The sequence below is a fragment of the Corvus kubaryi genome, unplaced genomic scaffold, assembly GCF_017639235.1.
Source record: "Corvus kubaryi isolate FWS band 111438036 unplaced genomic scaffold, C.kubaryi_AGA036_p1.0 split3-37355, whole genome shotgun sequence".
NCBI lineage: Eukaryota > Metazoa > Chordata > Aves > Passeriformes > Corvidae > Corvus > Corvus kubaryi.
The window spans coordinates 593,619-659,823 of record NW_024582089.1 but is presented as its reverse complement, the minus strand read 5'-3'; the positions used below and the strand labels follow the sequence as shown (position 1 = coordinate 659,823).

The 66,205-nt window shown below is 58.8% G+C and overlaps 5 protein-coding genes across 15 annotated transcripts in view; all 5 read left to right on the top strand.

The window, feature by feature from the left end:
* The window catches only part of CSRP1 (cysteine and glycine rich protein 1), a 14,333-nt gene extending 9,545 nt beyond the window's left edge, over window positions 1-4,788 (top strand). Inside the window, exons 3-6 of the mRNA XM_042016054.1 lie at window positions 1,590-1,758; window positions 2,124-2,250; window positions 4,002-4,095; window positions 4,383-4,788. Of these exons, the coding sequence (XP_041871988.1) occupies window positions 1,590-1,758; window positions 2,124-2,250; window positions 4,002-4,095; window positions 4,383-4,459 (467 nt within the window). The 3' untranslated portion in view covers window positions 4,460-4,788. The remainder of the gene's footprint in view (window positions 1-1,589; window positions 1,759-2,123; window positions 2,251-4,001; window positions 4,096-4,382) is intronic.
* Window positions 4,789-6,460: 1,672 nt separating this feature from the next.
* Window positions 6,461-11,605, top strand: PHLDA3 (pleckstrin homology like domain family A member 3). The gene is made up of 2 exons (XM_042016055.1): window positions 6,461-10,526; window positions 10,913-11,605. The coding sequence occupies exons 1-2, from the start codon at window positions 10,175-10,177 to the stop codon at window positions 11,032-11,034; spliced, it is 474 nt and encodes a 157-aa protein (XP_041871989.1). The 5' UTR covers window positions 6,461-10,174; the 3' UTR covers window positions 11,035-11,605.
* Window positions 11,606-20,542: 8,937 nt separating this feature from the next.
* On the top strand, window positions 20,543-27,607 carry TNNI1 (troponin I1, slow skeletal type). 4 transcript variants are annotated; one of them, XM_042016052.1, is made up of 9 exons: window positions 20,559-20,714; window positions 23,190-23,218; window positions 23,929-23,932; window positions 24,031-24,072; window positions 24,590-24,721; window positions 24,808-24,897; window positions 25,367-25,543; window positions 26,814-26,924; window positions 27,237-27,607. In XM_042016052.1, exons 1-8 carry the CDS (start codon window positions 20,574-20,576, stop codon window positions 26,919-26,921), a joined length of 723 nt encoding a protein of 240 aa, XP_041871986.1. In that variant the 5' UTR covers window positions 20,559-20,573; the 3' UTR covers window positions 26,922-26,924; window positions 27,237-27,607. The 4 variants fall into 4 exon arrangements, with proteins under 4 accessions (XP_041871985.1, XP_041871986.1, XP_041871984.1 ...); XM_042016051.1 differs by lacking the exon at window positions 23,929-23,932 and having other exon boundaries at window positions 20,543-20,714; XM_042016050.1 differs by lacking the exons at window positions 20,559-20,714; window positions 23,929-23,932 and having other exon boundaries at window positions 22,985-23,218; window positions 27,240-27,607.
* A 7,235-nt stretch (window positions 27,608-34,842) lies between these two features.
* Window positions 34,843-45,810, top strand: LAD1 (ladinin 1). 2 transcript variants are annotated; one of them, XM_042016040.1, is made up of 10 exons: window positions 34,843-35,206; window positions 38,295-38,435; window positions 39,684-40,170; window positions 40,584-40,724; window positions 41,436-41,485; window positions 42,279-42,351; window positions 42,680-42,811; window positions 43,139-43,228; window positions 44,316-44,393; window positions 44,713-45,810. In XM_042016040.1, the coding sequence occupies exons 1-10, from the start codon at window positions 35,169-35,171 to the stop codon at window positions 44,719-44,721; spliced, it is 1,239 nt and encodes a 412-aa protein (XP_041871974.1). In that variant the 5' UTR covers window positions 34,843-35,168; the 3' UTR covers window positions 44,722-45,810. The 2 variants fall into 2 exon arrangements, with proteins under 2 accessions (XP_041871974.1, XP_041871973.1); XM_042016039.1 differs by having other exon boundaries at window positions 34,845-35,206; window positions 40,581-40,724.
* A 102-nt stretch (window positions 45,811-45,912) lies between these two features.
* TNNT2 (troponin T2, cardiac type) lies at window positions 45,913-57,483 on the top strand. Of its 7 annotated transcripts, XM_042016045.1 has the most exons (18): window positions 45,913-46,374; window positions 48,612-48,659; window positions 49,568-49,578; window positions 49,695-49,712; window positions 50,287-50,316; window positions 51,051-51,107; window positions 51,624-51,656; window positions 52,135-52,170; window positions 52,434-52,455; window positions 53,362-53,422; window positions 53,527-53,643; window positions 54,255-54,332; window positions 54,435-54,545; window positions 54,921-55,030; window positions 55,543-55,633; window positions 56,026-56,066; window positions 56,705-56,710; window positions 57,271-57,483. In XM_042016045.1, the coding sequence occupies exons 2-18, from the start codon at window positions 48,622-48,624 to the stop codon at window positions 57,317-57,319; spliced, it is 909 nt and encodes a 302-aa protein (XP_041871979.1). In that variant the 5' UTR covers window positions 45,913-46,374; window positions 48,612-48,621; the 3' UTR covers window positions 57,320-57,483. The 7 variants fall into 7 exon arrangements, with proteins under 7 accessions (XP_041871979.1, XP_041871980.1, XP_041871975.1 ...); XM_042016046.1 differs by lacking the exon at window positions 50,287-50,316; XM_042016041.1 differs by lacking the exon at window positions 50,287-50,316 and having other exon boundaries at window positions 50,979-51,107.
* Window positions 57,484-66,205: the final 8,722 nt, after the last annotated feature.

Below are 66,205 nucleotides of genomic sequence, written 5' to 3'. Positions count from 1 at the left end.
GTGGGAGTGTGTAGCCAGGAGAGGACCCTGCCAGATCCTCCTTAGATGGCAGGAGATGCTTCCCTTTCCTCTCCTTGTCCCAGCAGAGGCACACAGGGTTCTCCCGGCCGTATTTAGTCATGGAAGGGCTGCCTCTGCCCCTGCTCAGTTTGTGCTGCTCCGAAGGGAGAGCTCTGCTCTGTTTGCATTCCTGTGATATTGGGAATGGCCAAGAAACTGCTCTGCTGGCCAAGAAGCTGCTGGAAGCCTCGACATTTAAGGTGTGCAAAGCAAGATGGGGGAAGCTGTGTGGCAGCTGCAGCCGGATCTGTTTGGGGCTGGCTGCCAGCGCTGCAGGCTCTGCCCTGGGACCTGGGATCCTGCACAGGGCACGTGAACACTGCAGATCACCTGGAGTTCGGGTGCTGGTGGCCTCCTGCTCCTGCTGGCTGGGCAGAGTGTCCCAGGAAGGGCTAGGAAGGGATGTGGCAGCCGTGAGCAGAGCTGGGACAGGAGCTGGTACTTCCAGGACCTTAAGGGGGTTTATAAAAGAGAAGTAGAGTGACTTTTTACACAGGCAGATAATGACAGGGCAAGGGGAGGTGGTTTTAAATGGAAAGAGGAGCAATCTAGATTAGATATAAGGGAGAAAGTTAGATTAGATACAAGGAAGTAATTATTTACTCAGAGGGTGGTGGGGCATTGCTTCCTAGAGAAGCTGTGGCTGCTCCATCCTTGGAAGTGTTCAAGACCAGGTTGGACAGGGCTTGGAGCAGCCTGGGACAGTGGAAGGTGTCCATGGCAGAGGGTTGGAATTGGATAATCTGAATTGAAGGTCCCTTCCAACCCGAACCAGTCTGTGATTCTATGGAAACCTAAAAATCAGGAGACGGCCTGAGGCCAGCACCAAGCTCAAGCTGTGGGTGGCCTCAGCAGGGCCCCTGAGCCTGGCTGCCATCTCCTCCTGTCCCATCTTACATTCCACATTGGACCCCCAGGACTCAGACACCCAGCTGAGTTAGTGTTCCTCACCTGAGACCCCCTCCTATGCACACCCCCAAACCAGGGCTAAGGTGTCACTTGAGCCTTCTGAGCTCTGGAGAGGTGACTGTGCCCCATGTGTGAAGCCCTTGCAGTGCCTCGGATGTGGTGATGGCCACAGGGCTGCTCTTGGTCCATCCAAACACCAGGAAAACCACATTTGCTTACATTTCTTTGCCCTGAGCGCTTCCTGCCGTGGATTTGCAGTGGACAAGGCATGGGGCCAGGACATCCATCCCCGGGCTTGGGAATCCTGCAGTAGGAAAAATTCAGTCCCACGGTTTAAGTGCAGCTGCAGGAGAGCAGCACCCAGAGGGTTAACAGAGCTTTCCTTCCCTTGGTATCACCCTCTTGGCTTTGGTGGTTGCTTCCTTTTAAAGCCAGACACTGCTCTTGTTGTGATCCTTATCTGCCCTGGTTTGCATGTGCTCCCCGAGGCTGGATCCTGGCAAGGGCTTCCCTGCTCCTTGAAAGCCGAGCTGAGCTGTCCCTGTGAGGGCTTGTTTTCCCCAGCTAATTAGTGAGCTCTGGCAGAGCAGGCTGATGCCACACCCTGCCCTCTGTTCTAGTGGTCTGTAAGAAGAATTTGGACAGCACTACTGTGGCCGTGCATGGCGAGGAGATCTACTGCAAGTCCTGCTACGGGAAGAAGTACGGCCCCAAGGGCTACGGCTACGGGCAGGGAGCAGGGACCCTGAGCACTGACAAGGGCGAGTCCCTGGGAATCAAATACGAAGAGTGAGTCTGGGTCTTGTTTTTGACACCGGGGCTGTGGGCACCTTCTCCCCACACCTGTCCTGTGGTGCTCAGCTGTGCAGCCTGTGCTGAGCTCCCAGCACTGTCCGTGGGCTGCCCAGCCCCTCTGTCCCTCCAGGGAACCCCACTGAACCCTGTTTGGTGGGTGGGATGGGACATGTCCCCATTGCCTCAGCACGGTGCCCACCCCCTCCCAGCACACAGCCCTCGGGCTGAACTTTCCATGGGGCTCAACACATTGTTCCTAAAGTTCCCTCCTAAACTGGGCTGGGATTTGGGATCGCATAGTTCTTTCCTGCTCCATCTTGCCTGTGCACCCCTGATCGTGAGCTCCCTCCCACCCACAGGGGCCAGCCCCACCGACCCCCCAACCCCAACGCAGCCAGGATGGCCCAGAAGGTGGGAGGAGCTGATGGGTGCCCCCGCTGTGGCCAGGCCGTGTACGCGGCCGAGAAGGTCATCGGAGCTGGGAAGGTAAGGGGGGATGGTGGGGACGGGGCACAGGGTGCTGCATGGCAGGGACACCTTCGGAGAGGGTCTGGACCCGCCCCTCAGGCTGGGCTGCCAGGGCTAGGCTTGGGTCCAATGGCCACGTTCACCTGGAAGCCTGGCACCAAAAGGAGATCTTGGCATGTCTGGAAGCCAGGTTGTTCAGGCTGCAGTGCTGTCACAGACGTGTAGAGGGGGAAGAAACACATTTTATATTAAATATTCACAGCAGAGGCCACAGTGGACATCCTGCTGTGGATGTGCTGGGAGGGTGAGCAGTGACATGTGCCATGGCCAGTGTCACTGTTAACTGAAAAGTGCATCCTTCTCCCCTCAGTGCCACGGGCCAGGATGCTGCAGCCGGGATTTGAGGCAGGCAATGAATTCCAGTGGTCAGCACTGCCCACAGGCCGGGCAGGGTGTTGGAGCTGTGGGCATGAGTTTGGTGAATGCTCCTGGGGCTGTTCTGGTGGTGGCTGGGTCAGCTCAGGGTTTGGTGTGAAGGTCACTCTAACAGCCCTGGCACATCCCTTCACCAGGATTCTTTGCACCCCGAGCTGTGACCTGCTCCCAGCCCAGCTCCTCTGCAGGGCCTGGGGACCCCTTCTGCCCTGCCAGCCCTGGGACCCTGGGTGAGGCCCCTGCTGGAGCTGCCCTCCCCGTGAGGTCAGGCACATGCAGAGCTTGTCAGGGACACCAGGCCAGGCTTCTTCGCTTTGTGCCATGGGGACACGGTGGCCATGGTGGGACAGCCTCACCTGACTGGTGATGAGGGGTCACTCCCTGACCTGGCTGGGCTCTGTCCTCCTGGGCCTTTGTGCTTGTCCTGCATCCCCAGAGCGAGGAGAGGAGTCAGAGGGGCCCCTCAGCATCATCACCCCCCAGCTGGCTTGTGATGGACACGATGAGGGTCAGCCCAGGGTCAGAAGCTGAATTTACCCTTAAAACCATGATCTGGGCTTCCTGGTTGGCTTCTGGCCCCAGTGTTTACAGGGAACCAAAGCTGGGGAAGCAATTGCATTAAAGTAGACCCAGAGAGGATTCCAGAGCGTGTATTTCATGTGCTAATGTTTGCTGGATGACTCCATCCAATACCTCCTCCTCCAGCCCCCGAATTTTGCATTTTCTTCCAAAAAAGGTTTCATGTTTTCCCAAGTGTTTATTTAAATTCCTCTGTGAGCAGCTCTGGCTACTCAAGGTCTGCCTGAAGGCTGTGAGCTCATTTATCTCCAGGGGACTGCTGGAACCGTGGGGGGTTATTTTTAAACACTGGCTGGTTTTGGCATTGTTCCTCTCTGTTTGCTGCCTTCCTTGGAGCTGTGGTTGTGTGGGGCAGTTGTCCCATCCCTGCTGCCACCCCAGCCTAACATCCAGCAGCTGTGGGGCTCAGCTGGACAATGGGGGGGATTTACCTTGCTGGTTAAGAGAGGACAGTCCCCAAAGAGGGGGGGATTGCTCCTTACAAATTATTGTAGAAATTACTGCAAAAATGACTTCTGTGAGTGCAGCAAAAGGTCTCCAAAACCAGCACAGGAGCAGTGACCACACCTGGTGTTTCCTCTCTGTATCTTCCTTGTGGGGCTGGGAGGTCAGTGCTTTCCAGGGAAAAGCTTTTACCCTGTTCAGAGCTCTTTGCCAGCCCCTTTAGATCAGAAACAGAGCAGGGAGCCTGGCTGGTACCAGAGCGTGGCTGCCCTGTCCCTGGGGTGTGACCGGGCTCTGCTCCTGTCCCGCAGTCCTGGCACAAGTCCTGCTTCCGCTGTGCCAAGTGTGGCAAAAGCCTGGAGTCCACCACCCTGGCAGACAAAGATGGAGAGATCTACTGCAAAGGTGAGCCCCACCTTCCCTGCTGGCTTGTCCTGGGCTCTGAGGGGTGGGGGTGAAGGCCCCTGTGGAGGGACCCAGGGTGGGATGGAGGCTGGGGTGGCCCAGCAGCTGCATTCGGGGACTGGCTGTGCCAGCCACAGAGCTGGGGAATTTCCTGCTGAGCCAGGGCCTCCCAGTTTGCCCAACGAATCTGGCAAACCTTGTCCTGTCCTGTCCAGGCAGGGTGTGTCCCTTGGGGAGGACCCGCTCCTGTGCCAGCCTCACCTGTGTCTCCCTTCCATCCTCTGCAGGTTGTTACGCCAAGAACTTCGGTCCCAAGGGCTTTGGCTTCGGGCAGGGCGCTGGGGCACTGATCCACTCGCAGTGAGCTCCAGGGCTGGGCCCTGCGCTCGCCCAGGGCTCGTCCTGTGCTGCCCACCCGCCCCACGCCGCAGTGAGTGCCCACTGCCACCCCCAGCCACCGCTGCTTCGCAGCACCAGCCCCTCCCGCCCTGCCCCAGTGCTCCCCGGAGCCGGGGGGGGTCCCAGCCCTGTCCCCCTGGGGTCCTGCTGGGGCAGGTGGCACGGGGGGGTCACTCCCTCGCACTGCAGCGAGGCCCCAGTGCCCAAGTCCTGCTCCGCGTTGCCCGTCCCGCTGGCCGCGTGCTCAGCCGTGACACTGAGCAAGCAATAAAACATCAGAGACATCAAAGCCCACCCAGGCCTGGCCCTGCCAGTGATTCGCTGTCTGGGGCTGAGGACAGGCCCTGGTGCCTGGAGCTGGGGAGGTGTCAGGAGGTGACAGAGGTGACGGGAGGTGTTTGCAGTCCTGTAATTACAGCACAATGCAGGAATGCGTGGTGCAGTTTGACACAGCCCAGCTGTGGCCAGCTGAGCTCTGCAGCCTGGCTGGGATGGGCTCCCCCTCTGCTCCCATCAAGAATCAGCATGGAATGGTTTGGATTGGAGGAGACCTTAAAGCTCATCTTGTTCCACCTTCCACTAGCCCAGGTTGCTCCAAGCCCTGTCCCTGAACACTTCCAGGGATGGAGATAGCTATTCCAAAAGCAGAGGTTGATGCTGGGAGGCCCAGGACAGCCCTTCTGGGGTGTGTTGGTAGCACCATACGTGTGCTCACCCTGTCAAAACCCTTATCAGTGCTTTCAGGTGGCACCTCTCCAAGCAGGCATGCCCAGCAGTGCCAAGTAATTAACAGCTTTTCACCTACTCCCTGCTTTTTTAGCAGCTTGTGGATCATTAAGCCTCCAGTTTGGCAGCTGCCCAGGTTTAATTGGTTTCCATCTAAACTCTTCACTCCCTTTCTGTGATTCTCCTGTTGGACCGGTGGGACAGACTCGGATCAGCCTCGCTGCAGCTCAGAGTTAGGGACTCCACAGGGAATTGAGTTCTGGGGTTTTTAAAGTTATAAACATTGTGGTTGAGCAAATGAGATGGGGAGTGTTCTGGGAAGCACAACAGAGGCAGAAATCCCTTTTTGGGGCAGGACTTGGGCTCCTTTATCCACTTAAGCGCTTTCTCCTGTTCATCACACCCTCGGATTTACATGGTGTTTTTGAGGCTGAGATGGGGAATAAAGACTTTACTGTCTGCAAAAACTTCCCCCCTCTAGATTCTAGCAGGTCCCACTGCTCTGGGCTGTGCGGTGGCTGTGGTGAGGGGTCTGGTGGTGTGTGGGGCAGACAGCTCAGGCTCGGGTAGGGTTGGGAGCTGCAGCACAGGGGGCTCAGGTACCGCCCTGGTGTGGAGACCCAAACCTGCCTCCCTCACTCGGCAGAGGCCCTGCTGCTCCCCCATGGAGGTGGGGGGGTGAGGGGTCTGGAAGCTCCTGCAGAGATGGGGGGTTCAGGAAACTGCTGCAGAGGGGTGAAGGGGGGCTGCTGCAGGGATGGAGGGGTCAGGAAGCTGCTGCCTTCTCTGTGAGCGTGCAGGGGATGCTGTGCTGCTGCTGACACATCTCAGCTGGATGTGCCCTTGATGGGATCGTGCCCAGGCAGTGCTGGTTGGTCAATAAAGCTACAGTGAGTCTTTATTTAGTCCCTTCCTCACACAGCTGTAGAGGTTCCGTCAGAGAGGGGGCAGGAGCGAGAGCCCCTCTGCTCTGGAGCCAGGCTGGGAGAGCCAGGGGTGTCACCTGGGGAAAGCTCCAGGGAGAGCTCAGAGCCCCTTCCAGTGCCTAAAGGGGCTCCAGGAGAGCTGCAGAGGGACTTGGGACGAGGGCCTGGAGTGACAGGACACAGGGAATGGCTTCCCACTGCCAGAGGGCAGGGTTAGATGGGATACTGGGAAGGAATTCTTCCCTCTGAGGGTGGGGAGGCCCTGGCACAGGGTGCCCAGAGAAGCTGTGGCTGCCCCTGGATCCCTGGCAGTGTCCAAGGCCAGGTTGGATGGGGCTTGGAGCAGCCTGGGACAGTGGAATGTGTCCCTGCCCATGGCAGGGAGTGGAAGGAGATAGTTTGTAATCTTTCAATCCAAACCAGTCTGTGGTTCTATGAGGTACTGACATATCACATGTGGTAGACCCCAGAGAGGCCAATTCCACTGGAGGCCTGGTCAAAGCCAGGAGAAAATGCTGGATTTGGGTTTCAGAGGGCCACAGAAAGATGTAGGTTAGAAGGGACCAGCAGAAGTCTTAACTCCAACCACCTGCTTAAGGCAGGGCTCCAAAGGTCAGGTTGATCAGAGCATTTGGTGTCCACTCAGGTATGCAAGCCCTCTGAGGGTGGAGTTCCCACCACTGTGGATGATGTCGCAGCATTGTGCCACAGAACCTTGAAAGGCTTGTTTCATCACTGAAAGGGTTCTCAGACCCTGGCACAGCTGCCCAGGGCAGTGGTGGAGTCACCATCACTGGGGGTGTTCAGCAGACCTGTGGATGTGGCACCTGGGGACATGGGTTAGCAGTGACCATGGCAGTGCTGGGGGAACGGTTGGAACTGATGATCTTGTGACCTGGGAGGGCTTTTCCAACATTAATGATTCTGTGAATCCCTGATTTTCCTGATGTGCCCCTGTGCCTGGTGTCTCGTGTCCTTTTGCCAGGCAGGGCTGTGTTTCCCTTTTCCATAACCCTTCTCTAGACAGTGGAAAACTGAAGTTCAGTCTCCCCAGGTCCGCTTTTCTCCAGCCTGGTGGGTCTCTGCTGAGCTCCCAGCCCCAAAGGGCCCAGGTAAACCATGTCCTGGAACAGGGACCGTGCCCTGAGGGTGTGCCCTGGGTGCCACACACCTGCTGACCCTGCACTGGTCACTCAGAGTGGCTTAGGGAGTGACAGAGACCACCGCAGGGACACCAGGACAGGATCTCGGGGGCTGCACATCCCGACAGGCATGCGGGGGGCTGGAGGAGGTGGTGGGCCATGGCCCAGGAGAAGCAGGGTGGGACTAGAGGTGCTTTTTGGGAATCTCCTGCCCAAGCTGCAGTGGGACAGCTCCGACCATCTGCTACCCTCTGCTGGTCAGCGAGCACGGCAGGGCCCGGCCGGGCAGCCAGACGCGTGTGCCCACCTGTGCCCAGGTGTTGTCCAGCTCCCCCCCGAGGCAGCAGAGCCGCGCTGTGCCCAGCAGCTCCCACCCCTCGGGAGCTGCAGCATGGGAAAGGGGCTGTAGCACCCGAACCTGCCCCCGAAGGGACAAACCAGAGGTTGGCCTGTGGCCAAGCACCCTGGAGCCTGGGGGTGATGGCACCACTTGAGGGGTCAGACTGGAGCCTCCGAGCCCCATGGCCAGCGGGGATGTGACAGGGGATGTCACTGTGCCACCGAGCTCTGCGGGGATGTCACCTCGGGGCAGGGCTCAGGCCGGCAGCCCCGCGACCTGCCCTGAGGGCCCTGTGTGGATGGGATGAACCCTGGGCAGCCCATGCAGCAGAGCCTTTGGCTCGCCCACAGCCTGGCACAGCGAGTCCTGCTGGGTTTGCTGCAGGGCAGGAGCTGCCATGTGCCCCCCGGGCAGCCTGGCAGGATGGGACTCCTGCCTGGTGGGTCTGGGAATGGACAGCTGGGGAGACGGGACTGGAGAAGGATGTTGTCAAAGCTCCTTCGCACACAGGGCTGCGGGAGCACCACGTTCCCTTGGTGACTGGTGCCTGGAGAAGCAGTGACTGCAGTGAGCAGAGGAGTGAGGGTCTCGGGCAGGGGTTGGCAGCCCTTGGCTCTGCCCCGGGCTGTGAGGATGGAGCCGGAGCTGGATGGTGAGCCAGAACTGCCCACGGACATCCCAGCTAACCAGAACAGCAACAGTCCCAAAGCTGCTCCCCGCGAGCTCCCAGGGCTCGGCATCCCTGGAGCTGAGCGTTCCCTGTGCGTGGGAAAACAGCCTCGGTGGGGGAACCCACACTTCTGCTCCGCTCCTTCTGAAGCGCTGGGGTGCTCAGGGTGACCTCCGAGGCCGCCTGACGTCAGGAGCCCGGGTCTCCTGGGACACCCGGGATCTCTGCCAGCGTGGCGAGGTTGGCCCCAGGGAGCACGAACCAGTTCCTGGCTCCGCCAGCCGCCCTGCCCTCTTAATGAGGGATAATGAGGTGCATCTCATCAACGCTGCAGACTTGCCCCCTGGCCATGGCGGCTGCCGGCAAAGCCCCCGGTGGGACCGGGAGTGATGGAGGGGCTGGGGCAGGAGGCATTCCAGCCGGGGGCTCTGCGGGGTTGGGGTCTGCGAGGGGTGCATGAGCAGGGTGGGCCGGAAGGTGGGCACTGGGACAGCAGCTCTGTGCCAGGGAGCCAGGGGCTGATCCAGCCCCCGTGAGCGACCCCGGCACATTCCCGGGGGGATTTCTTCCCATTGCGGACCTCACCTGGGTGAAGGACCCACACCCTCAGCATTTGCAGGGGCACATCCCGTTGCCCAGCCACCTGTGGCTGTCACCCGCCCTGGCAGCCCACGGCCAGCACAAGTCCCCAGATGTGCCCCCCGGCAGCCGGGCCCGGCCCGGGGAACCCCTGGATGCCAGGCGCTGGCACAGGAACAGACGGTGCTGCGGTGGCCGGGAACGAGACGGGCTGGAAAGGAGACGGTGTTTGGCTGCAGGGGAGGGAGGGTCAGGCAGGGCCAGGCTGCGCTGCCCCGGCCCCGCGGCGGCTCGTTCCCCCTGCACAGGTCACGCGAGGCTGGGGGATGCTGCTCCTCGCTGTGGGACTGCCTGGGGGCTTCAAGTCCCCCTTCCGAGGGGCTTTGAGGGATGGGAGGTCTGTGTGCTGAGGGGTGGCCCAGCACCCTTGGGTGAGTAGCTGGGGTGTGGGTGGCTGCCAGGGGTTGTCCCCATGGCTGCTGTCTGTTCTCTGCTTTTGTCTCCCCTCCTGGGCTGCACTCAGGGGTCCCCCACAGCCCCTGCCTGGCTGGTGCTGCACCCACAGCCCCCTGTCCCAGCTGGCACTGCAACCCCCAGCCCCCCAAGCCCGGTAGCACTGCACTCTGTACCCCCTGCCAAGCTGGCATTTTATGCAGAGCCCCCTGCCCGGTCGGCCCTGTGCCCCACAGCCCACTGTCCCCACCAGCACTGCACCCTATAGCCCTGTGCCCGTGGGGCTGCAACCCCCAAGAGCTGCTCTTGCACCTCCAACATCTGTCCCTGCACCCCGTGCAGAAGTCCCCAAGCCCTGCCCTGGCACCACTGCCACGCAGCCCCATCCCACACCCTGCCTGTTCACACGAAGACCCCGAGGCAGTGTCTGCCCTCGGGCACCCCAAAAGCTCCTCCCGGGTGAAGCGGGGCTGCGCCGGGCCTGGCCGGGCTTCGCCTGGGCGTGAAGGGAGCCTGAGCGCAGGAGGGGCCAGGCGAGGCGGCAGGAATGCGAGTGGGAGAGCGGCCGGGCAAGTAGCGACAGCTCCTGGCAGCGCGGATCCCACACGCGGCTCGGGCAGGGAGCAGAGCCCCGGCACGGGGCTGGCGGCCGGAATGGGGCACCCCATGGCTCAGCCCCTCTGAGAGCCGGAGCGGAGGGTGGCGAGTCCCCGGGGGCAGCACGGCCAGCGCGGGCTCCTGGCCGCAGGGAGCGCGGCTCCGGCTGGAATCGCCCCGGCGGGGAATGCCCGGCCGGGCCGGCACGAGGCGCTGAGTGAGGATCCCGGCGGGCCGAGGAGCCGCGATGACCCCCGAGAAGGTGCTGAGGGAGGGGGTGCTGGAGAAGCGGAGCGGGGGGCTGTTGCAGCTCTGGAAGAAGAAGCGGTGCCTGCTGACGGAGAAAGGGCTGCAGCTCTTCGAGCCCAAGGGCTCAAGGCGCAAGGAGCTGAGCTTCGCCCGCATGAAGGCCGTGGAGTGCGTGGAGTGGAAGGAGCGGCACATTTACTTCACGGTGGTGATGGACGACAGCCTCGAGATCGACTTCCGCTGCGCCCAGGAGGACCCGGGCTGGAACGCCGAGATCACCATGGGGCTCGTGCGCTTCAAGAACCAGCAGGCGATGCGGGACGTGCGCGCCCGGCACAGCTGCCGAGCAGGTACCGGAGCCCCCGCGGGCCAGGGAGCAGGACCCACCCCAGGATGAGGTCCCTGGCCGCAGGTTCCCATCCCCGAGTGGTCTGGGGAATCCCAAAGGGGGTCCCATGGACCGGGGTGGGTCTGCAGATTGATGTTCCCGTGTCCCCCTGCACTGGCTGGGACCCCCCCCCCCCCCCCCCCCCATGGGTTTCGCCTCTCTGTATCCCTGCAGAGGGACTTTCTAACATCTTCCCTCTGTCTGGGGTGGCCTGAGGGATACGGGGCCCTTTGCCATCCTGCACGTGGGGTGGGGTGGGGATGGTGGCTGGCCCCACTCCCCAGTCCCCTCAGGATGCCCCATATCCCAGCGCTGGCCGAGCGGGTGACAGGAGCCTTCTCTCCGCAGTGGTGCAGCTGGGCGCAGCTCCGGTGGGACAGCCCAGGGAATCGCAGCTTCCCAGGAGTCGGATGGAGATGGCCCTCGGCTCGGCAGGTGCTGGAGAGAACGGGATCCCTGCGGGCAAGTGAGGCCACCGCTGTGCAGCCCGGGGACGAGGACAGTGGCCCGGGGAGGCCGGTGCTGGCACTGGCTCCCCCTGTGCCGGGTGAAGGACAGAGGCACCGCAAGAGCTGGGCTGGCACAGCCACCTCCCCTTGGCACAACGGGGCAAAGGACACAGGCAGCGTCACCACCTGGGGCTTCAGACAAGGCAGGAGGGGACATCCCTGCCTGGGGCCCCACCACCCTTCATTCAGGTGGTGTGCAGGGCCTCGGTGCCCTGGTGGGGACCCCAGGCCTCTCCTGCAGGACAGGGGATGGATGAGGCTGTGCCCGAAGGATCTGTGCGACAGGGAGCTCTGCCCGTGTGACAGTGACACTGGGACAGATGGATGTGGCTGGGTCCCAATTTTAAAAAGGGGCTGGAGAGCTGCTGCTGCAGCAGGGACCCCTCAGTAGGGCACTGAACTGATGGTGTGGTGACACAGCCGTGCTGCAGGACATTGTCTCACCCTGGGATGTCCTTGGGCTGTTGGGAAATGCTGGGGACCCCAATTCCCTGTACTAAAAGTGTCCCCAAACAGGACTTTCTGCTTCTTACCCTGATGTTGCTTTGATTTGTGGAATCCCACAGGGCACGGGAGAGCACAAATCCTGCACAGAGTTTTGCCAGCATCCCCCAGTCGGGCTCCAAAGCCCGGCACTGGCACCCCGAGACTCCCTGGTCACCAATCCCGCTGCGCCCCTGTCCCCAGGGATTCCCACGGTGTGCCGGTGACGCGGGAGCAGCGCTGTGGCTTTGCAGCAGGGGAGGGATGGCCCTGCCCCGACAGGCAGCGCAGACAGCCGCGCCTGGAGCCACCAGCGCGCTCCGCAAGCCGGAGCCTGAGCCCAGCCGGGGCCGGAGGCGCTGCTGATCCTCCCGGAGATTTCCCGGCCGCGTGGGAATCACGGAGCGCGGTGTCCTGATGCCTCGGACCGCGGCAGCTGCCCCCAGCCCGCGCCCCAGCCCGCACCCCACGGTGCCCACGGGGTCCCGTCCCCGTGCCAGGGCAGCACCGGGTGGCTTTGGGGACGGTGGCATAGCCGGAGCCTGCTCACCGTGCTGGCTCTGCTGAAACAGGCACGCGGTGGGGGCCACCCAGGGAAGGCTCCTTGGGCAACCGGTCCTCAGGGCTGCATTTACTGAGACCCCCCGGCTGGGAGTGGAGAGGAGTGGGGGGGCCAGGCTGGGGGCTGCAGGTGAAGCCGGACCCAAACCCTGCACAGACGGAGCTCTCCTCCATCCCAGTGCCATGACGGGGACATGGGGGGCTCCAGGGATGGGGGAACCCTCCACAGGACATGCTTCAGGTGTGGTGCCCTGTGTGGACAAGCCCCAGACCCGGTCCCTGCACACATTTCAGGAGGCAGTGGGGTGGTCAGGAGGGTGCTGGTGCTTACACAGCATTTCCAGGGCAAGGATCACTGTGCTGGAGTCTTCCCTAAATCCCCAGCTCCCAGAGTCAGCAGATTCAGTGAGGCTCAGTCAAAGCCCTGTGAACATCCCAAGCCTGTGCCATGGTGGATGCCAGGGTGGGGAGCACCCAGTGCAAGGGGGTTCCCAAAGTCACCAGTTTTATCCAGTGTGACTCCTTTTTTTCAGTTTTTCTGCTCTCTTGCTCCCTGTAAATATTTTCTGTTTTCCAACTGCCAGCAAGGAACTGGCAAAGATGATCAAGGGATGTGTAAGCACCAGCCCTGGTCGTGGCACATCCCCAGGCACTGATGATGAGGCAGCAGGGAGGCCACGGTACCCGAAAGTTGGGGGGAAATTCAGGCAGTCAGTGGAGGGAGAGGACAATAAGAGAACACAAATCCCGTGTCAGAGTTTCAGGTCCAGGCCTGGGGAAGGTCAAGCTTTTCCATCCTCATCCCAAGCCCCGCATCCAGACCAACACACATCCAGGGTCCCTGCCTGGACCCCATATTCCCCAGGGACTTTAGAGCTCCCCAAGCCTCCAGGTTTGGGATTTCCTGAGCAGACACCCACACCTGCCTGACCCACCCTCAGTGCGTGGATTCCCAGCCTGACCCTGGAGCAGGGGCTGGGGGTCAGAGCCGAGCCAGCGGCATGGGGGTGGGAGGTGTGGTGGCTTCATCTGCCCCTGGGAGGGCTGAATGTCTTGTGCAGAGGGAAAGTCACCCCAAGACTGAAAAACAGATAAACAGCCAAGAGACCTGGCCAGGGAGTGGAGTAGAGCCAGGGCCCGAGGCTGGAGCATCCCCCAGCACCAGGGACGTGGTGCCAGCACACTCCCAGGCAGCCTGGAAAGCAGGAGAGGACCCACAGGAAGCATTCCCAATGCCCCCGGAGGTGGGCAAACTGAGGCACAACAGGGGGATGGGGGTGGGTTTGTGGGTTTGTGGGGAGGGGCTGGCCAGACCCCCCCGGGGCCCCCAGGGAGAGCCCCAGAGAGGAGAGAGGTGCCCTGAGGCACCTGGAATTCAAAGGCAGGAGCCTGAAAATCTGGCTCTGCTGCTCCCAGCCCACGGTGCCCTCAGTCCATCAGCCCTCCCCACACTTCTCTGAGGGTGCCCCGGTGCTGAGGCTGCTCTGGGGGGCTGCCCTCTGCCCCCCACCCTGGGCCGGGGCTCTGCCAGCACCCACAGGGACTGGCACCCTCCCTGCAGCACCATGAGGGTGCAGTGGGTGCAGGGGACAGGAGTTTTTTCCACCTGATGACATCCCAGATCTGGCTTTGGGATCCCTTTGGGGCTGGCTGGACACCCTGAGTGTCAGGGAGGGCAGTGGGGTCACAGTGCTGAGACAGGGAGGTGCAGCCTGATGGTGCCCATGCTTTTGTCAGGTGGGACCGTGTGTGGGGCCTCCTCCACCTCCAAGTGCCCTGCAGAGAGCCTGGCAGTGCCCCGCTTCTCCTGGGATCATCCCTGAGCTTGTGAGTGGTTCCTCTTTGGATAAAAATGAAAGGAAAAAAAAATCCCATCTGTAACAAGGAGTATTCTGCTGTTTGGCTTTAGGGCAACTGTCCAACTTCCTCCAGATGCTCCTAAAATGATTTCATTGTTGACCATCCTTAATTACAATTCCTAAATCACTGGATTTTGGTTTGGGACCCAACACCTGCCCAGAGCTCTGCTATGTCTGTGTGTCCACGCTCCAGGGGAGCAGAGGCTGGTATGTCCCCCCCACTGCTGTGGGGAGCTTGGCCATCTCCAATGAATCCTCTTGCACTGGGGTGTAGGAAGGAATAACTGTCCTTGTACCACAGATCTCGGGATGCTGAGGGCATCAGGGCAGGGGTTACACATTAATTCCCCAACCACAGGGTCCTGCTGGAGTGTCCTGGGGGGTTGAGGACTGTGGCTGAGACATTCCCCAGCAGTGGAGCTGAGGCTGTGGGAGCACACTGAAGGGCAGGGACTCACCAGGAAGAAACAAAACCAGGGCCCAGACATTGCTGGAGCTGCAGAGGGAACAACCAGCACATCCCAGCACCTGTCGGTCCCCCACCATCCCTGAGCAGGAGCCACGATGCTGCTCTGGGGGTGGGGGTGGCCCAGCCCAACCAGAAGTGGATACTGAGATGTGTCTCAGAGACAGATGGAAAAGCCTGCAAATATCCTGAAAATGTCAAAAAACTCTGACAGGGTCCCTGCCTGGGCCAGAAATTTTGGATTACTTGGAAAAGTCCTTTTTTTTGGATGATATTTTGCCTTAGGCTGGAAACCAGCCTGGACTTTGTGATACTCAAACTGACGTCGCTGCTGAGCCACGGCTGCCACTGGCACAGAACAGCCCAAATCCCCCTCCTGGTGAGAAAAGCCCACAGGATCAGCACTGGGAAGGTCTCATGTATCACTGGCAAAGCTTAAAGTCTTCAGCGAGTGGCTCAGCTCCATTTCAATTATGTCTTTCCACTGTCCCAAAGTGGGTAATTCCTCCTTATTTAACAAAGCCTTTTCCATGTGCCAGTGGCACGAGGCAGGAGCCTGTGCTGTTCCTAAAGGGTGCTGTGGCTTTTGGGGAGCCCTCCTCAGCTTTGGCACCTTCTGCAAATATTTCAAGCCTTCCCCAAGTATTCAAGCAGAGAAAATCAAACTGTCCATGATATTTCTAGAAGTGGAAGGTGTTTCTTTATTCTGGGATAATTGTCCTGCTTTGGCATCCAGCCCCAGAGCTGCCTCCACATGGATTTGCTCTCTGTAGCCAGGTGGGGAGGGTGAGTCCATGCCCATGGATGGAGGGGCTGGCGTGGGCACAGTCCTGAGCTGCACCAGGCCCATGGGGGTGTCCAGAGCTCGGGGCTCCCAGAACAGGGGGCTGTGGCTGCAGGAGCAGGGCAAGGAGCAGCAGATTCTAAAGGGATGAGAAACCTCTGCCCTAGCAGGCAGTGGGAAATGGGGATGTCCTGGTGGGGCTGATGCAATGGGGTGAAGATCAGTGGGGCAGATGAGCTGGGAGAGGTCTCTCAGCCCCATGGGGCATGTCTGGAGTCTGGCCTGGGGCTGTGCTGGTTCCCAGGCCAGGCTGTGATGATTATCCAAATTCTGGCCCCCTTTCCATCTCAGGGCATCCCTCAGCTTTGGTGGGACTTGTTCACAGATGCAGCAGGGTGAGAAAATTCCCCCCAGGGCTGCAGAAGGCCTTGGCTCTTGGAGAAGCATCCCAGGAGCTTCCACTGCACTGTCACAAATCCACAGAGGAGGTGGGACAGGTTGGAGTCCTCTGGCAGCTCAGGAGGGGTGAGAGCTGCCGGAGGGTCTGCAGGAGAAACACCCACGTGGGACCATTTCTCAGGACGAGTCCCACAGCCCTTCATGACTTCATTGCCACCTGACCCTGCAGCCTTGCCATCACCTGGCTTAGGAGGTGACCTCACTGTCCTCTGATCTCTGAGCTGTCCCACAGAAGGAAAACCTTCTCCCATCCCATGGTGAGTCTGTAGACATCATCTGTCCCAGTCCAGTGACAAACCCAGTGCAGCGCTGGGCTCTGAGCGTGGCAGTGGGGGGGGATGGATGTGAGAGTGAGTCCCAAAGGACACCAGAGGCTCAGTCCCAAAGGACACCAGAGGCTCAGCTGTCGTTTCTAAGTCTGTCCTGGATGCTCTGGGAGCTGTTGTCTTTGTGAATTCCATCGGGGTTGATGGAACGAGGATGGTGCTTGGGAGAGGATGAGGACAGGATGGGTGGGAAGGTTGAGAGCAGGGGAAGAGATCCCTCCAGCATTGCTTCAAGTCCATTTCTTCAGGGAGATTGGCTTCATGTGGGGCAGCTGAACTGCTCACAGGGGTCAGGTACCTTGCAGTTGGAGTCCCAAGCCCTTGAGGAGCCAGGGACCATTGGGCAGCTCAGGCAGCCCCTGCCATGGGTGTGGGGCTGATGCACCAACACCCTCCAGGGACATGGAAGGTCCAGAGGGGGAAAATGCCCCCTCCATCTAAACATGTGCCAGGAGGTCCACTTGTAAAAGACTGAACACAGGTGATCTGCAGATCACAGGGACATTCAGGGACAAGCAGCTGTCCCTGGGGACCTGGTCCTGGCTGGGTCTGACCTCCCCATACAGCTCTCTGGGAATTTTCTGTTGGCATCCATCCCCTTGGTGGCAGCCCATGGGGAACCCTTCCCTTCAACCAGTGACTGCCAGTAGCAGGGGGATATTTGATTTGTAGCAGCAGCAGCAACACGTGGGCAAATCACAGAACCACAGAACAGTCTGAGTTGGAAGGGACCCACAAGGATCATGGAGTCCAACCCTTAAGTGAATGGGTGCCAAACGCCAGGCACCCACAGAAGCCATTCGCTCACCCTCTCTCACTCTCAGCTGGGCAGAGGAGAGGGAAAAAAATTAGTGAAGGGCTCATGAGTTGAGATGAGGACTGGGACAAAACAGTCTAAGGGCATAACAGGTTCAAATTTAAAGGTATAAAGTAAATTAATAATTAACAGAGTCAGAGGAGGATAATGAGAAGTAAAATAAGCCTTTAAAACACCTTTTTCCCCCCAGCCCCTCCCTCCTTCCAACCGACAGTGCACGGAGACAGGGAGTGGGGGTTTGGTCAGTTGGTCAGTTTGAGATCTTCTTCTGTTCACTCAGGGAGAGGAGCCCTCCCTCTGCTGTGCCACGGGGTCCCTCCCATGGGAGACAGTTCTCTGTGAACTTCTCCAGCGTGGCTCCACTCTCACGAGCAGCAGTCCTGCCAAACCTGCTGCAATGTGAGCCCCTCCCACGGACACACAGTCCTCCCAAAACTGTTGCGCCGTGGGTCACTAGTCTGTGAGGTGCAGTCTTTTATGGACAGGCTGCTCTAGTTTGGAAGCCAGGGCCCTCTATCTCTGGAAGCAGGGCCCTCTCTCTCCATTTGGGTCTCCCACCGGATCCCAGCTTTCTCTGGCATCCACCCGCTCTGGTGTGAGCACTTCTCCCATGGGCTGCAGGTGGATCTCTGCATCCCCTGGGGATCCCCAGGGGCTGCGGGTGGATCTCTGCATCCCCCATGGATCCCATGGGGCTGCGGGTGGATCTCTGCATCCCCCGGGGATCCCCAGGGGCTGCGGGTGGATCTCTGCATCCCCCATGGATCCCCAGGGGCTGCGGGTGGATCTCTGCATCCCCCGTGGATCCCCAGGGGCTGCAGGTGGATCTCTGCATCCCCCGGGGATCCCCAGGGGCTGTGGGTGGATCTCTGCATCCCCCATGGATCCCCAGGGGCTGCAGGGGCACAGCTGCTCCACCATGGTCCTCCCCGTGGCCTGCAGAGGAATCTCAGCTCCGGAGCCTGGAGCACCTCCTGCCCCTCCTTCTCCACCACCCTTGGTGCTGCCATATTCTTCTCCCTCACGTGTTCTCACTTCTTCCTCTTCTCTGACTAGAAGAAAAACTGCTGCTCGTAGGTACTATTGCCAACAAGTTCCACCAATTCAAAGATTCCTGCAGGATCCTGCAGCACCGGGAGGTTGATCTCATCTAGGTTCTGTGCCAGGGGGTCTCTCTCCATGTTTCTGCTGCCGGCCAGGCTGCCTCGTTGCCACCGTGTGGGCAGTGCCAGCCGCCGTGGCATTGGCACCATTTAACGCCTCTCCTCATGCGGGGCGCCGAGAAGGAGAGGCCGCTGCTGCCCCTGCCCTTCTGCCCGCGGCACGGCTGGCGAGGGGTGGCCAGGCAGGCACAGCTCGCCACAGGCCACACTGAGATGGCGGCAGCGCCTCGCCACCCCTGGAAAAAACTGCCCCCACACTGTTCTGATTTTCTTCTTAAATATGTCATCCCAGAGGTGCTCCTAACCTCTCTAACTGGGCCAGCAGCATGTCCATCTTCAGAGCCATCAGAGATCGGCTCTGCCGGACATGGTGGAAGCTTCCAGCAGCTTCTCACAGAAGCCACTTCTGTGGCCTTCCCCTGCTACCAAAAAAGCAGGCTGTGCCAAACCAACAATGGGGATCAAGTCCATGACCTGGGTGTTATCAGTACCCACCTCTGACCAACTGAGCCAATCCCAGATATATTTTTATTATTTTGCTCTGAATTTGCCCCCAGCACTGCTCTTCCCTGGAGATTTCCAGGCTGATCCTTCCCACCCCCAGCAGCTCAGAGTGGTGTCCAAGGCCCAGGTGGCACCTGATAAAACAACCCCTCACCTGGAGGCAGCTCCCTGGGGTTTGTGAACCAGGGATGGGGATGGGGACTCTGTGTCAACTGGGGAGGAGGGATGGGAGACCTCGGTCCCCTGCCAGTCCCTCTGTGCAGCCCCCATGGCAGAGCCAGCGCTTTGAAACCCATGGGAAAACCCCAGATCGAGGGGTCCCATTGCCCCATCCCTCTCCTGCCCTTTCCTCCTCCTCACTCCCGGTCCCAGCAGAGGATGAAACCTGAGACTGGAGCAAATGGCATCCGAAGCAGCCCCCGCCCCATCCCCGGAGCTGCGGGAATGCGGCGCCTTTGTCACGGGCTAATTTTGGCTCCTCTGTGCTCCTAAAACAATCCCAAGGCATCCGGGAGGAAAGATGCTGGAGGCCTGGCCCCGCGGGGGCTTTTCCTTATAAAGGTCTAACGGGGTGGTTAAAGCCTCCTCCTCCTCGGGGGTGAGAGCAGATCCCCCGCGCTGGCGTTTGCAGCCAGGGAAGGGTCCTTGCAGGGGTCCCGGGGCTGGGCTGGATGCAGGGGGGCTTCTCCCCTGGCCACTGGGACTTGCTGGGTGCAATTCACACGAGGATGGCACTGCCACTGCCATTGCCACTGTCACCGATCTCCCACCAGCTTGTGGGGATCCCCAGAGCTCCCGTTGGTTTCCAGGCAGGGGGAAGGAGCCGGGAAGGCTCTGCAGGATGGGGCTGTCTGTGCTCCCCACCATGGGAGCTGCCCCACTCCTGCAGCTGCGTGTCCCTCCCGGCCATGAAAGCCCCAGGATTAACATGCCAGGCATTGTCCCTGCTGGGCCCCACGCTGGGAATTGTTTGCTCCTAAATTTGTCCCTAAAAATATCCTGGGGAACAGGTGTTGCCTGCCCTGCAGTCCTTGCCATGCAAAGGGACACCGGGCAAGGGGCTTTGTGGGAGCAGTGGGGACAAACAGCAGCTTTGTCACTGCTTTTCGGGAATTTCATGGGGAAAACCTCAGGGCCTGTGAGAGACTGGGATGTGCTTGAGCATCCCAAGCTGTGCTGCATGAGTGGGGCTGGTCCTTCTCCTTAAAGAGGGGACTGTGCCCTCCTTGGTCCCAACCCCACCTGGCATGAAGTGTGACCCCACATTTGCTGGTTTATGCCATCACCCCTCAGCACTGTGGCCTGGCTTGGTGATGTTCACGCTGGTGGCTCTGGTGGCTCCCAGGAGGCCCCTTGGCCAGCGCTGTGCTGTGTGCCCCATCGTGCAGGGGTCAGCACGGCAGGAGCTCCCAGGCTGTTCACACCCCCTCCCCTGCCTGTTCCAGCATCTCTGAAGCTCTGTCACACCGGACAGATGCAAGGCAGAGGTGCCAGGAGGATCCACCCCATCCCCACGGCATCACCAGCACTGGTCAGCCTGAGCCTGTGTGTCCCCAACACCCCACGTGTGAGCAGGTGCTGTCCGAGCTGGGGGCACTCCAGTGCTCAAAGGGGCTCCAAGAGAGCTGGAGAGGGACTATGGACAAGGGATGGAGTGCCAGGACAAGGGGAATGGCTTCCCACTGCCAGAGGGCAGGGAGAGAGGGATAGTAGGGAGAAATTCTTCCCTGTGAGGGTGGGGAGGCCCTGGCACAAGGTGCCCAGAGAAGCTGTGGCTGCCCCATCCCTGGAAGTGTCCACGGCCAGGTTGGACAGGGCTTGGAGCAGCCTGGGACAGTGGAAGGTGTCCCTGCCCAGGGCAGGGGTGGGACTGGATGGGCTTTAAGGCCCCTTCCCACCCAAACCATTCCGGGATGATTCCCGTGTAAACAGCCCTGGAATTCTCCAAACCAAAGCGGGGTTGTGGGTGCCCTGGGACAGGAGTGCAGTGACACACGGGTGACCTGTGTGTGTCCCTGTGTTCCAGGCGGTGCCCCAGGTGTGAGCAGCAGTCCCAGCACTCATGGGGCTTGCAGCAGATGCCTGCAGAGGAGGGGATTTGTGCTATTTTTACCGACCACTTGCAGGCAGGGCTGGGATTCAATATCCCCCCTCAGCCACAGCCCCAGCAGAGCGCGGCTGTCCTGAGGCCAGGCGTCACCTCCCTCCTGCACAGCCAGGTAAGACAGACACTGCCACTGCCCCGTGTCCCCCTCCGCGTGTGCTGGTGGTGACATGGGCACGAGACCCCTGGCACTCGCACGTGACAGGGAGGAACCCCCAGCACGTGAATTTGCCTGAATTTCTCCCCCTCTCTGAGGTGGATCAGACATTTCTTCTGCTCTTGGAGAGGGGATTGGTGAGGCTGCAATGGGGACAAAGACTTTGGAGCTGATATTTGACTGGTTTTTTTCCAAAAAGTGGCAAACAGGACTGTTTGGAGAGCCCTTGTCCGAGTGTTCCAGTCTGGCTTGCTGGTGTGAGGTTCAGGGTGGGAGCAGAGTGTGGAGTAGCTGGGAGAGTGCCTGTGGTCTGTCTCCAGCCTCCCAGGATGGGGGAGGATGTCAGGATTGGCTGTGTTTGGGTTTATGGGATTATTTCTTTTAAGGATTTCCATGATCCAGTGGTTCAATAAACTTTACAAGCTCTTCACAGCTGGGGCAGTGCAAATAGTGCAGAAAGAGCTTGTCCAGATCCTCTCATCCCCATCAGGGAGCAAAGTCTCCCGTGGATGTTCCAGATCCAGCTGGAGTCCAAAAGTCCTGGCACTGGGGATTGCTGGGGATGTCTCACTGGCACAGCCGAGTCCCTGCTGTTGTTTGGGAAGCCAGTTTAGGACTATTTGGCCCTAAAACTTGACTGACCTTGGTAGAGGTCGTGAGCTCGAGGTGTGGCGTGGATCCCACCCCAAGGAATGCCGGGCTCTGTTCCAGCAGGGGACAATGGAAACGCTGAGGGGCTGCGCCCAACCCTCGCCAGCTCCAGGGAGAGAAAGGCTCCTCTGCCAACCCCGAAATAAACTGGGGGGCAGCAGCTGGGACCCAGCCTGCTCAAGGCACCAGTGCTGCCTCGTGTCCTCTGGGATGTTTGTCACAGCACCAAAAACCTCCACAAAGGCAGGAAACAGGATCTGTCTGATGTGGTTTGAGGACAAAGAAATTCCTGTTCTTGGGATTTTTCCTTGTAAATCCAGGGATCTGGATTGGGAGGCTCCAGGGGAGATGATTCCTGCTGGGATTTTATGACATTTTCCCCCCACCAAACTCCACTGATTCAGGACATGTCTCTGGCTGAGCTGTGGGGGCATGGAGAGAACAGGGACAAGGGGACAGAGCCAGGAGGTGCCCTGAGATTTGCCTGGCACAGGCTCCATGCAAGCCTGGGAGTAGCTGTTTGAGACCAGCTTTTCATTTCCCCCAGCAGAAATCTTTGGGGTCTAAAGCAGTTTCCAAATTTCAGGGAATGAAAAAGGATCAGGGCAAAAAATCCCAGCTCGTCCATTTCACTCCTAAGGAAAAGGACTAAACCCACACCTGGGAAAAGCTGTTTGAGGGAAAAAAATTTAAAAGGATTGGTATGTCCCCCACATTTTTCAGCTGCTTGGGCTCGCAGGTTGCCCCCGCTGCTCAGCACAGGAGGGGTCAGAGCAGGGAGCAGCGTGGGATGGAGCAGCTGCCAGGGCTTGGGATCACCAGGCAAATGTAAAATAGGAAACCCTGAGTGTTTCACCTGGAATGTGGCTGCTGAAGGAACCTGCTCAGCTGTGGGCTCTGACTTAGAGAATCCCAGAATGGTTTGGGTTAGAAGGGACCGTAAAGATCCTCCAGTTCCACTCCCTGCCATGGGCAGGGACACCTTCCACTGTCCCAGGGTGCTCCAAGCCCCGTCCAGCCTGGCCTTGGACACTGCCAGGGATCCAGGGGCAGCCACAGCTTCCCTGGGCACCCTGTGCCAGGGCCTGCCCACCCTCACAGGGAAGAATTTCTTCCCAATATCCCATCTAACCCTGCCCTCTGGCAGTGGGAAGCCATTCCCTATGTCCTGTCCCTCCATCCCTTGTCCCAGAGTTTCTCTCCCACTCTCTTGGAGCCCCTTTGAGCAGTGGAAGGGGCTCTGAGGTCTCCCTGGCTCCTTCTCTTCTCCAGACTGGACACCCCCAGCCCTCTCAGCCTGGCTCCAGAGCAGAGGTGTTGCCCCTTGCTCCGGCACTCCCCGGGTGGATTTTGGCTCTCCCATCCCTGCCGTTGCCCACGGGAGCTGCGGGACAGGACTCCCTGAGCCGACACAGTGGGGGGACCCCCGAGGCACCCCATTTCTCCTGAGATTTCCAGCCTCCATCCCTTGCCCCGAGCTGGGGAGGGCGACGCAGCCGGCGGGGGAGCAGCTCGGAGCTTGGGAAAAGCCCCGAGGAGCAGGAGCCCGAGCCCTGCGGGGCCGGCTGGCGGCACGCTGGAGCTTGCCCGAAATGCAGTCAGGTTTTCCCGGAGCCGGCGGCTCGTCCCGTGTTTCCCAGCGGGACAGAGGCTCGGAGCTGCTTCCCTCCGCTGACAGCACGGGGCAGCACCGCACCTCGGCATCGCTCCTCGCTGCCTTCCGCCTTTGTGTGCACTTGGGATTCGCACCTTTGTTTCAGCTCCTTTCCCTTTCTCCGGCAGGGCACAGCACACGCCGCGATGCCAGAGCCGTGAGTAGCTGGAGTCCCCTCGCACCCCATGAACCCTCGCCCGGCTGCGCTTGTCCCTTTGGGGAGGATCGGCTGGGAGACCCTGCCCTGCCCCACACCTCTGTGCCATTGCCCTTGCAAAAGCTGTCTCTAAATGCAAATTGTTCGCCCTTTCAATGTCCCAGTTCAAACCTTGGGGCTTTCCTAGATCCCAAAATGTGGATCTGAGGGTGGGCAGCCCTCTGGATTTGCCGTGAGGCTCTCTGTAGCACATTGTACAAATACACCACGTTCACTGGCGAGCAGAGAAGGGAGAAACTCCTGCAGAGCTTTTCTGGAGCAGTGCCATGGGGATGTCCCAGCCCTGCAACTCGAGCAGGATCCGAGGATCTTGCCCCAGCTGCAGTGGGAGTAGGGGAATGAGGGTGACCGAACTGCAGGGACTGAGCTGGGGTTGGCACGATGGGCACAGTGCCAGCTCACCTGTCACACCTGAGTGACATTTGGGCTTTCTTAGCTGTGGCCCTGAGCTCCCACTGCATTCCCAGAGGGCACCTTCACCTCAGACCCGGCTCACGTGCTGGTGGCAGCTGTGAGATACAGAAATAAGGAACCAACTGCAACCACACGAAATGCTTTCCTTGCCTGTCCCTTCTTTTTCACTGTCATTCCTGATGCCTTGTTCCTCTCTTGTTTTTTCTGTTCCTCCTGGGCTGCTCACCTGCCTGCAGGGAGGTAAGTGCCTTTCCCTTTGGGAGAGATCTCAGTGCTGCTCTGCGTTTGCTGTGCATTTATTTTCAAAGGGTGTTCTCTTTCCCTCCCCTTTCCCCTAGAGAAAATCCAAGATCACAGCCTCACGCAAACTCTTGTTGAAGGTGAGTCCCGAGGGCTGGAAACTCCCTGGGGTTTGTCTTGCTGGGGGAAAGGAGCCGGGTTGGAGCGCGTGGTCGGCGGGACGGGCATGAGGAACAGCACAAGGATGGGCTGTGGGGAGCAGCTCCCACCCCACCTCTCTCTTCTCACTCATGTGGGATTTGTGGTCCAAACAAACCTCCCCTTCACAGAGCTGGGGAGAGACCCCCACACCTTCAGCTCTGAAGCCTCAGCCCGTTTGAGTTCCCTGGGCTCTGGCTTGGGATAAACATTCCCTGCCCCAGCAGAGCCAACGTCAGCACCCAGCGGGACCACAGTCCCACAGCCCCCAGTGCCACGGCCCCGCCTGCCCTCAGCACCCCACACCAAAGCTGTGGGGAGGCTTTGATGTGTGTTTGGGGACAGCAGGGAGGGGGCTGGCACACAAGGCTGTCCCATCCTACAGACGCTGTGTGAGTGGCTTGGGGAGAACCAGGAGCCTGTTCAGTTCACACTTCTGCCATTTCCTTGTGCTCACAGAGTTTGATGCTGGCCAAGGCCAAGGAGGAGTGGGATCAGGAGATTGTGGACAAGCAGGCAGAGAAGGAGAGGTACCTGTCTGAGCGGGTCACCCCACTGCACACCAGTGGGCTCTCCCTGAGCCAGCTCCAGGTATTCCTCAGGCCCAAGGGTGGAGGGAGCTCTTTGGGAGTGTGGAGGGGCCTTGCTCACCGCTCTCCTGTGCCCTCGGCCCCCAGGACCTGTGCAGGGAGCTGCACGAGAAGGTGGAAATTGTGGATGAGGAGAGATACGACATTGAAGCGAAATGCAACCATAACACCCGGGAGGTAGGAGGGAGGACGGGCTGGTTCCTTCTGGAAATTCCCTCCCAATGGCAGCTCTGGCCTCTGTGGGGATGTGTCATGGACCAGGCTGAGCTGGGATGTGGGACAGGCACCAGGGATATCTCAGGGCTGGTGTTTGCTCTGCAAGGCACCACTCAGAGCAAGGTTCATCCCTGCCCAAGGGAACTCAAACGGTCCTCAGGATCCACAGAGAGGTTCCTCACCCTCCTGGTCACCTCTGTGGGTCTGAGAGCTTCTCACAGTACAGCTGCCACCTGAGCAGGCTTGGGCCCAGCTCATGGCCCAGCTCTGAGCCTGGGTGGGCAGAGCCTTGGTGGGGGTGGTCCTGCAGGAGAGGGGCAGACCCCTCCGGGGCTTGGTGCTGGCAGAGCCTCCTGCTTCCCACAGGGGCTCTTTGTACAAGGCAGCCCAGCAGTGACCTCCCACTCCTCCTCCTCCCATCCCCCTGCAGATTAAAGATCTGAAAATCAAAGTTCTTGATCTCCGAGGGAAGTTCAAGCGCCCTCCCCTGCGCCGGGTCCGCGTCTCGGCCGATGCCATGCTCAGGGCTCTGCTGGGCTCCAAGCACAAGGTGTCCATGGATCTCAGGGCCAACCTGAAGTCTGTCAAGAAGGAGGACACAGAGAAGGTGGGTGACTCCTCTGGAGGCAGGAGATGGACACACTTCCTAGGGGTGCCCTTGCCCTTCTCCGGGGTGAAAGAGCCTTGTGAGGCCATTCCCATTGTGGGATGTTGTGGGACCACGTAGGACCAGTTAGACTGGGCCAGGCAACTGGTGGATGCTAACATGAGATCTTGGGTGGTGTCCGTGGTGCTCTTTCCTCCCAGAGCATGTGGGGGTCTCTCACCTGGGCCCCCCTGGCACCACTGCTGAGCTGCACATGCAGAATCTGATCTCTGATCTTGTAGGGAACCAGGAGAGCTCCTGTTGGGCACAATCACACCCAGAAAACTCCCAGGGAACTCCCAAACCCAGATTAGATAAGACAGAGAAGCCCAGCACTTGGCCTGAGATAAATGGCCCAGTTCCCACCAGCTTGGCAGAGATGTGAGAGGGGAAAGTGTCAATGCCAGCGATGCCCAAACCTGCCCGGGGTGTGCAGGTGCCCCAGCACCAGGAGCTGTGCCTCATCCCCAGGGCCTTTCCGCAGAGCGGTTTCACCAGCTGGTTCCAGCTCAGCAGATTGGATGAGAATCTCAATTTTCAGCTGTTTTTCCTTTGTCCCCCCATCATGGTATAGCACTTTTCCACCCCTTTGGACAGAAAACTGTGCTGACAGCCCTGGGCACCAGGTGGAGAATGGACCTGGGTTTGTTTTAGATGTTGTGAGATGGTGTTGGGGCACAGCTTGTAATCTACCAATGCTGGGGGTTGGCAGAGCAGACACCTGGGCATGCTCCCAGAGCTGCTGTCACCTGCCCAGAGCTGGTGTCACCTCCCCTGTCTGCTCTGGAAGTGTCTGTCAGGCTCCCACTGTCACACCAACAATCCCAGTCCCCACCAAAGGCTCAGAGAAAGTGGGGGTGGGGTTTATGTGGGCTGGGAGGGCAATGCAGGAAGTGTTTTTACTGACATTGCCGAACTGTGCTGGTGTAAACCCAAAGTCCCACATGGTTTCTTTCTCCTAAAGACATTTTTCTGGGATTATTGAGTCTTCTGGTGCATGAATGCAGCTGGGCCAGGCTTTGAGGAGGGGAGTATCCACATGGATCCAGATCTCCCTGTGGAGACCAGGCTGCTGTTTGCCACCTCCCAGCCGGCTCCTCGTGCAGGGACACGCAGCAGAGGGACAGGGACTTGGCGAGGGGCAGCTGTGTCCCCAGCTGAGGGCTCTGCGCAGGGGGAGGCATGGGGCAGGGCTGCCAGACCCTCATCCCCGGCCCCGGCTCTCCCGCAGGAACGCCCTGTGGAAGTGGGTGACTGGCGCAAGAACGTGGAAGCCATGTCGGGCATGGAGGGGAGGAAGAAGATGTTCGACGCTGCCAAGTCCCCCACGGGGCAGTGAGAGGTAGGGCCGGGTCCTGATCCCACTGTGCGCCCTCAGCCTCCTGGGCTGTGCTTGGGGAGGTGCAGAAATGCCCCCACTCCCTACAGAAAAAGGCAACCCATGCCCATGTCCCACCCCACACTTGGCTGGGGGTCTGTCCCACACCTCCCTGCTGTGGGGTCCCTGCCAGGCCCTCTCCTCCTCTCCTGGGCGCTCCCCTCCGGGTGTGCTGCCCGAGCCACCTCATCCCGTGGCCATAGCTGGCACCACCGCCAGGCTGCTGGCAGCAGCCAAAGCTGCCCCCGCTGCCCCTCTGCTGTTTCTTTCCCACAGAAGCACTGGGAAGAAGACCGTCCCACCCCTGCTGCCAGCCTTCCCTCGCTGCTCCTCCGTCCCTTCATGCCCTTCCCTGAATTCCCACTGAGCTGAAACGCAAGGACAACAGTGTGGGAAGGAGACCTGAGCTTCTTCCTTCCAGCAGTGCCCTCAGCCCTGCTCCTGCACGGCATCCCCGCCGCATCAGCCGCACAGGCCATGCCGTCCCCAAGGGCCACTGGCCACCCCTCCCCTCCCAGCCCTGCAGACGCCCCAGAGGCAGCTGCTGCTCCCCCCATGCCCCATGCCCGGCGGCTCAGCCTGAGCTGTGTCACGCCGAGATGTCCCTGTGCAGCCACACGGGTATTAAAGGACGTGTCCTGGGCCGAGGTCGTGTGGGGTCATCACTGGGGGAACTCTGCCCAGGGCCAGGGCCAGGTCACCCTGCAGTGTCCCCATGCTGGCACTCAGACACCACACCCTGGGGTCACGCAGGCTTTGGGCTCATCCCTTGCAGCCCAGGCTGCTCCTCATGTCCCACCAGCTCTGCTGAGCGCCCTGGCCCCATTCAGGGCCACCCTTGCTGGGCCTCAGGGGTGCAGCAGCTTCCCAACCACCAGGCTTGGTGAATGGAGCTGCCCGTTCTCCAAGCCCTGCTTCTCCTCTGCTTTTGGAAAAGCCTTCAGAGCTCCAGACACCAACTCCCTCACCAGCTGCCCCACCACAGGCACTGGAGCTGTGGCAACTGGGACAGCTCCATTTCAAGGCTTGATTGCAGAGATGAATCCCTATTTCAGGCCAAACATCCTGTGCTCCCCCCCAGCCCAACCATTTCCTGTGTCACAGCCCCCCAGACTGCAGCTGGTCAGTGAAAGCAGCTGGGAATGTGTCAGCTCATTCTGGAGCAGGGCTGGAGGGGTGAATTAGTGAGAATTCAAACCACGTGGGGTCTCCTGGCTGGGGGCACTGCAGGAGATGCTTAGCCCACACCCACAGAGCGTTGCTCTTGGTAGGTGCAGCAGTGCCTTGTCTGTGTTCCCAGGGTATCCAGGGGAATTGCAGCATCCACAGACTCAACCCCACACCACATCAGGGTGTGTTGCAGCACCTCCATCCCTTTGGAGCAAGCCTGTAAAGTGCAGAAAATGCAATAAACGGGGAGCAAAGGACAGGGCTGGAAGGAAACAGCATCAAAAAGTGCTGGCTCCAAGAGAGATCAACCTTCCCAGGAAAACACTGCCTTCCCTAAAGAAAGGGATGGGAAAGGGTGGCCCCATGCAGATGGCTCCTGCAGGACCTCCCACAGCAGACTCATGGCTGGCAGTGGGAGTGAGGGAGAGGCTTTGGGAGGTGGGTTTGGGTTTGGCTCCAAGACAGCTGAATTCTTCCAGCATCACATCCCTTCCTTTGGCCAATTCAGGGATGCTGAGCTGAGCTGCTCACTGTCCTAGGGCACTGATGATGAGGGAGGAGACTACTGGGGACACTTCTCTAGCCCAGCCACCAGCACTCGAGCTGCCACAGCACCCTGCAGCTCCTTCATGGGGGATTCAAAACTCATATGCAAACTCTTCCCCAAATCAGGGATGGATCAGAGGAGGCTGCCACCGGAAAATGCACATTTGCTCCATTGGCTCAGTCCTTGTCCTTCCACCGGATCCTCCATCCCCTCAGCATCCTCCTGCAGGACTGGAGCAGCTGCATGGCACACAGAGCCTTTCCTGCCCATTTTTTATCTTTTCAAGCTTAATTTGGCCAAGCAGCTGCAGCCTAGCAGGGTGCCAGGGCTCCTCTGTCCTCATTGCAAGCACCCCAGGACAGGCTCCAGGCAGGCCCAGCCATGGGAAGTGTCTCTGTCTTGGCCAGCACCGGTGGCTCAGCTCCCAGAGGTGACCAGAGATGGTGCCTGGTGACATCCCAGGATCTGCCGTGGCCCAGCCTGCCCCAGCTGGAGACAGAAGGTTTTGGGTAGCAGCTCACCCCTCCAAGCTCAGGGCCCAGGCAGGAGTGGTGCCAATCCTGGGATCTCTCCATGCATCCCCAGAGGGAACTCACACAGGTCCTGGCAGAGGAAGAAAGATATGCAGGGAGAGTTAATAACCATGACCTGACCGACTGGTAGAGCTGGAAAATGCAAGAGAGGTTTCATGGAAACAAAGCCTTCTTCAGGCCTGGAACAGAAGCAGAAAATTGCCCAGCAGGGGCTGAGAACAGTTCTCTGAGTTTAGTACAATTATGCTAATCTGGTAATTAAAAAAGGGGTGGAGTTTGTGGGGTGGGGAAGGATGGAAGGGAGATGAAAGGCAATAGGGGTGCTGGGTGCTGTGCACCAGGTCCTGGTCAATGCTGGGCACTCAGGCTGTCCCTGTCCCCATCCGTCTCCTTGTGCCCAGCCTGCCCTCAGATCCTGCTCACCCAAAACTGCTGCAGAGCCAAACCTAGGGGCTCCCCAGGGTGATTGTGCAGCCCCAGCAAGGGCAGCCAGGTGTGCTCAGCAAGGTCCCAGGGCCCACATGCCCTTGTCATGGGCTACAGGTGGCTTTGTGGGGCCACCTTGTGTTTTAGATTGAGTGGGGAGAGAAAAACCCACCCCCAAAACTTTTCCCGCTGCAAGGTTCCCTATGTTTTCAAGGTATAGTGCTCTCCAGTCACTGGGGCCCATTTTCATCCTTCTCTGGTGGAATACACTGACTGCCATGGGAAAACAAAGTTTTACGGATTTCAGTTTTATTAGGAACACAGAAAAAGTGTGGGGGAAAAATGCTCTTTTAGTGGGACTGAATCTCCAGGGGAAGATGCAACAGCGAGCTCTGAGCTCTCCTGGTTGGATCAGGGACTGGGATCCAAGTCTTCCTCTCCATCTCTGCTCTGGAGCTGCTCCTGTGGCCCTGGGCCAGCTGGGATCCCAGCTCTCCCCTGGGCAAAGGGAAAGGCTGAGCCCTTCATCCCGGGATGTTCCTGGCTTCCCTCACCCCACAGCTCTGCAGTCCCAGGGTTGTTTCCCTCCCAGGTGACAACAATCTCAGTTTCTGCTCACTGAATTAGAAAGGAACCCTCCAACACATTTTTACTGGAAATTCAGCCCAAATGGGGGACTCACAAGGCTCTCCTCAGGGAGAGAGACTGATGCTGGAGGAGTCAGTCGTGTCTCTTTCTAGAGGAGCTGGAAGTCAGCCCTGTCTCCTTGAGCTGAGCAGAGTCCAGTCCCCACTGTCCTGCAGTTTGCTCCACTGCAGCCTAGACCCCTGAAAGAAAGCAAAGCACTAGAATCTTAAAATTACACAGATTTCAAATTAAATTGGACAGTAGGGGAAAAATATATCATCAAGACAGGATAGACTTCGAAAAAACATCCCTCCTTGTTGGTTGTAACGTGGTCCCTTCCAAGTTTACAGGGGCTGTGGGACCCCCTTGCTGACCAGTCATGCTCAGGGACACCTGAACTGTGCCCAAATATTTCCCTGAATATTTGCAGCTCAGCTGGAGGCTGGAACTGCAAAGGGAGGATGGGAGAAAGGTCAGTGGTGATGGGCAACCTTGGGGTGGAAGGGGGTGAAGTGTATTCCATGGCATCTGCAGGTGGCTGCAGCATCTTGCCCTGCACAGGGCTGGCACAGGCTGCAGTCCCCGAGGTGAAGGTGAAACATCACCCCTGGGACCCCTCTGGGCTCTGGGTGCAGGATCAGACCCCATGGCAGGGCCATGGCACAAGCCCCTGTCACCCCCAACTTGTCACTGCTGGTTCTGTGTGTCCCCTGTGGTAAAAACCGGGAAGGAATTTTCCCCTCCTGCAGCTGCCCAGGCTCAGGTGCTGCAGCCCCGGGGAGGAGCGGGGCTCGGGGTGAGCAGGGCATATCCCCCTTGTCCAGCTTCCCTTGCTGGGCCTGAGCCCTGTCCCTCATTGCTCACAGATTCCTCAGGCATCACAACCAATTCAGGGGTGCCCAGGGACAGGACAAGGAGCAATGGCCACAAACTCAACCAAGAAGTTCAACTTCAACATGAGGAAGAGCTTCTCTCCTTGGAGGGTGCAGAGCCCTGGAACAGCTGCCCGGGGAGGGGCTGGAGTCTCCCTCTCTGGAGACATCCCAGCCCCACCTGGATGTGTCCCTGTGTCCCCTGCTCCAGGTGACCCTGCCTGGGCAGGGGGTTGGACTGGCTGATCCTCAGAGCTCCCTTCCAGCCCCAACAACCCTGGGATTCTGTCACTCCCTGTGCTGTGAGGGTGCAGTTGTCACAGAGCTGCTGGCAGTGAGCCAGGCCTGTTCTGTCCATCACCTGAGAAGTTTGCACTGATGTCCCTTTTGGGGAATGTGCCTCGTTTGCCATCGTTAGACCCAGAGTATCCCAGGGACGGCATCTGGAGGCCAGTCTGCAGGGAATGGAATGGGAACCTGAAGGACAATGAGGCACCATGGTGGAATTTCCGAAGCAAGATTTGTCTTTATTTTTGAATAAAAAGCTAAACTCTAAAGGAAAAGAAGCCCTCTGGCAGCTGGTGCCAGGCAGTTCAGACAATGGATATTCCTTCCCGACAGAAAAGGCCGTGATTGGGCTTGGTTCAGTTTCTGAGCAAGCACCAATTCCAGAGCCTTCCTGGCTTTCTCTCACAGCAGAGCTCTCTCTGTACCATCACACAGATCTCCTCAAAGGCTGAATGCATTTTAGGGGGAAGGAGAGCCCTGGGCCATTCCAGGGCCTGCAGAGCACCATCCCAGGGATGCAGGGAGACCTCCAGCTCCTCCTAGAGCTTTTCAATGCTGGTGGGACCTCTGGGAGCTGTGGCACCACTGCAGTGCTGGGATGGAGCTGAGCAAGAGTGAAAACCCCTTTTCCTGGCCAGGGAGCCCCATGTCCCAGCCCAGGGGGGAAGCCTGGGAAGAAAGTGTTGCTCCCCCATGGCAGAGCAGCAGGGATGAGCCTCGGGAGACAGGGAGGAGCTGAGCCATGGCTGAGGGACCAGCACAGCACGAGGGCTGGAGGTGGAGGGTTCACGGCTGGGCCCCGGGAGAAGCTGAGGAATGTCGTAATTACAGCACAGTTGTGGAAACTGGGAGCTCTCCACCACCCTGCAGCCAAAGAAACAGGCTCTGCACCATGATGAGACACAGGACACTGTTCCCAAGGGAAAAACGAGCCCTGCTGAAACTGGTCCAGCTCCTTAGAGGGTATTAATGAGTTCTGCTGATCACACCAGGGGAAGCTCTGGGCTCTTCCTTGGGCAGGTGCAGGTCCCCTGGGCAGAGCAGGGAAGAAGGGTTTGGCCCTGGAGTTTCCCTGCTTAGGGCACATCCTGTGGCTCTGCTCCCTCAGCCACGAGCACAGAGCCTTTCCCTTGGGGCTGTGGGTCTGGAACAGTAGATGGGACAGTCTGAAGTGGGTCTGGAACAGCAGATGGGACAGTCTGGAGCAGGGAGCGGGTCTGGATAAACATCGGACTGGTTCTCTGGGCATCCCTTCCCCCACAGACTCATCTCTCTGCCTGATTTCATCACCCTCAGCTCTGGGGACTTGCAGCTTGGGCTGGGCTTTGGGGATGAGCTCAGGGTGGCCTAAATAACTTTGTTAAGGGAAATCCGGTCTGACAGTGACTGTTGTTTGCTGAAGGCATCAATGAGCCTGTGGATAAGGGTGACCTGGGAGACAAGCATTTTCCTGGGGTTCCAGAAGCAAAGACCTTTAGGTCAAGCACAGTTAAGAGGGAAAGTCCAAGCAGAGCTAAATAATCAACCAGCAAAGTGGAAACAGTAGTGAGATAACAAACTGCTGATAATTCCTCTGATTTCATCATAGCAGAGGGGAAGACTGATGATGCAGACATTCAGAAGCAGCACTTGGAGTTTGGGGATAAAGTGGCAAAGGAGGTTTGGAGGGGTATAAAGTAACTCACAGGGGAAAAATCCAGCATGACTTCATCTATGAGATGAGGGGCTCTGGGCTGGCTTTGCCTCCTTGGGAGCGAAATTTTGGGATTATGGTGGACACGGAAAGACGTGAGGAACATCAGGGAAAACAGGAGCTCCGTGGCAGCAAAGATCTCCAGCCATGAGAGATCAATGCTTTGTGCTGCCAAACAGCCCAGCAGGACCCATCCAGGTTAAAGGAGGAGATTTCCAGCAGTGGGGAATAGGCCTTGGGGACTTCTTGCTGAAGGATATTTGCTCTACTGACCATTTTCCTGGGTTTGAGGGAAACGGGGCAAACTCTGAGGGATCTTGAATAAAGAGGAAACTCTGTTCAGCTCCAAAGGTTTCTGAGCTGCAAATAAAGCCCTGGGAAGGGGCGAGTGTCAGCACGGGGGCGAGTGTCAGCCAAGCTCATCCTCTGCCTAATCCCCAGGCACTAAATGCCCGTCTAGAATTTCTTCAACTTAATAACAAGAGGAATCGCAGACTGGGAGGTTTTATATTCCTTTGCCGTGTAGATCCTAGCTGGGGGTGTTCTTTCACTGCCATGTTCAGTGTAATCCTTTGGAAAACCCTGCTAAGTCCTGTGCTCCAGTGCTATCCCTTGGCGATGAGTTTTGCAAGCACCGTGCTTGCTGCGCATTAATCACAGAGCTTTTATTGCTCTAGAGGAGCTGCTGATGCTGGACTGCTATATATAGTTTGTCAGCAATTAGCAGGATGCTTGCAAGGTTATTTAAGTAATTTTTTTTCCCTTATGCCACAACTGGCTGAATTCTCTCTATATATGAAAATACGTGAAAGATGAGCGATTACTGCAAGAAGACAGAAAAGCAGAGAGCAAGCCCTGCTTGGAGCGGGCAGCTTGTTTGACAGGGCTATCTCCTAGAAATGGGATTTTAATCAGGAACCTTTGATTAAAATCGTTGCTCAGGTCATGGCACACCCCTGTGGGCTGGAGGCATGCAGGGCCAGCCCAGCCTCACAACCAGTTCCTCGGGCTGGTGCAGGGATGGTGCTCCCTGGGAGCAGGGGCTCTACTCAAGGGGTCCTGGATGACATTTCCTGCAGGGAATAGTGCCTGGCTGCCCGAGCAGTGGGAGCACTGGGGTCCTGGCCATGCTGTGGGAAAATCCAGGCTGGGACCTGGCTCTGCTGTGCCTGGCCCCCCATCCCCACTAAGACAACCCCCATTTCCCCACTGAAGGCAGTGCCCCCAGGGCTTCACACCTGCCCTTGGCAGGAGGGGCTGCCCTGTGGAAGGGTGGGGGTCTCGGGGCACATCCAGAGGCCGGGATGGGTTTGATGGGCTGGGTCCAGGCGTGGGATGAGCCTGGGCACACAGCTCCTCTCTGGCATAGGGCTTCAGCACACAAAAATTGGATCCCCCCATGCTCCAGCCCCCTCCCCTGAGACTCAGTGAGTGCTCACTGCTGCAGCAAAGCTCATAAGAATGGGGAGACCTTGACAGCTCCATCCAAGACATCTAGAAAGGGCTGGAAGGAGCAGGGGACCCTCCCAAGCTCTTTGGGAAGGGCTGGACTGTGCCCAGCCGGAGGTGTTTTAATGACTGTTTTGGATCCCCGGGAGCCAACCTCCTCCCACTCAGCCCGGGGTAATTCACCTCCTCCGCCGGGCTGCAGGAGTTGTTGACTGGTGGATTGTGGCTGGTAGAACAGGTTCTCAGCAGGGAGTTGTCTCCGAAACCTTGGGAGACGTGGATGGCTCGAGCCGCGGGTCCCGGCTCGGAGCCTGGCAGCGAGGAGGGCTCTGGTTTTGCGTGGCACTGCTGGGCAGGGCAGCTCTCGCCCCGCGCCGCTGGCTCACAAATCACAGCCCTGCCTGGGTCAGGTAGATAAGGAACCATGTGATGCAGCTGGTGGGGAGCGGGTGGTAGGCAGGGTAAAGGTGCACAGGGAAATAACCTTGCAGGGAGTTCCTCCCTCCCTTCTCAGGCAGCGCTGATCCCCGCGGCTCCCACGGCACCTTGGCCTGGATGCCTGCTCGGGTTCTGGGGGCTCTCTGAAACTCCCGGGAAGCAGGAATGTCCTTTAGCAGAAGGAACTGGTCCGATCTCTCCAGGTAAGTGCTGTGGATTAATGCTTAACCCTTTCCAGCGGCGCAGGGAGGGGTGAGGGTGGACTGCTGGTGGCCGAAGGGGCTTTTGGGGAGCATGGGAAGAGGGGGTAGCTGCGCTGGGGGTGTTGTTTGTTGTTTGCAGAGGTGAATGACAGCCCCACGGAGAGCTCGGCTCTGCTGGAGTTTCTTGTGGCTGGGTAGGATCAGAGGCGTTTTTGTTTCTGCTGCCTGGGGAAGCTGAGCCCTGCACAGGAGAATTACCTGGATAAGCATTCTCGCCCCATGCTGGATACATTTTGGGTCTGTTTTGCCTTTTCTTTGGGGTACAGAGTGTCTGGGCTGTGCCTCCAGACTTGCTCTGGAGCTGGCTGGGGGCATTTCCACTCCCCCCATGCCCATGCAGCCCCTGGGTGCGTGTCCTGCTCTGCCCTGCGGAGACCGCAGCCCATCCTGTGCTGAGCAAGCCCTGATTCAGCGGCAGTGACTGAGCAATCCCCGCAGCACCGCCAGCTCCGCTCCCTCGGCCTTCCCAAAGAGTGATTCAGAGCAGGGGCGGCTCCTGGGCATCCTGGGGTGGGTTAGGGGCTCGCACGAAGCTGGAGCAAAGAGGGATCAGCCCTGACCCACTGCAGACCCCAGGGCAGCCCCGGCTGTGCAGGAGCAGTGATGGAAACTCAAACACAGCCACGCTGTCCCACAAATCAGAGCAGGAATCCTGGTCCAAGTGGATGTGATGGCTCCGAGATTTAATTGCAAACCTCGGTACTGGGTGTAAAAAAGGGGAGTTCACAGAATCCCAGAATGGTTTGGGTGGGAAGAACCTTAAAGTTCATCTTGTTCCACCCCCTGCCATAGCAGGGACACCTTCCACTAGCCCAGGGTGCTCCAAGCCCTGTCCAGCCTGGCCTTGGACACTGCCAGGGCTGGGGCAGCCACAGCTTCTCTGGGCACCCTGTGCCAGGGCCTTCCTCCCCTCATTGTGAAAAACTTCCTTATTTTAATTGAGACCCCACTGCTCTGAGGCCACCAGCTCTCAGCTGCCTCTGCCATGGATGGGACAGATCCAGAGGCCATTTCAGCCCTGTCCAGATCCATCTGCTCTGAGCCGTGGACTTACCCCAACACCAGCCCAGCTGGGTCCTGCACCCCCTGTGCTTCACAACCCCGGAAGGCATTTCCTGAGCTCTCCTGAGACGAGGCAGCACTGAAACAGCAGAAATGTCAGAAATCTCTGCACTAATCATTGACAGGGCAGGAAAGGACAAGGCAGGGACACTTGCCAAACTTTTTTTACTCATCTCTTTGAGTTAAAAAAGGTAAGACAGCAAAAAATAAATCCCTCTTTGAAAAGAAGGGGGAAAGATTGGCAGAGCAAATCCATAGCCTGATGGGTGGATCACTTAATTACAAATAACGAGGAGCTGCCTGTGGGTAGTGCCAGGCTTTGTGCTGCCTCAGAAGAAGCCACGGTAATTCAAGGCAGGAAAATCCCATTTTCACTTCGAAGGAGCCTGTGATTGTATACACAAAGTGGTACCTGGTCGTCATGAGGATTTAGCCCAGCATTAGTGCTCTGTGCTGTCACTGCCTGAGGGACAGGAGTGCAGAGGCACCGGCATGTGTGTGTGTGTCCCCCCGGACAGCCGGGAAGCGGCCGGCTGGGACTGTGCTCGCAGGGATCGCTGCCCCGGTGCTGTGCGAGCACGGCCCTGCTGCCTCCCCACCCGGGGGTGCTCCCTGGCCACATCCCAGCCTTCGCCAGCCCCGTCTCTCCCGGTACCAGGCGTGCCATCGGAGACCGCCCGGAGCCCCCCAGCAGCGGGTCCGATTGCTGTTGGGGCTGTTGGGCTGCGGGGTCAGCGGGGGAGAAGCGGGACACTGCCCTGTCCTGTCCCCGGCCCTGAGCTCTCCGCCGGGCCCTGGCCCCCTTTCGCTCCCGTCGCGCTCCGCTGGCCCCGCCGCGCTCCCGCCTGCCCCGAGCAGGAAGAACAGAAGCCGCAAACACTCGCGGGGGGTAAAGCGGTTTAATTTATGACCGGCTGGGATTACTCAGTAACTCGCACCAGCGCGAGTCCTCGCCGCCGCGCTCGCCGTAACGCGGCCCTACCCCCCTGACTTTCGCCAAAAGTCAAATTCATGGCAGAGCCTGAGCCTGGGTGCCGCTGGACGGAGCTGGGATGAGGTGCTGGGATGGACCCTGCGCAGGGAGGCTCTGCTGGGGTGCCGGGCGCTCCATGGCGTTCCCTGCAGTGTTTGTGGCTGATTGAGGGCGTGTTGGGGGAGAGGAACCCGGCTCTGAAAAGCTCCATCCAGCCAATAAAATTTCCAAGACAGTTCATGCACCGGCACAGAGGGTGGGCAGGTTTGGCACAGTGGAGAAAGGGTGGCAGAACTGCTGTTTTCCAGAGAACTTTTTATTCCTAGTGGCATTTTATTAAAAAAACAAAACAAAACCCAAACCAACTACATTTGGCTTGTGCAAAATAAAATGCTCAAAGATGATTCCAAACCTTGTCTTTTTGGCTCAGTCTGTGGTTATAAACAGTTCCCAGTCCAGGCACATGCAGGGAGGAAGAGGAGCCCTGCCAGCCCTATCCCCTGGCAGAGCCTCTCAGCAGTTGCCTCCAGCCTCTGATACTTTTGCATCTGAGGCTTTTTGCTCTATAAAAATTAAATTTCCATCATCACAGCTTATTTTTGGGCTAAAATCTTGTGCCATAGTGGTTACCCTTCTAGTTTGTGTGATAGCTCAAGGCTCCTGGTCTGGCTGAGTTACAGGTTCAATATCCTTCCCCAGGAAGGTTTGCTTAATATAGGGATTCCTTTGAAATGAGTGCTCCCTCCAGCAGGAGAAAATAGGAGTTGGGAAGTCAAGTGCTTGCTTTGGGAAGGGCCTGCATCAGCTGGGTGGAGTGAGAGCACTTTGGGACGCTTGGCTAATGCTGGCATTGCTCTCCTCCAGCAAGGTGACTTCTGTCAGCCCCTTGGCCTTGCCCAGGGTGTTGCAGTTCCTTTCTTGTCTGGCACAGGGGCTTCAGGGTCCCCGTGCAGGACACAGCCTCCCCATGTCCTGGTGTTTCCTCCCAAACAGCCTGGCCAGGCAGAGGACCCTGGAGGATGAGGAAGAGCAGCAAAGAGAGCGCCGGCGAAGGCACCGGAACCTGCTGTCCTCCACATCCACGGATGAGGAACCTGCCAGCCCTGTCAAAGACACCAGCCCGGCTTCCAGCAGGTCTGTGGGGTCTGGCTGGCATTGGCCTCGCTCCTGACCCTGAGCCCTGGCAGCTGCTGCTGTGGAGGGTGGGAATCGCTCCCGACGGTGGGAAGAGCTGAGCTCCAATGACCCTTGGGAGGAGGGATGGGCTCCCCAGGAGGAGCACGGGGGGATGGCTCGGGGGGCTGTCCATGGCACAGGAGCAGGAGTGCTGGGGGAGGGCTGGTGCCAGGGCAGAACTCAGGTGGGTGCTGGCCACGCCCAGGTGGGATCTGCAGCAGGTAAGGGGGTGCCCAGCTCTGCAGGGCAGGAGAGCAGAGCAGGCAGAGCCTGGCTGGCTGTGCTGCCCCTCTGAACCTCACAGTGACGCTGTGGGACCTTGGCTGAAGTGGGGATGTGACCCAAGGGCTTTCCAGTGGTGCTTCCAAAGTTCCTGGCTGCAGGGAGCTGGGATTTGGAGGTGCTCTGGGACTGGCTGCCCTTACACAACCTGACCCACTCTCTAAATTGATCCTGGAAGTGTCCAGTATTTAAATGGTTTGTGTCCACAGTAAGACTCCCACTCCAGATGTGTTTCTGTGTTTCAGACAGGATGGAGTTAGGATGCTTGGGTTGGATATGGGGGCTGGACATGACTAAAATGAACCAGGTGGGAAGGACAAGTCCGTGTTCCCTGGTGCTGACACAGGCTGGCCATGTGGTGATTGCAATTCAGGGGGAGGGCAACCGTTATCCCACCTCCTTCCCAATCCTGGGAGTGTGCAGACACAGCCTGCCCCTTCCCAGACCTTGTGCCTGTTTGCCTGGGGGAAGGAGCGGAAACAGCTTTTCACGGGTCATGTTGGGACTGTGGGTGGAGCTGCCAGAGCAGATTGACTTCCAACTGACACTTCCCATTTAAAGATGGTGGGAAGAGTCACAGCCACACTTCTTATCCAGCAGCAGACCCAGCACGCTGCCCTGAGCCTGGATCTCCTTGGCACAGCACTTGGTGGGTGCTGGTGTCCTGGGACAAGGATGCGGAAATGCTTCATCTCTACGACAAAAAGGAAAAAAAAGACTTTTAATCCAAACTTTTTCTCAGACAGCTGAGCTGGGGTCATGGGGATGAGTGTGGCTGCAAGCCCTGGTCTGCAGGGAGGACTCCAGGATGTTGGTGGGATTTTTATGTCCCTCCCCAGAGCCTTTTGCCTCACTTGCAGCATGAAATCCGCCCCTCTAGCCCCAGATGCTGAGGTTGTCATCCCATGTTGTCCCTGTTCCTAGACCTCCATCCCTGGTGAAGCCGCAGTCTCCGGAGGATGGGGAGGAGAGAAAGCTCCCGGAGGTGCTGAAGACACAAGAAGGGAGAAGGACAAGGTGCCTCCCGCCCACGTCCGAAAAGCTGAGGCAGGAGAAGGAGCAGAAGGAGCCAGGGGGGGCAGAAAACTGCCTGGAGGCAGGGCCACAGCCCCGTGGGAGGCAGGAGAGCAGCCGGGCTGCAGAGCGGGGTCAGGAGGCGGCCAAGGGCAGAGGGTACCCGCCAGGAGACAAGAACCTGGAGCCAGCCTCCGAGAGGAAGGTGGTGGTGAGGGCACGGCTCCAGGACAAAGACCAAGGAGTGTGGACTCCTCAGGGGGAGCAGAGGAAGGAGGCGAAGGAGCCGCCAGAGGTGGGGAGCTGCCGGCTCCGGGAGGTGAAGATCCTCACCAGGGTGGGAAACCGCAGCACAGAGGAGAAAACCTCGGCAGTGAGCTCATCTCCGGAGCAGCAGGTGAGCAGGAATGGGTGGGGCACCAGGCCTTGGGGGGAGAGGTCCTGGGTGCCGGGAGGACCAGAGAGAGGGACAGCCCAAAAGTACCAGGAGGGAAATGGGACCTGAAGGATTTTGGGGAAGGTTTTTCTGAGAGCTGCAAACCTCAGAGAGGGTCCCACAACCTCCTTCCCCTCCCTGGCCTGTGCTGTCCTGATCACCTCTCCAGCAAGCCCCTCTGATTGCCATCATGGTGACACTGAAGAGCTGTTTGGGACTCTGTATGTCCAACTGAGACAGGAAAGGTTCGGAGGATTTTGATCTCAAACTCCCGCCTCAAACCCAGTTCCCGCCCTGACTGCTCAGCTCCTGCACCTCAGTCTTCTCTGCAGGCTCTGCGGGGATGCATCTGATACCTCCTTTTTCCTCAGCAGCCATCCAGGAACCCCTCAAAGCAGGTAATCCAGCTGTCCCTGCCCCGAGATGAACCTGCAGAAAAGCCAGACCCTTCTCCAACTCACGTCACCTTCAGCAGCTCCATCCGACGGACCAGCCCAAGAACCGTCTCCTTTCGGGTAAGAGCTAAAGCAGGTGGGGAAAGAATTCCAGTGGAGGATGGGGGGAAGGAACGATTGCTTTGGCCTCTGGATTATGTGGGCAGAGCCTGTTCCCAGAAGTGTGTTCAAAATTTACCCTTGGTCTGGGCACTGCAGTTCTGCTTCCCTCTTCCCCCTGTTTTCCGTCTCCGTGTCTGACCGAAGGTGTGTGAGGATGAACATGTTCAGTTCATACACCTTGTGCTGGCCAAGAGAAAACTCATGGGAAGTGATGAGAGAACAGGGAGCTCATTGTCCTCAGAATTTCCAGAGCCACAGGAATTACCATCCACCTTCCAGCCTTTCCAGTCTTATCTGAAAGCACAGGATAAAAATAACATCCATCCTCCCTCTCATCCCATGTTACAGTCTGAGAATATATTCCATTTCAAAACAGATCTCTGGAATAAAGTGATTGGAGAGGCTGGGAAAACCAAGAACTGTCAAGATCCTCCCTGCTGTGAATCAGGGCTGACTGGTTATGCTTGATTGACTTCCATGAGGCTTTATTGGGAATAAAACTGTTATCACCATAAAGTGTCTTTAGTCTGGGGAGCTTTGAGATATGAGATAAGCTCTGGTGTGGGTGCAAATGGAGCTTTCCTGGGGGAGATCAGTGAGATAGTGTCTCCCATGCTTATCTTGGATAACCACAGTTCACTGCAGGATCTCCTTTCCTTGTGTTTCCAGATCATCTCCAGGAAGCAGAAAGAAGAGAGCCAAAGCCCTCTCACCAGGAGGTCAGCACCTCTCATCATGTTGCTTTGGTCCTGCTGGGCAGGAATAGCCTTCCTTTGTTTTCCAAGGGAGGAGGAGGTGATGGGGCCTGACAGGCCTGGCACAGATCTGCACAGATCTGCTGGACATTGGTCCCTGGGGTGCTGGGCTGGTCGGGCAGCGATGCTTGGCAGAGGACAGGACAATGTCCAACATGCAGCTTGCATCCAAATGAGATCCTGGAATCACAGAACAGTTTGGGTTCCAAGGGACCCTAAAGATTTCATTCCAACCCCTGCCACAGGCAGGAACATCCTCCACTCTCCCAGGTTGCTCCAATATCCCCCAGCAAGCCCCCACTGTCTCCTGAGTCATGTAGTTCCATGTTGGTGCTTGTGTCTGCACAGGTGCAGCACCATGACGGGGTTCATCCATGGGGACATCAAAACGGGTCCATGAGCAACCTGACCTGGCTTTGGTGACCAGACCAAGGGATCCTCCATACCCCCATGGGCAGGTGCATGCTGTAGGCAGGGCCACGCTGACATTGGGGGCGATGCAGTTCAGAGCTGGCAGAGCTGAACCCAGGGCAGGCCGAGATATTTCAGTGTTCAGTATGGCCCTGGAAAGGTGGTGACACCCAGAGATCTCAGTCCCCAGCAGGGAATGAACTGCTTGGTTCACCAGGCACATAGATGCAGGAGTGCCTGGGTGGGACGGGGCCTTCTCCTGCCAAGTGCAGCCCCCCAGGACCATGGGCTGAGTCCCAGGAGATCCTGAGGGGGCTGGTTTCAACTCTTCCTTCTCCTTCACCAGTGCGAGTCTGAGGATCCCAGGCAGCAACAGCACCATTGGGGAGAAGCTGGAAAAGTACAACTCGGCTGTGCAGGTACCAAAGGCCCTTAGCAGAGCCAGGCTGGGGTGGGAGGGACATGTAGGGAGATGGGGAGGGGAGGAACTGAGCTGCACCAAATACCAGAGCTGGTGGGGATGGAGGAGATGGTGCCAGGCAGGAAAAGGGATTGGCCTCAGGGTTTTAGGAGCAGGGACCCTTGGAGGGAGTCTGGGGATGCTGCGTGGTGCACTGGGGGAAGCAGTGCTGCTGATGGGCGGGGGGAGCATACCCCAAGGGGCTCAGGGTGTGACCCAGAAGCTGGACTTTGCTTTTCACTCCTCGGGGTGCAGCACAGCCCTGCTGACTCCCCTCTCTCTCCCAGCGCTCGGAGGGGGTGAAATCCTCCGTGCCAGTCCAGAAGAGTCGCCTGCTCTCCTCGGAGGGGGTGGCGAGCAAACGCAACTTCTTCGAGGGAAGCGCTCCCAGCAAGGCGGAGCCCGCGGCTCCCAGGAAGGTGAGGCAGGAGCTGCACTGGGCCAGGGCCTCCCAGCAGGTCCTGGGCTGGGGCAGGCACTGGCTTCGGGGAAAACCTTCCCCTCTGCGGATACCAGGCTCAGAGCTGGGTGCCAGGGCTGGGTTTGGACACAGGAACTGCTCCGGCGCTGTGTGGGCTCCTGCCGAGAGCTGGAATTTGAGGAGCTGGGATGGAGCCAACGTGTGGGCTGGGCTCTGCGTGTTGCAGCTCCGCTCAGTCTCCCCGTGCCCTGGGGACTGGGCCGGGTTACATTCGTGCAGGGGGAGAGCTACTGCTGTAACCCTGGTGTCCCTGTCTGTGCCACAGGACAACCTGAAGATCCCAGGGTCGGTGACATCCCGCATTAATCTGTGGATCAGTCGAGCTCAGGAGCCTGTCAAGGAGGAAAACAGCAAGGTACCAGCTTGTGTCAACCTCCAGTGAGAGCCCTGAGACCAGGCAGTCTCACAGGACATGGTGCTGCACCTGGGGGTGGGGTTGAAGGGTGGATGGACCCTTGGCTGAGCCTATTGAAGGGTTTGAGAGCAGTTTAGCTGGGTTTGGAGGTCTCAGAGCTGCAGGGCCACCATGATGAGATATCAAGGCTCTACTTGTTGCTGTGTCCTGACTGTGAGCCCAAAATTCCTAAGACACATGATTCATGCCTTGGTGGGGTGAGGAGGGAGCAGGAGCAAGCTGGGTGCATATCCCAGGACATGCGGGGGTGCCTGAGCCTGCCACCCCAGCCTGATCCCATCTCTGCCATCCCACCACCTCTGTCTGGATGAGCAGCTCTGCCTGGAGACCAATGGGAGAGGAGCTGTGTGCTCGGTCCTTCGGGTCTGAGGGGCTTGGAGACCTGTGTGTGCTTGGAGAGGTCCTGGTGCATGAGGGGTCTGGGGTCATCTGCACCCCAAAAATAGGGGGTCTTGTGGCTGTGGGTGCAAAGTGCCCAGCTAAGAGGACTCAGAGGTCATCACTTGGCCATGGTGGCTACTTGCTGGACGTGCAGGAGAGGGACAGGAGAGCCTTTGGCCCCAGGGTGGTTTGGTGTTCTTGGAAAGGAGGGGCTCAGCAGGTCCTGCTCAGGTCTCACTGCTCACAGCAGGGAGGGCTTTGGCCACTGCTCCTGGCAGAGCCTCCTGCAGCCACCTGGGCCAGGAGGTGCAGCTCCAGCCCAGCCCTGCAGCCAGGGAAGGTGAGTCCAGGCTGGGCTGGGAGACCAGCACTGCCCAGATGTGCCAGCAAAGGGTTTGCTCCTGGGGTCCCTCCTGGGGAAAGCCTGCAGCTCCTTGATCAGTTTCCCTTTAGCAGCACCTGCTCCACTGCTGTGCCTGGAGCTGCACTTGGCCTTGAGGGCCTCCCAGGTGCAGGATCCCTAAGCTGGCTGGTTTTACCAGGACAATGTGTGCTTCAAGGTGTGGATAAAGTCAGGCCAAGGCAACACTGCACACAATGCATGGGGAAAACCTTCTCCTGTCACTTGTGACTCTCCTGCTTGCAGGAAATCCGGAGAATCAACAGCGTGGCAAAGCGAGATGTCTGGATAAAGCAGCCTGGAGACACCTCTGGAGACACCAAGGTAGCTATGGAGCTGCTCTGAAACCTGGTGCATCCTCTGAGGCAGGGGCAGAGCCAGGATATGGGGGGAGAGGGGATGTGGGGGTCATCAGGACCCCGTGACTTGGGGGAGTCAGCAGGAGGGGACAACTGAAGGCATCTGTAAGGGAGAGAAGGACTCTGCTCTGGGAGGAGAAGGGAAGTGGCCTGTGATGGGATTTAGGGGATGCCTGCCTGCCCCATGCCCTGCTGGGGACAGCCACAGTCCTGGTTAAAGCAGCTGCCTCTGGGGGGGTTGCAGCCTCAGGCACAGCCTCAGTGGTTCCCACTTTCTTTTCCAGTTGCAATAATACCAGCTGTGCTATCAGACCATGTGGGAAAAACTGGTTTGCTCCGAAGATCAAAGCCAGCCCTACCCAACTGTCCAGCAGCCACTGCCATGAGTCCCCTGTGCCACACGTGACCTGGGTGCAGCCCAGGTCATGGGGTTCTCTGCTTGTGGGATGGGAAGGAAGAAGCCTGGAAGAGTCTCCCTGTGCCCCCAATCCCCACTCACTGCCTGTCTGGGGGTGTCCAGGCCTGCAGGCTCCCTGCAGATGCTGAAGGCAAACTCCTGCCTTGTTTGCCCACCACATTTTGCTGTTCTGTTCCTGTTTGCTGTCCTCTGCCTGTGCTCCGGAACTACCCTGGCAAAGGGGATCCCCCACACGGCTCCCTGGCAGCTGGAAGATGTCAGTGGGGCAAGAACCTGCCTGGCCAAGGGAGTTCCAGCTGCACATCCATGGACCACATCCGTCCCTGCTGCCTGGGGCAGGTGGGGCAGGCGGGTGTCACCCCCCTGCCAGGCTGTCACTGCCAGAGTGACCTGACCAAAGGCCAATGTTTGTGAAGTCACACAAGTGCTCGGAGATGTCTCATGGGAGAAGGCGGGACTTGGCCCTGGTGTTCCCTCCACACGCAGCTGAACCAGAGACTTGTCCTTGTCCCTGCCATCCCCTGCCCCTACAAGCAGTGACCCTTCACTCAGTCATCCAGGGAGGGTGGGCTGGCCCTGGCCATGGCCATGGCCCTGTTCTGGGGCTTTCATGGAGCTGAGTGCCCAGTGCTGGGCCCCATTTCCCTCTTGCCTTTCCTCCTGAGCCCTTTGCTGTACAGCCCCTGATCCTGCATTCCCGGGGCTGCTGAGCCCACCCAGCAGGGATGGGGGATGCTCTCTTGAGGCCTTCAGGGTGGCTCTAGTGTGCCATGGGCAAAGGGCTCAAATCCTCCTATTGGGGCCATTCTTTGGTTTGGGTTGTGCCTTGAGCAACCACTGCAGTGACAAATCTGGTGTGGGAATCTGCTGCTGCCCCTGGAGCTGATCCTTCTTCTTGGGCTTGGGAAAGGACTTGGGTTTCTCTGTGCTTTTTTTTCTAGTAAAAGTTGCTCTTTCTAAGACACTCCTGGTCACCTACTGCTGGGCTGGGACTGGAAACTGTTCCCTTCCCTTCTCCCGACAAGGGGAAAATAGGGAAAAACCCGAACCAAATGTGTCCTGGGGGGTTAAAAACAGACTCTTCCCTCCTCGCTGCAGCATCCCGAGCTCGGAGCAGCGGCTGAGGGAGCCGGGTGGGAGCTGCCGGGCAGGGTCTGCTCCTGCACTGCTGACAGCGCTGCCTTATCAGCGTCCCGGCCCGGTGACAGCTGGGCTGGCTTGTGTCAGCCCCTCGGGCACTCACGTATCTCGGTCCGGAGGGTTTAAAATAGCAAATCTCTGAGGCCGCACAATAGCTTGGGCTTATATGGGCTCTTGGGGGGGAAGGGGGAGCGGCGGAGGGGGCCAGGGCCGCGGCTGCCGAAATAGCAGCTCACAAGTGTTGCATTCCTCGCTGGGCGCCGGGCACATTCCTGCGGCGCTGCCCGCCCCGGGGTGGGCGCTGGAGCCCCCTTAAAGCCTCCTGCCCCAAAGAGCCTTTCCCAGACCCCGCCGGCTCCCCCGCGCTCCCCGGCATCACCGCGCACAGGTACGGCTGGGCCGCGCCCGCCTCTCCGGGGTGGGATGCGCTGGGTCCAGACCCGGCAGTGCTCAGGGGCTTCCCCGGCCGCGCTCGCTGAGTGTTTTATGCCATGGAGGCATTGCCACGCATAAAGCATCAGCACCCTCTCCAGCGGGCTGTATTTGCAATTTGTCTTTCGAACCACCTCGATGGGTGCCCAGGTGGCTCAGATGGATTTTGGCTGCCCTGGTTCGGGGGAATCTCCCAGGTCCCCGTGCCCTGTGTCTCTGCAGGGGACAGCAGGGATGTGATGCCCACGGCCAGCCTGGCCCTGGCTCTCTGGCAGCCCAGGGGGTGGGTTAGGGATGGGATGCTCCTGTGCCTGGTCTGACCCTGCCAAGCAGGACTGGAGCAGGGACATGACCCGTTCCTGGAGCAAACGGTGGGAAAGGAGAGCTCCATGTCTGCCTGGAGGAGAGCAGAGACTGAGAACTGTGGAGGATTAACTCAGCCCCAGAGCTGTGAGCAGCCAGCCCTGAGCTAAAGGAGAGGGGGATTTCAAGGAGTGTGAGGAATATCTGGACTGTTTAATACACAGCAAATTCTGGGAGATTTTCTGTTGTCAGTGCAATGTTTTCTCTTTAGCTCTATTACATCTGCTGGGTTCTCCTAATTCTACCAAATCAAGATTTCTGAGCTTTAATGGAAAGGTTTATGTATTTCTGTGCAGAGGATGCATAAATACTTCCTTGAGCCACTTTTTCTCTTGTGTACCCTCTTAACAGTCTCAGATTTGTTGCTGTTCCCTCAGCTCTGTGGGATCCAGCAGTGTCTGAGGGAGGAGGGCGATGGGGAAGGAAGAGGCTTTCATGCTGTCGGGAGCGGGGACCCTCCTCTCCCGTGTCATGAGTTGATGATGTGGAGCCTTGGGTGCTCAGAGGCCACACAAATGATTTGGCCAAACTCGAGGCATCAGGACCATGCTGAGCCTGGGGGAAGAGTGAGAACTGATGCTTGTGGGGAAGCAGAGATCCCAGGGATGGTGCTGGAGGGGGTGCTTGGAGCCATTACAGGAAAGGGAACAGTGATGGCAGGAGCAGGCAGTGACCCTGAGGCAGAGGGGGCCGAGTTCTGACTTTATTTGTCTCCAAAAAACACCGTGTGAGTCAGAGTGAGATTAGAACCCTCTCGAGGTGTTGTTATGCTGAGGTTCTCCTCCTGGAATGCCCCTTTCCCATGCCTGAGCATTCCAACCCTGGATCCAGCATCTTGAATAAGCAGTCCTGAGGCCTGTCCTACCCATCCTGGGTAATAAATGCTCAACAGATGTAGCCAGGAGCAGTTGTTCCCAGACTCTGGGCAGCAGGAGCAGGGAAGCCTTGCTGCTCTAGGAACAGGTGGTTCAGCACATGGAAGTTATTTCCAGAGCTGCCTTGCGTCGTCCTGTGGCATCTCAGCCCTGCTGAGGGCTGGCACGAGCAGGGGACAGGGCTGGGCTTGGGGCTGGGGCTCTGGGCTGCTCCAGGATGCCTGGGGATGGGGCTGGTGGGTGCAGATCTCACACTGCAGTGCTGGGTGAAGGTCAGGTGGGGGGAGATGATGAGCGAAGTCCTCCTGAGCACAGCTGGGAGGGAGACAGATGTGCTGGGAAGATGAAAGGCTGTTTCTGGAGAGGTTTTAGCCCTAAAACCAGGGCTAAATTACTAAACCAGGTTGTAATTGTTCCTTTCAGCTAATAGGGGAGAAATGCTCCTGCTGAGCCCAGGCTGTCCCTTTCCCAGCAGTTCTGCACTTGGAGGGCTGGGCTGGCAGGCTTTGCTGAGCTCTTGTGCTGTGCCTGGTGCAGGGCTGTAAATCTGAGAGAAGGGGTCGTCCCTGAGCTAAGAATAGTCAGGAAGCAAAACAAGCTGCAATGGGGTGATTTTCCTGCCCCTGAGCAAACACAGCCCTGAGAGGGCTGGGCCAGGGAGGCTGAGTGCCGTGGACATGGCTCCTGACAGAGTTATCAGTGGGACAGGAGTCTGTGTCCGATCTCCTGCCTCCTGTTTGGGGCAAGCTGTGATCCTGGGACGGGAGGGGGGCGGGAGCCTTATCTCTGCTGAGATAATGCTGTCACAGCCTGGCTGGGGACAGCTGGAAGCTCCAAGTGCTTTGGAGAGAGGCAGCATCTCTGTGCCCCTGTCCTGGTGCTGAGGGACAGGCTGTGCTGGCCCTTATCTCGCTTCTAACCCTCACTTTTTCCAATCTGCCTCCAACTCTGCCAGAGAACCAGGGATGTCAGACACGGAGGAGGTCACCGAGGAGTATGAGCAGTAAGTGGGGTGGTTTTAACCCTTTCCTCTCCCCCTATTCCCACTTTCCCACTGCAGCATTGCTTGGAAGTGCTCTCGTTGTTAGCCCAGCACCCACCATGGACCCCCCGCCTGTGCCCCTCTGCCTTGGCAGTGCCCGACCCCCGCAGTGGGAATTTGTGTTGGGAGCTGTGTCCCCACCCATGGGCGGGACAAGGATGGTTCCTGTGTTAAAAATGCTGCAGTCTTAATCCGTGAGACAGAGATGGGAAAACCTGAGACCACCAGTGTGTTGCTGATGGGGTCCTGCTGCCACATCCAGAGCATCACTCTCCAAGGCCCAGATTTGAGAGCAGCTTCTGCTGATGGAGGCTGCTGGGCCAGGAGGCACATCCTGGAGAGATGGGGTTGGGGTTATAGGGGTGAGTCTGAACACAGCTCCCACTTCTCCTCCCCCAGCAGAGAAAGGGGACCTGAGTCCTCTGGTGTTTCAGTGCCACGCCAGACACGTGTGTCACCAGTCTGTCCCCTGGGCACACCTGGGACAGGCTGTGCATCTCCCCCATGGTCAGGGAAGGACTTGGGGGCAAAGGTGGCATGTGAGATGCCCATTTCTGGGATTACAGGCCGAGGTCACTCATCTTCTCATGCTGCAAACTGGTGGGGTGCCCTGACCGCTGTCAAAGTGTCAGTCCAGACCTTCGGCCCCTGCTCTCCACAGCCTGCAGGGTGACCTGGGCCTTGTCCCTGTCCCCACTGCCACCTGGCAGCCACCCACCCAGCAGCTGCCCAGCAGTCTGGCCCTGTGCTGTGAGAAAGGGGAGCCAGCCTTGAGGAAATCCCAAATTCCCCTCGGCATCACTGATGGACACGTGGGCCCCGTTCCAGCAACTCGGTGTGACTCTGTAAATTCCTGTTGTGCTTTGCAGGGAGCAGGAAGGTAAGAGGACATGGAGCACCTGCAGCTGCCCCGAGGCCAAAAACTGATCAGAGCAACTCCAATAACCTGAGGCTTCTTTCCCTTCTCTCTGTCCATGCCCTGTGTGCTCTGTGAAGAGGAGTGCGTGGAGGAAGGTAGGAGCTGCACCTGCAAGGACCAAGAGCCAAGTGTTGGGGCTTCAGTGTTCTTCTGGGGGATTTGGGGGTTGGCTCCTGGGCTGCAATGGGCAAATCATGTCCAGGAAAGGCAGATGTGACCATGTTTGAGATGCCTGCACCTGAAACATCAGTAGGACCAAAACCAGTCTGAATTTTCTCAGGATCTCTTTTGTCAGTGATCCCTTGACTCAAACCAGGGCTGGCAATGCTGGACATGGGTGTTGGCAGAGGTGTGATCCCAATATCCCAACGGGAGCTGGAGCCTCTGCTGAACGTCTGACAGTCTGCCCAAACTCAGACTACCTGCCTCAGCCCCATGGAGACACAACCCTGGCACGGGCTGGGCTGGGCTGGACTGGGGAGCTGGGTTGGGCTGGGCTGAGCCTCTGGCTGCTCCCGGGCACTGCCAGGCAAAACACCCTGAGTGTAAAAGCGAAGGGAGGTGCAGGGGGCAGCCCCTGCAGTGCTCGAGTGCTCACCTCACGCATGCCAAAACTCTGTGGCACCCAACTAATCCCTGTGCTTATTCCTTCCGTCCTCCCTGGCTCAGAAGAGGAAGAATGGATAGAGGAAGACGACGGTAGTTATTGCACCTTTCATTATTTCCTCTCTCTGCTCTTGGGAAAAGTCGTGGGTCGATGTGTTCTGCCTCTCCCTGGTTGGGGAATGGTTTTCTTTCATTCTTCCACTTCTCTCTCTTCTTCCTGCACTCCACCCATGCCCTGCTGTGCTGTGTGTCCATCCTCTGTCTGTGCCTTGTCTCTTATATCTGCCAGCCGTGGTTTGCTGTCTTTGCTGTCTTCTTTTTCTTCCTTTCTGTCTGGCTGTGGCACCTGCAGTGTCCCCAGGGCCCGCGGGCACAGCATCACCCTGGCTCCAGTGGAGGAATCCTGTGGGGACACTGCTCCCTCCAGTGGAAAAAGGCTCCAGCAGTGTCACAGACGCGATCGGGAAGGTGCCGAAGGCGCGTCCTCAGCCACTCGTGGAGCTCACTGCTAGAGCAGAGCAATAGAAATCCCTCCTCCCTTCCTGGGGTGTGAGGGAATGGCAGCGTGAGAGGGGGTGAGGGACAAGCCAGGAGGTAGCGATAAATCCTTTAATCTCACTAATTTGAGGGGGCTTTTCCCTGACGAGCATAGAGCAGCCCTTGGGTGAGGTTAGAGAGGAGCCCTTTGCTTCCCGAGCCGCTGTTTCTTTCCCGTGGCTGCGGCTCCCCGGGTCTCTCTTGGCTCCGTGCCGCAGTTATCCCAAAGCAGGAGCCGCAGGGAGCCGGCGAACGGCGCTGCCGGACTCACCCTGCGCCTTATCCCGCAGGCCAGGAAGAGCAGGTAGAGGAGGCGGAGGAGGAGACCGAAGAAACCAAGGCAGAAGGTGAGTGGAGGCTGAGCCAGGGAGCTCCCGTGGCTTGGCGGGGCCATGCTCTGCTCCAGGTGGGGGCTGGCACGTCCAGCGTGGCTGTGACCGGGGCACATCAGCACAGAGGGGCAGCTGTCCCCCAGACCTGCTGTCCAGTAAGGGGCTGTCGAACTGAGATGCCCTTCCCTGCTCTGCCTGGGCCCTACAAGCGTGAGGATGCAGTGTTTGCTGGTGGTGGCTGCGTCCAGCCCTCTGAAATAATGCCAGAAAGGGGCCAAGGCTGTTTCACCAAGGGGATTTCCAGAGGTGGGATTGGGCTCTGATGTGTCTGATCATCCAAAGAGCACTGGATTTCATGAGGTGGCTTTGGGGCATAGGGGTGGCCTGGTGTGTGACTGTGCTGTCACTGCTGCTGGAGCAGGCTCAGATCCCGGCTGTGACCCCCGGTCAGGGTGCTGGGACCCCTCTGTGCTGGGGGATGTGGCTGCCCTCACCCAGGGGTGCTCATGATCTCCCATTGCTTTTAAACAGAACAAGAAGATGAAACGAATGCAGCAGGAGAAGGTAAAGCGGGAGCGGAGGAGAGATGTGTTTGGCCATTCCAGTCCCGATCCCAGTCCCTGAGGCACTGGGCCCTTGGAACGGGGTTTTGGTGCTGAATTCATTTGCTGCCGAAGGGATGATCTGTGGAAAATGGGGCAGAGCTGCCCTGGCCACATCCCCCAACAGGACAGGAGTGGTGGATTTGTGCTGCCTCGGGCAGAAATTCACCCAAAATACAGCAGGAGAGGGCAGCACTGCTGCTTCTCCAGCCTGAGCTCCTGCAAAACTTGTCCGGATTCCTCCTGGAGAGGACGTGGAGCTGTCCGGGCCCCCCTGTGAATGAGGGATGTCCCTCAGGGGCCTGCTCTCCCCGTCCATCCTGCAGGGATGCAGCTGGGGTTTGCAGTGGCGACAAGCATGGGGCAGAGGGGGACAGCTACCCCACAGTGTCCCTGGGCAGGACTGGCCACGGGGACACAAAGCTTCCTGTTTTGCACAGGTGGAGAGGGAGACCGAGAGCAGGAGCCTGGGGAAGGTGAAGTATCACCATTGCTCCTTCTGCCTGATTGTGGGTACCAGGGGCTGCTCTGCCCAGCCAGCAGCACCAGCTGTGCCTCAGGCACAGCGTGTCCTCTGGCACAGGGCTGGCACCTCACTGCTGGGGAATGATTCCCGTGAAGCCCCTGCTGCTGGGAGAGAGGGAGGGCTCGGCTCAGGGCGGGGGTTGGGTCAAGGTGTGACAGGAAACCCCTCGGTGACACTGACCTTGTCTTTCTGTCCTGCTCCTGGGACCTGCAGGTGAATCGAAGCCAAAGCCCAAGTAAGTGTGGCAGGGTTTTCCCTGGGGCAAGGTCTGAGCTGTGCCAGGGCAGAGGCTCCGTGTGACAGAGCCTGGCCCGTAAAGGGCAGGGCACAGGGAGCCTCCAGAGCATGGAAACAGGGTGGGACTGGGACATGGAGAGAAAAAGGGAGAGAAACGGACAGGGAAACATGGAGTGTGAAGGGAATGAGGTCTTTAGGCACTTCTGAAGCATTTTGTATGCTCCTTGGGAGAAGCTCAGCTGCCCTGTGACCCTGCAGGTGACAGAAATGTGTGAGTGTGTGTGAGTGTGTGTGTGTGCATCCCAGCCTGGGGTACAGAGTCCTGGCTGTGGCTGGCATGAGGCACACGTTTCCAGGAGTCCCAGCATTCCAGGGACAGAGCCTGAGGGAGCAGGACTGGGAACCATTGCCAGAAGCCTGGGGGGTCCTCCTGGGCCCCTGGGATGGTGCAGTGTGGGAGGCAGATCTGCCCTCAGCCATCATCCCTGCATCCCTTTGTGTCCCGGCTGAGCTTCTCCTGCCCTCCCTCGAGGGAGGATGAGAGGGTCCAGCTCCCTGTGCCAGGTCACACACGGCTCCTTGGTGCCCTTTGTGGGGAGCAGTGGGGCAGCTGCCAGCTCAGGGGGCCTGGCAAAGGGCCCTGGCCACATTGTCTGCAGCTTGCAGAGTTATTCCAGCCATGTGGGCACCTTGGAGTGTTTCCCAGGAATGCCACAGGTCTTCCTCTGTGGCTGCCCAGCTGGCACCTCCAGCAGGATGCACTGCACTCCCTATCCTCCAGCTGTGCCCACTCTGCATCCCTGGGGACTGCAGGGCTCAGACGGGAGGCTGGGATGGGTGAGAGGCACATTCTGTCCCAGGTCTGCTGCAGCCCCATCGTGCTCCAGCTCCCCTTCCATTGCAGGGTCTTCATGCCCAACCTGGTGCCTCCCAAAATCCCAGATGGCGAGAGACTGGATTTTGACGTGAGTTGTGCCCCAGTTCCCACCCCTGAGGGTGATGCCCTCCTGCCGCTCCCCCTCAGTGTCTGGCAGCTCCTGGAGGCTCGGGCTCTTTGTGTCTGGTGCAGGACATTCACCGCAAGCGCATGGAGAAGGACCTGAACGAGCTGCAGGCCCTCATTGAAGCCCACTTTGAGAGCAGGAAGAAGGAGGAAGAGGAGCTCCTGTCCCTCAAGGACAGGATTGTACGTGTTCAGCCTTCCCCTCTCTGGCCATTGCCACCCTGTCCCTGTGGGCACACAGCCACTGTCCCTTCCCCACTGTCCTGGCAGACCTGGGACATCCCTGTCCCTACAGGACAGAGCCTGAGGGTTGAGCCAGATTTTGTACCCCAGTGCCTGGGAACCATAGAATTCCCTGAGCTCGGAGGGACCCACAGGATCATCCAGTCCAACCCCTGGCCCTGCACAGACACCCCAACAATCCCACCCTGGGCATCCCTGGCAGCGCTGTCCAAATGCTCCTGGAGCTCTGGCAGCTTCGGGGCTGTCCCCATTCCCTGGGGAGCCTGGGAAGTGCCCCAGCACCCTCTGGGGGAAGAACCTTTCCCTGAGATCCAGCCAAATCTCCCCTGGCACAGCTCCACCCATTCCCTCTCTGTCCCCGGTCACTGGGATGCCCCTGGTGTGGCTGCTGTGGTGCTGCGGTGCCTGCTGCGGATGCACCTCTCTCTGGGATCACTGTCCCCAGGCTCCCTTGGGGCTCTCAGGGCTCTTGGGGTCAGGGATCTGTCCCTTGGAACAGAGAGGATGCAGATTCCCTGCGGTGTCCAAGCCAAGATCCCCTCCCTGTGCAGGAGCAGCGGCGAGCGGAGCGGGCAGAGCAGCAGCGGATCCGCAGCGAGCGGGAGAAGGAGCGCCAGGCCCGCATGGCCGTGAGTGTCCTCTGGAATGGGGCTTGGGATGGGCTTGGGGAGTCTGGGGACGCGAGCTGTGTGTCCATCTGTCCACTGCTGACCGGCTTCTGACCCTGGCAGGAAGAAAGAGCTCGCAAGGAGGAAGAGGAGGCGCGAAAGAGGGCAGAGGAGGAGGCGCGGAAGAAGAAGGCGTTCTCCAACATGCTGCACTTCGGGGGTTACATGCAGAAGGTGGGACCCCTCCCAAGGGGGCTGTGATGGAGCCACTGCTGCTCCTGGGAAGGGTTCATCCATGTGACACTGTGGGGTTTCCAGGCAGGAGAGGGCAGGGAACTGCTCTTGGGTCAGGGGTTACAGGGCCAAAGGGAGCTCAGAGCTGCCCTGAGCTCAGCTCTGCAGATGTGCAGTTCCAGTCTTGCCTCAGGGACAGGGACAGGGATGGAGACAAGGACAAGGTGTCTTGTTCACTATTGCCAAAATGTCCTCAAGGACCTCACGTGCTTCTTGAGTTCCAAAGGCTGAGGGTGTTGGGTGCAGAACTGGGGATGGAGGAGAGCAAAGGCTGGGCAGACTTCCTTCTCTCCAGTGGACTGATGGTTTCCTCAGTCAGAGAAAAAGGGGGGGAAGAAGCAAACGGAGCGGGAAAAGAAGAAGAAGATCCTCGGTGAGCGACGGAAGCCCCTGAACATCGACCACCTCAGCGAGGACAAGCTGAGGTGAGCATGGGCTGCAGGAGGGATGGCCAGGGCAGACGCTCTGTGCTGGGTCCCAGCTCCTGGGCAGGATCCCGGGTGGGGGACGGCTCCCTGGGGCTTCCAGCCGAGGGGGATGGCACAGCTGGAGATGGGCTGTGACACCCCACGGGGGACGCGGGCGCCGAGGCTGTGCAGGGCCACCGCGGCCGGGCTGCGGCTGATGGCACCAGCCATGAGAGGGAGCCAGGGTCACACGGGTGGGACAGGTGTGTCCTGAGGGAGCCACGCTCACACATGGGACAGGTGTGTCCCGAGGGTCACACGGGTAGGACGTGTGTCCCCATCTGTACTGACCTCCCCCGTGGCTCTGGTCCCCGGATTCACTGCCTGGGTAACACATCCCTGCTTGGGAGCCTCCAGAGCCCCATCGCAGGGGGCAGGTGAGGGGTTGGCATCAGTGCCCCATCCCTGCACTGAGCTCCCTGGGAGCCACGGCCCTTCCCTGCCTCGTCCCCAGCTGGCTCTTCCTGCAGGGACAAGGCCAGGGAGCTGTGGCAGAACGTCCATGACCTGGAGGCTGAGAAATTTGACCTGCAGGAGAAGTTCAAGCGGCAGAAATATGAGGTGAGCCCCGGGGCCTCTGTGATTTGTCCACCCTCTGTGTTCCTGGCTGCTCCTTCAGCTCCCCAGCCAGGAGATGAGCTGGGGCGTCCAAGCGATCTCCCAGCTCGTGGGTACGTGTACCTGGCACCACCACAGGGAGCACACATCACAGGCCAGGCGGGGATGGGGCCCTGAGCAACCTGGACAGTGGAAGGTGTCCCTGCCCATGGCGGGGGGTGGAATGAGATGGGCTTGAAGGTCCCTTCCAACCCCAACCATCTTGAGATTCTGGGATTCTAAACCCCACAGAAAAACTGCTGGGGAAAAGAGAGCAGTGATGCATCTTCACCCAGCCCTTGTCCCCAGCCTGGGGCACCTTGCCAGACTTCACCACCCACCATTTTTTCTTGCAGATCAATGTCCTTCGAAACCGCATCAGTGACCACCAGAAAGTGTAAGTGGCTGCACATCCCTCCTCGACATCTTCTGTCCTTCCAGCTCCTGCTCCCCAGTTCCCTCCCTATGGATCTCCCTTGCTAAGCCATCTCCTCTCCTTCCCCCTCCTGCCTCTGGTCTTGCTGGTGCCTGGTGTTCCTGGACCTGCAGGTCTGTCCCAGGAACCTCAGTCCCTGCCCTTCTGCTCCTCCATGGCCTCCCCCTCCCCAGAGACCCCAGCTGGGGATGGACCCCGGGGAGACCCCACCTCTGCTCTGTGTCCTGTGGGGTCCTTCCAGTCTCCAGCCACCCCATCCCTGCAGGGGCTTTGCCCAGCATCTCAGGAAGGTGCTGGAGATCCCAGCTTGTCTAGCAGGAGAAATCCCATGGGCTGTGGGATTTGTGCAGGCCCACAAGGCCAGGGGAGCCTGTCCCCGTGCCCATGTTCCCTGCATGTGGCTGGGGAACCCTTCATAAGAGGGTGGAGGAGGGTGTTTAACCCCTCCTCCCAGGAGCACCCTGATGCTCTCACATCCCCATCCCACCCCCCCTCATGTGGGAGGTGCTCAGCCCACCCCATGTGTCAGGGGCAACATCTCCCACCCGCTCACACCAAGTTTCTCTTCTCTCCTGCCCCACCACGGCCTGATCCTGCAGCAAAGGGTGAGTACAGGCATTTCTGAGGCCTGTGTGTGTCCCCCTGCATGTGTGCTGCAGGGACACTGGGACCCCAGAGCAGCAGCAGGGCTCAGGGACGAGGCAATCCCAAGGACTGGCACCCAGAAATGCCCTTCACTGCCCACCCAAACCTTCTCCTCCTTCTCCTCTGTGCTGCCCTGTGCCCAAGCAGTGCCTGCTCCCCCTGGGCTGGTTCAAGGGAGTGATGTGCTGGGTCCCAAAGGATCCTGAAGCTGCTTTTATCCCTCTGCAGCCACAGATGCAACTTGTCAATTCTTCTCTGAACGATTTTTGGGGGGGATAAACATGGGAAGGAAATGGTGGGTCCTTAGAATCGCCTGGCAACTGCATGAGCTTGTTTCCAGAGAGTCCCAAGACACTTTGACTCAGGTCCCAAGGTTTTACCTGGGGCCAGTGAAGACCCTCGGCCCCCAGGGCAGTGCACATCCAACGGGAAAAGGCTGCAGGACCACTGACAGCACCCACCTCATCCTCCGTGTGGTCACTGATGCCTTTTGGCACGTGCTTTTCCTCTTCCCTTGCAGGTCCAAGGGCGCCCGTGGGAAGACCATGGTGGGCAGCCGATGGAAGTAGAAGCTCAGGGGGAGAGGAGGCCGCGCCCCAGGAGCTGCAGCAGCTGCACAGAGCCCTGGCTGCGGGAACGGAGGCTCTGGGGGGCAGCTCAGGCTTCCTGAGCTTCCCATCTCCACCCCCCAGTGGTGTTGTGTCTGTAAATAAAGAGGTGGTGAGGGGGTGCAGGTGTGGTGTCCATGCTGAGGCTCTGATCCCAGAGGGCACAGCACAGGCTCAGCACAGCTCACCGAGTTGCCCACCTGCTCCCCGGGCTCTGAGAGGTCACAGCAACCACGCAGGACCCCCTGAGTAACTGTCCCTGTGCCTCCCAGCATCATCTCAGCTGCAGTCCTTGGCTGGTTTGGTGAGAGACCTCAGTGGTCTGAGTTGCTTTTCCTGCTGCACTTTGGGGCAATCCTCATCATGGCCACTTCAGTTCTGATTTTGCTGTACCAGAGCTCCCCTTGCTCCTCTCTGGTCAGAGCTGGCCCTGGGGGACACCATGGACAGGGGCACTGCTTCCAGGCCTCTTGGCCCACGGAGTAGTCACTAACTCACCTTCCAGGCCATTTCCATTCCTATTTCCATTCTGAGCAGCCGTGTTTGCCTCCTCTGCATGTTACTGAAGGCATGCAATGAAGCCTGGAGATAAAGCCACGTGGAGAGGCCACTTCTCTGTGCTTTAGGGGCAGATCTCTTCCATCGGGCTGGGGATCTGCAGCACGTCACATGTGTGCTGTCCCTGGGGACAATCAGCTGCAGACCCCCCAGTGTTCCTGGTGGATCTGGACCTGGATCTGGACTGGCAGCCAGCCCAAGGCACCAGAAGTCCTGGAGGGCTGTTATACTGCCCTGGATAAACAGCATCTGTGAAGCCTTTCCCAGAGCACTGGGGAAAGGAGGATGCACAGGGTGGTGGATCTTGTTCCTTGGCGAGATGTTTTGTGTCCCCCCTTGCTGGGGCTGCCTGTCCTCCCCTCCCTGCCTGGTGATGTGGGGGTGTCCTGCAGGTTTCTGCCTTGTGCTCCTGTTGGATGAGGATTTGTTTTCCCTACTTCAACACACACCACCAGGTTTTGGGGAATAAGGCTCTGGGAAGCTTAGAATCAGTGAGGCACAAGTGGAGGACAACCAGCTCCCCACCACCTACCTCCTCAAAACCGAGGTGTGGAGGGCAAAGGGTAGAGCTGGGTAGGGTGGCAGAGCTGGGACATGAAATATCCAGAGGGTGGCTGAGCGATGGTCCAGCAAGTGACATTCCCACCCTGCCTGATTGATGCATGGCAACAGGAGACAGGAGCGCTCGGGGCACTCAGCTGTGTCTGCCTTGGAAAAAAATAACCCCTTTTGCAGGTTCTGAGGGTCCACTGTCCCAGCTTTTCCGGCAGGCGGAGGCAGGGCCGTGCCGGTGCCCGGTGCCGCAGAGCAACCCCGCAGCCGCTCTGCCCGTCCCTGGGGCTGGCAGCGCCCAGGGCGGGGGTACCCGGGCACTCCCTGCTTCCCACAGCGCTGCCTGTCCCGGCAGCTCCCGGCCCCGCTCCAGCCCGAATCCCTGCGCCGGGCCCGAAACCGCCCGGCACCTCCCTCCGTGCGCCCGCTGCGCGCTGGCACCGCCGGGCTCCGCAGCTGAGTCAGCGCCCGGCCCGGCCCGGCCCGGCCCGGCCCTGGCCCCCGCCCATCGCAGCCCGGGCATTCCCACTCCCAGCACGCTGCTGCCGTGCTCGGGAACGGCAGAGTGGCAGCAGGATGCTGCAATCCTCTGGGACACGGCAGAGCAGCCTGGGGTGCTCACTGGGGTGTCCCTGGGTGCTGGGAACATCCCGGGTGTTGCACGGGCTGTGGGGTGGTTGCAGTGGTTCAGGAGGTTGTGTCGAGGTTGGCTGGAGCATGGCACGAGTTCTGTGCTGGTGCTGGGGAGCAGCTCTGCCCCGGACCCCTCTCCAGGGGCTGCAGCTTCTCCCGAGGGGCAGCTCCAATCTCTGCTCTCTGTGAGCAGGGACAGGACCCATGGAAGGGGCTGGAGCTGTGCCAGGGGAGGGTCAGGCTGGAGATCAGGGAAAGGTTCTTCCCCCAGAGGCTGCTGGGCACTGCCCAGGCTCCCCAGGGAATGAATGGGCACAGCCCCGAAGCTGCAGAGCTCCAGGAGCGTTTGGCCAAGGCTCTCCGGGATGCACAGGGTGGGATTGTTGGGGTGTCTGTGCAGGGCCAGGGGTTGGGCTGGATGATCCTTGTGGGCCCCTTCCAGCTCAGGACATTCCAAGATTCTGTGGTGTGCAGCTGTCCCCGCCTGCCAATGGAGCACGAGGTGCAGATGGGTGAGTCTGGGATAGCACAACGGAGCAGGGAATGTCCCCACTGCTGAGCCCAGAGTGAGGGACCCCAGGAGCAGCTTGGGGAGGGTCGTGCAGGGTGTTCACAGCCTTGAAGTGCTTTATTGTGGAGATCTGAGCAACCTGGTCTGTGGAAGGTGTCCCTGCCGAGGCAGGGGGTGGAACGGGATGAGCTCTAAGATCCCTTGCAAACCCAACCCATTCCGTGGTTCAGTGATTCCATGTCTGCAGTGCTCTGGTGTCCTCCAGCTCTGCTGTGTGGTCTCACTGTCCCCATGGGCAGCAGCACCTCTGGCTGCCAGATCAAGGCACTGCCTGTGGTGTAAGGAGTAGGGAGCTCTGCCCTTCCCTAGCAGGGCACAGTCCCAGGAGCTGTGAGGTGAAACTTTCCCTGACAGGCTGCAGAGGAGTGGCATCTCTGCCATGGGACACGGACATAGGGATTCATGGAATTCCCTGCATTGGAGGGGACCCACAAGGATCGTTGAGTCCGGCTCCAGCTCCATCCTGTGGTCCTTTGAGGAGCAGCCCCTTGTGCAGCGCCTCTCTGGAGCACAGCTCACAGGAACAGTGCATGCTCAAGGAGTTCTGGAGTCTCAGCCCGAGCACCGGGGTCAGGCTGTGTCCCACAGGGTCTGAGCAGTGCAGGCTGCCGGGAGCTCTGGGCTCCTCAGTGCAGACACTGGCAGGAGCTGCGGTATGCTGCGTGCTGGTGGCTGCATGCAAGGCTTGTGTGGCACAGGAGGGCTGTGCCCTCCCCAGGGTGGTGCCCATGTCCTGGCAGGAGCTCAAAGCTCCAGAGGCTGCTGCCAGCCCAGGGTACAAATCCTCCTCCGCAGTGTCCACCACAGGAGTCCCAGCACTGCTGAGGAGCCCAGCCTGCAGCAGACTTGTGCCAGGGCTCACAAACCTGCAGCTCGTGGTCTGTTGATGCATTCCCACACCAGGGTGCTCCCCAGCGTCCCACTGTCCCCATGGGGTGGAATGGATGTGAGGGAGGATGTATTTGGTATTGAAAAGGTGATGAGAAATCCTGGGGCGATGTTTCAGGCCATACTTGTGCTACAGCAGCGCTGGGAGTGAGGCAGCCTTGTGCTCTTCTCTGCCTCAAGATCAAGAGCAAAGCCACGGTGAAATATTGCAGAGCCTGGTGCTGCCACTGCATCCACACACAGCAACTGCCTGCTCGTGCCTTTGGCCAGCTCCCGCTACCCAGGGGCGCTCTGGGCAGCACGGGAGATGTTGGGATTGCTGTTCTGGGGCCGTCTGGCCAATGCATGTCCCAAGGAACCAGGGTCATGCAAGTGCCACCATTTACAGCATTATGGGCCAGGATGGGGCTGCAGTGGCCCACAGACCCTGTGGGACAATGGAGCAGAAACTCTTGAAGCTGGAATGCTGCCAGGGCCCCTGGGTCTCACCAGATGTGGGGCCTCTCACTGGGGCCATCAGCTGGGGCACAGAGTGAGGGATCCCCTCACTTCCAGCTCAGAGATGGCAGATCATGGAATGGTGAAGGTTGGGAGGGGCCAAGGGAGGTTTGCTAGGATGGAGCTGTGCCAGGGGAGGGTCAGGCTGGATCTCAGGGAAAAGGTTCTTCCCCCAGAGGGTGCTGGGCACTGCCCAGGCTCCCCAGGGAATGGGCACAGCCCCAAGGCTGCCAGAGCTCCAGGAGCATTTGGACACTGCTGCCAGGGATGCCCAGGGTGGGATTGTTGGGGTGTCTGTGCAGGGCCAGGGGTTGGACTGGATGATCGTGTGCATCCCTTCCAACTCAGGAGAGTCCATGATTCTGTGATCCAGTCCCACCTCCCTGCTCAAGCAGGGAGAGGTTGGGGCATCCCAGGTGGGTGGGCTGCTCTGCCTCTCCTGCCTATCTCCCTGGGGAGCCCATCAGCCCCATTCCTGGTGCAGAATGGGGAACCTGGGTCCTGTAGGGCTAGGGAACAGTAGAGCACTGCAGGATAACAAGCCCTGACTGCTGTGCCCGTGGTGGATCAGGGCTAGCACAGTCCCTACTGCCCAGATCTGCGTTTGGTGCCATCCAGTGTGTGCAGGGCAGCACAGGGCAGGTGGCCCTGGATGCCATTGCTGTGGGCAGCTGGAATTGCCCATCCTTTAGATGTCCTGTGGGATTCATAGCTTCCAGCACCCATGAATTCATATACAGGGTGCCTGTGTTGCCCTGATCCACAGTGCCACTGTCCCCATGTAAAGCAGTGGGTGCCCAGCCTCCAGCTCGAGTCAAGGCCAAATGACAACCAAAAACTGCAGAAAATGGAGAAGCACAGCCTTGGATTTCTTGCAGGTCAGGTTCAACAACCACCTGCAGATTAAAAGAAAAAAAGGATGTAAAAGCTGAACTTTGCAACAACTTCTAGGCATGGAGCCCTCACCCTCAGAGCCCCAAGTCCTGGTGTTTCTGTGCCATGGCCTTCTCACACAGCCCCTGCAGCCCAGTTCCGTTTGTTCCTGCAAACATCTGACGTCTGCAAGTTTCTCATGATTGTTTTTAAATGCCTTATAAAACTTCCAGTTTCATTGAGTGTTAGCCCTGTAAATCACTGCCCGTAGCAGCTAATTCTCAGGTCTCAATTAATGGCCTTTAATTGGTTAAAGTCACCCATGGTTTCTGCTGATTCCACAGATGTGTTAAGTCACCAATGAAGACTTTAATGCACCCCAAGCATGGTTTGGGTTTGGCACCGACGCAATGCCCCGTGTCCGTAAGACCAGCCCCGCTGACACAGCAGGCAGCGATGCTCTGGGATGCAAGGAAGAGGCTTTGGCTGCTGTCTGGAAGCAGCATTTTATTGGCACTTGGTGGAAGGAAAATGAGCTTCCTGGTGATGTGTGAATCACTGCCTCTGCGTGTGCTCTCACGCCCTGGTTTCAGTGTGGGGCCCGGGTGTAAACTCTGCTCCTCCACGCAGGGCAGCAGCCCCTGGCAGGAGCACCAGGGGGTTGAGTCCTGCCTGGAGCTGGGACCCGCCCTTTGCCCAGCACTGGGTCCCTGAGGTCCCTGACTGGTGCAGGTGATGCTGCCCTGTGGGCCCGACCTGAGCCCCAAAGTGATCCCTGCAGTGGTGGCTCTGGCAGTCACAGGCAAGGGATGGCACGGGCACTTTTGGAGCACTGCAGGGAATTGGTCCTGCTCAGCCCCAGCTCCCAGCCCACACCCCTGCCAAAGGCACATGGAGCTGGGACTCACCCCAGGGAGGCAGGATTCATCCCGTGGAGCTGGGACTCACCCCAGGGAGGCAGGACTCATCCCATGGAGATGGGACTCACCCCAGGGAGATGGGACTCACCCCAGGGAGGCAGGACTCACCCCATGGAGATGGGATTCACCCCAGGGAGGCAGGACTCATCCCGTGGAGCTGGGACTCACCCCAGGGAGGCAGGACTCACCCCGGCTGAGCTGCTCACGAGGCTCAGCGGGAGCAGTGAGTGTGAGACAGGAGCCTTTAGCATTGTCCCCAGGGTGTCACCTCTGGCAAACCCCTCAGGGACAGGGCTCAGAGCCCACCCTTGCGGTTCTGAGGCCACGGATTTCAGGACATTCCTGCTGCTCTCTGCTGACACCTCCTGCTCTGGGCTGCCCTGCACACACAGACACACACACAGACACACACACACGTGGGCAGTGTCCCACGTGTGCACACACAGACACACGCAGGTACCTCCACACACACAGAGCTCCCAGTTCCAGTCCTTGTGGAACCCCTCCAGAGGAAGGTGGAACAGCAGCACTGGGTACAGGGGGTACAGGGGGTGCAGGGGACACAAGGGGTACAGGGGACACAGGGGGCACAGCGGGTGCAAGGGGCACAGAGGATACAGGGGGGCTGTCCCCACGGCATTTCCGAGGCACTGCTGGTGGATGGGCTGTCCCAGAGCCAGGGCACGCTGGTTTGGGTGTCCCCCACTCGCAGACACCGGGGCTGAAGCCGAGGGCCCGGGGCTGTGCTGGCAGCAGGGAGGGGTCCGGAGGGGCACTGCACAGGATCCAGCGAGGTGCAGGCGGGCTGAGCAGCAGGGGTGTGCGGGCAGCGCTCAGTTTTAGTTTGGCTCTCTCTGCTGGAAGCTCTCAGGTCCCAGGTCTGTTGATGGCCAAAGACCCCTCCATGAGCACGTTCAGTGAAGGATGGGATTTCAGTAGCCAAGAGCAAGGTCCTGCACCCTGGGCTCTCACTGCAGGAGCTGGGATCTATCGGAAGCTGAAGGAGATGGAAATGCCCAGGTGTGAACTCACCTGAAATGACCTGAGCCTGGGAAAATCCTCATTACACAGCGATTCGCTTTGGATGTCCTGCTGTGAGAAATGAATATGCAAGAAGCTGCTCTGCTGCCGGTGATTGAAATGCCTGACCCCTGTCCCGAGGCGCCGCCACACCTCCCTCACCCCTACCTGCTCTCTGGGGCTGCTGCAGCCTCAGCACCTGCACAGAGCAGAGGGGTTTTATCCCAGTTTGCCTCCGAGCCTGAGCCTTAAACTGTAAACAAAGAGGAGGAGGGAAGAGCAGCAGAGAAAGGGAAAGCATCTCTTATCTGTCAGCTCAGAGGGCACAGCACTTGCTGGTGAGGTGGAAAATTCAAGTTCATGTCCTTGTCTGATACAAACATGGCTTTGAGCTCTGGTTTTTAACTCAGCTGAGGTGGGGTTAAAAACTGCAGCACTCAGTCCTGTCTTTGTGAGGGGCTGCTTTATCACAGAATCCCAGAGTGGTTACAGTTGGAATGGACCTTAAAGCCCATCCAGTTCCAGCCCCTGCCATGGGCAGGGACACCTTCCACTGTCCCAGGCTGCTCCAAGCCCCATCCAACCTGGCCTTGGACACTGCCAGGGATGGGGCAGCCACAGCCTCTCTGGGCACCCTGTGCCAGGGCCTCACCACCCTCAGAGGGAAGAATTCCTTCCCAATATCCAATCTAGATCTCTCCTCTTTTAGTTTGGAACTGTTCCCCTTGTCCTGTCACTGTCTGTCCGGGTAAGAAGCTGTTCTTCCTCTTTTCTACAAGCCCCCTGTAGGTATCAGAAGGCCACACTGAGGTGTCCCCAGTCTGTAAATCCAGCGCTTCAGGCTCACGGCCCCGCTGGGCTGTGGCACCCACGGGGATGACAGGGCTCCATCCCGTGCTCTCCTGGCTGCCGCAGGTTTGGGAAGGGCTGTGAGCCACTCACACCTTTTATCTGCCCATGTCAACAAACACGGCTGTGCCTTGGCAGAGCAATAGATCCGACTCTGATATCACGACAAAGAGGGAACTCTTTGATCCAGGGAAACGCTTTGATCTCTCCTGTGAATCAGATGTTGCTGATTAGCTGTAAAAATGGAGCAATTATCGGCACTTTTCACGTGGTGTGGCAGCGGCTGTGCCACACGGGCTGTCCCTGCCCCAGCTGTGCCTGCCACACCTCAGAGAAAACTGACAGGACACGGAATTCAACAGAACATCAACTTCAACTGAATATGAAAATTAACTGTTTAATAAAGTCAACTAAGTCCTGTCATTCTCAAATTCTCAGTTTTTTGGACCAGCATATCCTGGAAAAGGAACATTTGGCTTTGAGAGGTTTTCCACCTCAGGGGTTTTGTTTTGTTTCAAAGCCTTTGATATAATTACAACCAGAATCTTTCTGGCAAAGACTCAGAAGCATTTCTGGGTGCTGGAGGAGGATGGGTCTGGTCCCTCAGGCTGAGCCCCTCGGAGATCTCCCCATGCCCCTCCCCACTGCCCAGAGCACATCCCCAAGGCTGCCACGGGGCGTTTCTGCACCAAGGTGGAGCAGGCTCAGTGTGGAGGAGCTCTGAGCATTCCTGAGCTCCAGATCTCCCCCCTGGAACTGATCCCTGGATACCCTCAGTTCCCTGCAGGGCTCAAGCTGTCACTTCTCCAGCCACACAGAGCAGATCAGGCACAGAAGGTTCAGGTTCATCCCAGCTCCCAGCTCTCTTAGCAGATCCACTCATGGCCTGATTTCAGCTCCAGGTCTCTCCTGGCAGTGGGTAGAGATAAACATCTCCCGAGGGTGATTCAGGCAGGGCAGAGCCAGCACGGGGTCGTGGCTGGCAGGAGCACACTGGGGTAGGACGGGAACCAGCTCCTGAGTGTTGGCTGGATGGGGCAATCAGTCCTGGATGTTCCTGAGCCCTGTGATTAACTGCAGCCTCCAAACAGCATCATTGAGAAGAGCAACCTGGGTTCTGGAAATTGTTGGCGTTCCTTGAATCCCACTTGCAGCCTGAAGGCCCTTGGGACACAAACCCACAAACAGCTCGGAAGGAAGGAAGCGCTTCTCTTTTGGGAAGAAGGGAAACTGATGCAAATGTCCCCAAGGCTCCTGCCCACGAACCAGGCAAGGAACCAGGGTGGCTCCAGGCAGGTGGGTACAGCATAAAACCCATCCCTGGAGGGTTCCTGAAGAACCAGGTTCCCACAGGCACAAAACTCCCCCGCAGGCTCCAGACCCCAATGTCTGAGACAGATATTTTGGAAATCTGTCCCGGTGCTCCACGGAAAAGCACTGGGCCCATAAGTTCTGCCTCAGGGTGTGAGGATTCAGGTGCAGAAA

Coding starts and splice junctions, on each gene's coding strand:
- PHLDA3 (XM_042016055.1), top strand. CDS start 10,175: ATGACCCCCGAGAAGGTGCTGAGGGAGGGGGTGCTGGAGAAGCGGAGC. Junction 10,527..10,912: donor CCGGCACAGCTGCCGAGCAG/GTACCGGAGCCC, acceptor TTCTCTCCGCAG/TGGTGCAGCTGGGCGCAGCT.
- TNNI1 (XM_042016050.1), top strand. CDS start 23,000: ATGCAGTCAGGTTTTCCCGGAGCCGGCGGCTCGTCCCGTGTTTCCCAG. Junction 23,219..24,030: donor CACGCCGCGATGCCAGAGCC/GTGAGTAGCTGG, acceptor CCTTTCCCCTAG/AGAAAATCCAAGATCACAGC. Junction 24,073..24,589: donor CACGCAAACTCTTGTTGAAG/GTGAGTCCCGAG, acceptor TTGTGCTCACAG/AGTTTGATGCTGGCCAAGGC.
- LAD1 (XM_042016039.1), top strand. CDS start 35,169: ATGTCCTTTAGCAGAAGGAACTGGTCCGATCTCTCCAG. Junction 42,352..42,679: donor AGTACAACTCGGCTGTGCAG/GTACCAAAGGCC, acceptor TCTCTCTCCCAG/CGCTCGGAGGGGGTGAAATC. Junction 43,229..44,315: donor TCAAGGAGGAAAACAGCAAG/GTACCAGCTTGT, acceptor TCCTGCTTGCAG/GAAATCCGGAGAATCAACAG.
- TNNT2 (XM_042016041.1), top strand. CDS start 48,622: ATGTCAGACACGGAGGAGGTCACCGAGGAGTATGAGCA. Junction 53,644..54,254: donor TGTCCCTCAAGGACAGGATT/GTACGTGTTCAG, acceptor CTCCCTGTGCAG/GAGCAGCGGCGAGCGGAGCG. Junction 54,546..54,920: donor TCGGGGGTTACATGCAGAAG/GTGGGACCCCTC, acceptor TGGTTTCCTCAG/TCAGAGAAAAAGGGGGGGAA.